Genomic DNA, 70453 nt, shown 5'->3' with positions numbered 1-70453 from the left:
CACGGGCCCAGCCGCTCCGCGGCATGTGGGATCTTCCCGGACCGGGGCGCGAACCCGTGTCCCCTGCATCGGCAGGCGGACTCTCAATCACTGCGCCACCAGGGAAGTACCTTGTGGCCATCTTTAACCCACCAGTCTTTCCCTTTTACCTGGAGTAAGATGAGATGCCATGGAGGGTTTTGAGCAGAGGAATGAGAGAATCTGACTCACAGTTTAAAGGATCATCGTGGCTGCCATGTAGAGAAGAGACCACTAGGGGCAGGGCAAAAGCACTGGGGGGATGGGGATGGATGTGGGGGTCTGAGATGGCAGTAGTCATGCCCAAAGTAGGGCCCTGGCAACAAGATTTGTACCACTGACACTTGGTTGACCAATATGGTGACCCCCTAGTCACATGTGGCTATTTCAAATTAAATTTAGAGTAATTAAAATTATATAAAATTTAGAATTCGGTTCCTTAGTTGCAATAGCCACATTTCTTTCTTTTTCTTTTCTTTTTTTTTTTTTTTGGCCACGCTGTGTGGCATGAGGGATCCTAGTTCCCCGACCAGGGATTGAACCCGTGCCCCCTACATTGGGAGCCCAGAGTCTTAACCACTGGACCCCCAGGGAAGTCCCTCTAGCCACATTTCAAATGCTTAATAGCCAAATGTGGCGAGTGGCGCCAGTATAGGCAACACAGATATAGAACACTTCCATCTTTGCAGAAACTTCTATTGGATGGTACTGGCTTAGACCTTCTCATCTCTTACGAGTTTGCACATCTAAAATCTTTAACTACAGGATCCCACATTCTGACCTCAGACTACCTTCCTTCCCATCCACTTATTTTTAGACTGCATTGAGCTCTTCAGTCTGGATTCCCTGAGTCTTCTCCAGATCCATCTGCTCCCCTCCTGGGCTGCCTTGGCATCCTTCCCCAACAAGCCAGGATCCATCGTGAGGTCCATCATGGGAACTGCTCTCTCCCTTGCTCTCTGCATCACCCATCACCCTCTCCTCTGCCTCACCAGGAGCTGGGGTACCAGAAGCCTTCTTCTTCTCTCCCAGGTCTCCTGACACTGCCAAAAAAAGTCACAGCTATGCAGACCCCTGTCTCCACAGATCATGGCCTCAGAGCCATCAGAGCAAATTCAGCTTCTGTCACATTGTGGCAGGCCTTGGGCAAGTGACTTACCTTCCCAAACCCAGGGTTTGTCATCTGTAAAATGGGGATTATCAGAGCTCCTATCTCATAAGATTATTGAGAAGTCAAGTTATCCTGGCACATAATAAATTCTCAGTAAGTGATATCCATCACCATCCTCATCATCATTATTACTGAGTGTTCCAAATCTTTACCACTCTTTAAAAAATTATGGTAAAATATACGTAACATGAAATTGATCATTAGCAACATTTGGTACATTCATAATGTTGTGCAACCATCACCCCCATCTAGTGCTGGAACACCTTCATCACCCCAAAAGGAAGCCCGTTAAGCCGTCACTCCCCATTCCTCCCTTAACGCAGCCCCGGGAACTGCTAGTCTGCCTTCTGTCTTTATGGATTTTCTGAGTCTGGGTATTTCATATATATGGAATCATAGAATATGTGGCCTTTGTGTCTGCTTCACCACCCTTTGAAAGGGTGTTGAACTAAAACCTTTCTATTTTGGTGGTCAAATGCTCTACCCTGGAGCTATACCCCCCCTAAACCTTCCTCTTTCTTAATTGATAATGCTTCTTGTTTTCCTCAAGAACATTCAATTTAATACGTTTTCTGTCACTCAACTTCCTACCCTCCTCACCCATAAACAATAAAAATAGTAGTAACAATAATAGTAGTAACGATGACAATAGTGAATTGAGTTCTTATTCTGTTCCGGGTGCTTTGCTAAGTGTTTTATATACACACCTCATTTCACTCTTATAACCCCTTTGAGACACAATTGCTGATATTATCTCCATTTTACAGTTAGGGAAACTGAGGCTCAGAGCATTGACGTCATGTAAGCACAGAGTGGCAGAACCAGGGATTCCAATCTGGATCTGTCTAACTCCAGAGTTCAGCTCACAAACACCAACCTGCATCTCTTCTCAGTGGCCCTCCTCCTCTCCTTCCCCGGGGCTCAGAGGGTACTGGATCCTTCCTATGCTGCTGGCTCAATGCCAGACCATCTACCTATACATTTGACCTCATCCCTTCCCATCACCTCCCCAACCTCAGCCATCCCCTCTCTCATATCATCGGAGCTGAAGCTGATTCTCACAGATGTGGAGTAGAATCATCTGGTTGCTTCTCTGTTCACTTGTCTGATGCTGGAACTGGGATGACTCAAAGGCCAAGCTCAGTTGGGATGGTGGTGACTTCTGTGGGTTCTCCATGTTATTTTGGCTTTCTTTTAGCATGGCAGCCTCAAGGCAGGCAGACTTCTTGCATTAGCACCTCAGGTCTCCAAGAGCTAGAGTTCCAGGAGGAGTGCCTGTCCTTTCATGTCCTGGCCTCGGAAGTCAGAGCATCACTTCCACCATACTCTATTGGTTGAAGCAGTCTTCAGCTCACCCGAGATACGAAAAGAGGGTACCTAGATCCCACCTTGCTGCAGGAGAAGTGCTAAGGAATTTGCAGCCATGTTTTAAAACTGCTGCAGGTTGTTTCCAATCTTTTGCTATTCCTGCACTTCATTTTAGCCCCCTCCCCCGCAACAACTCTTGAATCCATTCATTTCTGTGCAAGCCCACTAGGCCAAGACATCGTCATCTCTGATATGGAGTCTCCTTACGGATTTCTTTCCTACCTCGCTTGGGCTTTTTATCCTGTTCTTCCCAGGGATCGACAGCCAGAGGGATCTTTTCAGAGTGCAGATCAGATCACACCCCTCCCCTCTTTACAACGCTTCCATGGCTCCCTACTACTCTTGGGTTGAAGTCCAGACTCCTTACCTTGGCTTGTGAGGCCCTGAAGGGTCTCACGTCTGCCTGCCTCTTCAGGTTCATCTCCTGTCACATGGGAGGGCTTCAGTCTTGAGCTCTAGGAATTCCTCTCTCCCTCTCTCTCTCTCTCTCTCTCACACACACACACACACACACAGTTAAATGGGTGTAGTACATATATAGCACTTAGAGAAGTACTTTGCTCACACTCAGCATCATATATTCGCTGTTTTTATTAGTCTGTGTTCAGTAGATGTTTATTGAGCTGCCTGCTCAATGCCAAGGGCCCTGTGAGGCTCGGGGATACAACAGTGAAGGAACAGGATGTGTCTCCACCTTGCAGAGTTTATGCGTCCCTGTGTCCCCGGCCCACAGCCCAAGGAGAGACGGAACGGACACTCAGGGCACGAAAGCACGTGTGCACAATGGTGCCTGAAGAAGCTTGGAGAGGTGTGGTGACTTTGCCAAGCCCATAGAGTGAATGTGGGACAAAGCCAAGGCTGTGGGTGGGCACACGACAAGGAATGAAGTAGACTCAGCTGCCTGGCAAGGGCTGGCTCTCCAGGGAGATGGGCCAGAGGACACACTGTCCAGGACGGAGCTAGGGGTAGGTTGGGAGAGAGAACAAGGGAGGATCCTTCCAGAAGGGAAAGGACTTGTCTCTCCCAGCAGCTTCTCTCCAACCCCAGCTCCCTTCTCAAGATAAGGGGCGCTGATCCTCAGCAAGGGGTAGGGGCTTGAAGAGGGAGAGAATGGAGAGAGGATGGGGGACTCAGTGAGAGTGTGAGGACTGCAGTCAGATAAGGGGCTCCTGATGGAGGCAGGAGGGGACTTCCTGGTAGGGACCCGGCGGGAGAGAGGTGGGGCTCAACGAGAGAGCCAGGAGTCTGTGAAGAGGATGGGGGCGCAGCCAGTAGATGAGCGTTTGTACATTGGGGTGAGGGCTTCATGAGGGGGATGGAGGCCCAGAGAGGAACAGAGGATACAGTGCGGAAATGAAGGCTCAATGAAGTCAAGGGTCTTCAGTCAGAGGGTTGGGAGATTGAGGGAGTGATGGGACAGTCAGACGAGGAGTTTGAGGGACTGCATGAGGGGGTGGGGTCGAGGGATATGATGGGGTCCCCGCGAGGGGCCTGGGGTCTCAGAGAGAGAAGAGAACTCTTGGAAGGGGACCAGGGCTCGCAATCCTGCAGGGGTCCGAAATCTGCAGAGCCAGCCCTCAGGGCGCGCCGGCGCCCCCCCACCCGTGTCACCCCCGCCCCCCAACTGCGGCGCAGGCGCCAACACAACCTGCTTCTGCTCTGCTCGCGTTCCCGCTCCCGCTCGGCGGAGACTGCGGACGGAGAGGTGAGCTCAGCCCTGCCCCACGCTCGGCCCGACCCCCACCCCGCCTCCTCCCAGGATCTGGAGAACCCCCACCCCTGCCGCATCCCCAGCCCGGCCGTGTCCCGCCTCGGGCGGGACGGCGGCGCCCCAGCCCTGGTGTGCCTCGGGCTTTGCGAGGTAGGGTCTCGGGGAAGTAGCAGGGGCAGAGGTTTCGCCAGCCCAAAGCCCGGAGACACTTCAGGGTTGGTAGGCTGGGAGGAGGCCTCAGAGGACAAGACCCCACCCACCTCTGCAGAAAACCCATTCCTGCCCCTCTTTGCCTCAGTTTCCCTCTAGGGGAAAGGATGCACTTAATCTCAACTGGGGAACTGGTGGTCGGCTCAGAAACAGTGTGCGGTGGGGGCGGGGGAAGTTGGCCTGATTTCTCTGGCCTCACCCCCCAAGACAGCGTCCCTTCCGCCTGAGCTACGCTGGACGCTGGAGTGCGCGGGTCCGGGGGTCTGGGAAGGAGAACTGAGCGAGGCCCCATAAATACGAGAGATTCCACCCATCTTCGGGCCCTCGTGGCTGTCACCGCTCGCCTCCTCGCCGCAGCCTCCACCCCTCGGACCCAGTAGCTCCGTCCTCTTCCCTCTCCCTTCTCACGGAGCTCCTCCCCCATCCCGCCTAAGGACAGCTCCCCAGCAGTTCCTTGGCAACCCTGGTCCTGGGCTCTCAGCATCCTCTCCCACCCTCCCCCAGACGGCCAGTCCGCCTCCCGGCAACCCTAAAAGGAGGGGGAGGGACCCGGTCGAGGGGGAGGCAGCGTCAAGGTCACCTTCCCGCTCCGATGCCAGCAGGATCGGGTGATGTATATTTGGAGGAGAGGGACAGTGAGCTGCACGAGAGGAGGAGCTAACCCTGGCCTATAATCCCTGAGCTCCCTCCCCGCCCCGTCCCCTAGGATCTTCGGTTAATGGTCTTTGCACTGATGCCCACCGCCCCGCCGGCCGGGATGAGGAAGCTGAAATCTCCTGGGGCGGTGCCCGCTCTGGCCACACCTTCTGCAGAGCCCCACCCCTCCCCCTCCCCTATTCCCTCGAGCGCCGGCTCTTCACCTCACCACTCGCCCTCTTTCTGTCTTTGGCTTTTGATCTCTGCCTTTCCCCATTGTATGTCAGTGGGGGTGGGGGGTGTTGTCTCTTACCCCTTTTCCCTTCTTTCCCCTGAGTTTTGGGTGAGGGCTGTGGAGAGCTGTGATTTATAGACAGGCTTTAATGCAGCACTTCTGTGTGCTGGTGTGGGTCCATAGAACCACCTCCAACACACACTGTGGCTGTGTGTGTGTGTGTGTGTGTGTGTGTGTGGTGTGTCTGAGTGTCTGTGTCTTTGTGCTGTGTGTCTAGCTCTGTGTGTCTCTGTGTGGTATATGTGTGCCTGTCTGTATAGGTCTGTGGTGTTGTGTGTGTGTATGTGCATCTATCCGTGTATGTCTCTGGTGTGTGTGTGTGTTTCTCTGTGCTGTGTGTTTGTGTGCTGGTGAGTCTTTCTCCACAGGGATTTGAGGATCACATCTGGAAATGAGAGGGGACTAGAAATTTGTCTTATCCTTCAGTGTAAGCACATTGCTTCATTTTGTTTGAAACTGCTCAGAGGGACTGAGGGCCATCATGGCATGGGGGGGAGCCCAGTCCTTCCCCAGCAACCCCCACCCCCTTTGCTTTTAGTCCTAAGGATGTTTGGATACACAAGGACCTTCCATTCCCTAGGCCTCAGTGTCTCCATTTGTGAAAAGAAAAGTCCTTAGATAGGTTTCTTTAGAAATCTAATGTTGAGCCTAAGAACACCTAAGCCTGAGGACCCCTGACTTTCACCTTCTGTGGAGTCAAGATTCCTTGGGACTTGGAGATTGTTGCCTTCTGAGGGGCAGCCCTGGGGAGGGATCTTTTAGGACCTTGCAGCTTGGGGAGCTCCACCCGATTGGACGAGTGTCAACCGTGACACTTTCAGCCCAGAATACCTTGAAAGGCGGGAAATTAAGGGGAAGAGATTTGGAGAGGAGATGGGGATAAGAAGCTCTCACTCTAGACATGGGGCTCTAGAAGTTCAGGATAAAATAATAATGAAGAAATTACAGTAATAATAGTCACAGAAGCTATCATTTCTTGGCACCGGACACAAAACTGTATAAAGCAGGTATGATTATCAGCTGTGTTTTACAGATGAGGAAACTGAGGCTTAGAGAGGTGAAAGCACTTGTCTGACATCACACAGCCGGGAAGTGGTGATCCTGGATTCCAATCCAGACAGTCCCGGCTCCAGAACCCACAGTTCCAGCCACTGGGTGGCCTCCACAGGAAACATGCAAATTTATTGCCACCTACGAAGGCTGTGGGCTAAGCACTCAGTGCCTTGGCCCATTCACACTCTACTCAAACCAGGATTCCAGAAGGACAGGCTCTGCTGTGAGTGTGAGCTCTCTAAAATGGGTGGAGAGGTGAACGTAGCACAAAGATTCCGGGGGCCTTGGAGAGTCACCATGGGCAACCCTCACTGCCCCCTCCCTCTGTCCACTGCACCTGGCCTACCCCACAGGGACCCAGGATGCCAAGCTGCGAGCGTCCCTGTGGCTGCAGCCGAGGCCCCAACGTGGAAGATGGCAAGTGGTATGGGGTCCGCTCCTATCTGCACCTCTTCTACGAGGACTGTGCAGGTACCCCCCTCAGCGATGACCCTGAGGGGCCTCCTGTACTGTGCCGTCACCGACGTTGGCCCTCACTGTGCTGGAAGGTAAGGTGGAAGGAGGAGCAATTCCTGTGATTTCCTGTGGTTTCAGGGAGGAGGTGGGATCAGTGGATAGAAAGAAAAGGGGCTGCGTAGCAATTAGGGGTCTTGCATGTTCAAACAAGAGGAAACCCAACTCAAATGAGTTTCAACAATAAAGGGAAAATATTGCTCATTTTATGGAAGAGACCAGAGGTTGGGGGCCTTCAGGCAAAGTTCGCTCCAGCAGTTCAAAGCATCACACTGAGGACTCAAGATTTCCTTCAGGCTCCCCATGGTACCCCCATCCTTGCAGCCCATTAGTTTGAGGCTCTCCCCATGTGTTCTCCAAACGACTGCTCCCAAGCTGACCCTCAGTCTCTCACTCCACACCTTCCAAGGGAAATCAGAATTTCAACCAGTATTTCTTTCAGAAAAGAAACAATGCTTTTCACTTCCAGAAGTCCTGGCAAGTATTGCATTGGCTCTGACTGGGTCACTTGCCCAGCCCTGAGCTAATTACTGTGGCCAGAGGGATGGTATATGCTGACTGGCAGGAAGAAGGGTTCACCTCACTTAAATCTTCCTGTGGCTTCCCAAAGATCTACTGGGGGACTGTTGCCAGGACAGTAGAAAATGTGAGAGAAACGAACAGTCAATGTCCATACCAGCCATGGAGAGTGGTCAGTTAGGGAGCACCATGTGAGTAAAGGCATGGAAGCGGCAGTGAGCTGGGTCCCTACAATGCTCTTTGATAAATACTATAGGAAGCCTGAGACAGAGGGTCCCTCCTCTCTGCTTTCAAAAGTCTTCGCTCTAGTGGGAAGGCGAGATGCCAACCTGCACAGAGAATGCACAACCTCAGGCCAGGTGTGCAGAGGATGGCAGGAGAGGAAATGCCCTCGGTGCCTGGGGTGATCAGGGAAGACTTCCAGGAGAAAGTACGTATTTTAAGTTTTTTAGCATCTTCTTATTGCCAAGCAGTGTGCTAGGATCTTGGGGACACAGAATTTAAGACGATGTGGTCCCTGTCTTTGAGGAGCTCCTAGCTGTGGTTCATTTAGTCATTCTGCAAACATTCGCTCAGCTACTGCTGGATACCAGCACCGTGCTAGGCATGGAAGACACCTTGGGAGCCAAAACAGGCAGGCTCTAATCTCATGGCTTGCCCAGCTCTCAGTCCAGTGTAGCAGGCAGACAGACATCACTTACATAGTAACCAAGGTACACGTCCAGGTGTGCACCAAGGTGAGTGCACTGAAGAGCAAATGGGCACAGCGTTTGCATGAGTGCAGAGCTGGGGACTTGACCCAGTCCAGGGGCATCCTGGAAGGCTTCCCTGAGGAGGTGAGGTTTGAGATGCATGTGATCTGAGGGATGTGTAGAAGTTAACCCGACAGAGGGATAGAGGTAGAGGGTAGATGGGACAGGGGGATAAGATGGGACCCAAATGATGATTCAGGGGGACTCAAGGCTGGCAGAAGAAGTCCACTGCCAGGTGGGAGCTGAAAGGGAAATTAATTCAGAGGCCTCAAGATTTCAAATAGAACGTGATAGTTTGTGCCCTTGTCAATTAGATCCTAACAGGTGTGTCTATGATCCCGTCTTTTAAGGTTGGACCAAGGGGTTACCTTTAAGTCCAGTTGGGATCCAAGGTGATCCCTTGGCCTGGGGCCCCAGCTGACCCTGACTGCCTCCCAATCTGTCTGCTTCTCTCCAGATCAGCTTATCCTCAGGTACCCTGCTTCTGCTACTGGGTTTGGCAGCCCTGACCACTGGCTATGCAGTGCCCCCCAAGTTGGAGGGCATCGGAGAGGGCGAGTTCCTGGTGTTGGATCAGCGGGCAGCCGACTACAACAAGGCCCTGGGCACCTGCCGCCTGGCAGGCACAGTGCTCTGCGGGGCAGCCGGGATCTTGCTGGCCATCTGCATGTTCTGGGCCACGACTGGTTGGCTGAGCCAGGACCCCAAGGCAGAACCCTTGGACACTGAAACCGATGGCCACATGGAGGTCTTCGGGGATGAGCTGGAGCAGCAGTTGTCCCCCATTTTCCATGACGCCAGTGGCCGGTCTTGGTTCTCACCACCCGCCAGCCACTTTGGGCAATCCTCTGTGCAGACCATCCAGCCCAAGAGGGACTTTTGAGCCGGCCTCACGGCCAGAGGAGGAGCCAGGCCTGGGGTCTGGACCCTTCCTCCGCCCTACCGCATCCCACCTTCCCATTGTCTCCCTAACTTCTCCCTTTCAATGGGGCCCCTTCCATCTAAGCCCCCAGAAAGCCCAACTCCAGGTCAGAAAGTCTGGAGCTCCCATCTCTGTGTCCCCTTCCCAGGGGTAGGGCCCTAAGTCCTCCAAGATGCCAGCCTTCCCCGAGTCACCCCAAAACTTCCCACCCATTCCTCCTTTCCAAAGCCATTCAGGGGCAGAAAACTCCCTCAACCTATCCCCGCTCTTTCCTCTGTATGACCTTGGGCAAACCCCTTACCCTTTCAGACCATCAGTTCCTGTCTCTGTACTAATGAAGGGTTTGGACCAGATTCTAGAGTTCCATGACTTTCTTTTTCTCCCCAGGATATAAGTATTACCTTCCATAGGCAAAGATAAGGGGAGGGGTAGTGGGGTCATTCTTATCCACTGACCCCTCCCTCTGTCAGCTGCACCAGGAGGCCTCAGGATGGGTCCAAGATGCTCACTTGGACCAGGATGGTGCAAAAACATTTCCTCCTTACAGTATGTTTTCTATACATCTTGGCTTCAGAGCCTCCAGTCCACCCCATCCTGAACGATTACTAACCCCAGTTTACAGATGAGGTGGCGGAGGGAGGCTGACAGTCTGCAGGAACTCGGACCCACGTCTGTAGACTCCTGGAACAGATCTTGTTCCACAGTGGGAGCAGGACTCCACACCTTCCTGGCTTCCAGGGGACCCGCAGGGGTGGCACAGTTTCGGCCCAGAGAGACTAGCTGATGCCTAATGGTCCCAGGTGGCTCAGAAGATACTTTGGACATGCATTTAAATGGTCTCTAAGAGCCAGGGGACAGGAGAACTGGGATGTATTTGCCCCTCCGAGTCCACCCGCCTAGAAACCATCACCCACAGGTCCTGACCTCACCCTGTACAAATGTGCCCTCCTGGAGGCACCAACCCCTCCATCCTTCAGGCTCCCCAGCCAGATGCATCATCTCTGTTCTCTACCACTAGGGGGAGCTCCAAGACAGCTGGAGAGAGATGCCCAAGGCGCATGCCTCTACCCTCCCCCTTTAGTCTCAAGGGGGTGGGGGTGGGGGTGGGGGCAGCCCTCCTGGGAGGGTCCTCAGTCCTCCTCCACAAAGCAGGCCCTACTGCCCCTCCCCATTCTGCACCCTTCCACCGCCCTGCCCCCACCCCTTGCCTTTCAATAAACAGCTCGGATGGATACTGACTTTGCTTCTCTTCTCCCTGACCACCAGGGCCTGGGGAGGGAAGAAAGAAACTGCTATAAGCACCTACTGTGTGCTGGGCACTTAAATCCATTATTTCTCGTTTGCGCCTCACGATAATCCTTTGAGAAAGTGGATGATTCTCTTCATTTTACAGATGAGATGAGAAATTTCTCAGCCATCTTGACAAATTTCTGTCTCCATCCCTGAGAGGGATGTGAGGAGGGGGTTCTGAGGGCCGGAGTTGGAGCCAAAGGTGGGATCTTTTCCAGGAAGATAAGAACAGTTAACCTCCACTAGCACTCACTGGGGGCCAGGCCTTTTTCTCAGGGCCTCACAGACATGAGCTCGGTGAACCTTCACAACCACCTAGGTGGGGACTGTTATTCCCAAATCTCACTCCCAGGCTCCAGGCTTGGATTTCCACCTGAATTCACCTACGTGTTGAATCTCAACTCAACTTTGCTGAACTGTTCTCCTTTCCACCCCTCCCCTTCCAGACCTGCCCCTCCTATGCTGCCCACTCCTGAGAGAGTGGCAGCTCCGCCCAAAGCCTTGAAGTCATCCTTGACTCCTCTCTTTCCTCACAGCCTGAATCCAAGCCACCAGCCAGTCCTGTCAATTCACCCTTGGAAATGCACCCGGTACCTCAGTGCTTCTCGCCATCCTCAAGGCCAGCTCCCTGGCTCTCATCTGGATTATCGCACAAGCTTCTCCCCGGTCTCCCGGCACCTTGCTTCTGTGCGCACACATGCACGTGCGCACACACACACACACACACACACACACACACACACAGACTCCAATCTTTACAGAGCTGTCACACAGATCCTGGATGACATAGGTTAGACAGTGTCCCCTCTCTGCTTGGAACCCTCCCGTGGCTCCCACCTTACCCAGAGTAAAAGCCAAAATCCTCCCTGTGGCCTACAAGGCCTGACGTGATCTGCTGACACACTTCTCCCACTTTCTTCCCCTGTGGCCTCGGCTCCCACCACTCTCCCCGCTCCTGTCTCCTCTCCAGCCAGACCGGCCTCCTGGCTGTTCCTTCAGCATCAAGCACAGCTCCTGCCTGAAGCCTTTGCCTAGCCGTTCCCTGCTGGTGTGTTCTTCCTGAGTTCAGCACCTGGTCAATCCCCCCACTTCCTTCAAGTCTTTGTGCAAATGTCACCTTCTCAGTGGGGCCTTCCCTGAGCAGCCTATTTTTTTGGGGGGCTGTGGGATCTTATTTCCCTGACCAGGGATCGAACTTGGGCTCTCCGCAGTGAGAGCAAGGAGTCCTAACCAGTGGACCACCAGGGAATTCCTGCTGAGCAGCCTATCTTAGAAGGTGACTGTGCCCCCATTCCCTGTTCCCTGTGTACTTTGGGTTGGGTTTTTTTTAACTTTTTATTTTATATTGGAGTACAGTTGATTAACAATGTTGTGTTAGTTTCAGATTCAGTTATACATATACATGTATTCAGTTATACATATACATGTATCAGTTATACATACATGTATCTATTCTTTTTCAAATTCTTTTCCCAATTAGGTTGTTACAGAATATTGAGCAGAGTTCCGTGTGCTATACAGTAGGTCCTTGTTGGTTATCCACTTTAAATCTAGTAGTGTGTACATGTCAATCCCAAACTCCCTAACTCTCCCTCCCCCCCACCCTTCCCTCGGTAAATATAAGTTCCTTCTCTAAGTCTGTGAGTCTGTTTCTGCTTTGTAAATAAGTTCATTTGTATCCATTTTTTTTAGATTCCGCATATAAGCAATATCGTATTTCTCTTGCTCTGTCTGACTTACTTCACTCAGTATGACAATCTCTAGGTCCATCTGTGTTGCTGCAAATGGCATTATTTCATCCTTTTTAATAATATTCTACTTTGGCTTTTTGCTTTCCTATAGCATTTACCACTTTTCAAATACCAGATCATTTACTTATGTGTTATAGCATCATTTGTTACCTGTCTACCCTTGCCATAGTACGTGCTCCACAAGGGCAAGGATCTTTGCTTGCTTTGTTTACTGACATATCCCAAGTGCCTACAACAGTGCCTGCCACATAGTAGATGCTCGATAGAAATGTGTTGAATAAATCAACCCTAATTTTATAGACGAGGACAGTGAGACTTAGAGACATTAAGCCATTTGCCCAAGGTCAACAAGTAAATGCATAGCTGGGATTCAAATGCAGCTTGGGCCCCCTGCACTATGTTGCCTCTTGGTTTGAAGGCCCAGAGCTGGGGTCACAATATTAAGTGCCCACAAATGTATCCAGATGTTCGTCGCTCTGTGGAAATACGAGCATAGTGTTAATAGATTTTTTTTCCAGAGAAGTTAGGAATCCAAAATTTTATATGAGTTGTATCCAATTTTTTTTTTTTTTTTTTTTTTTTTTGCGGTACGCGGGCCTCTCACTGTTGTGGCGTCTCCCGTTGCGGAGCACAGGCTCCGGACGTGCAGGCTCAGCGGCCATGGCTTACGGGCCCAGCCGCTCCGCGGCATGTGGGATCTTCCCGGACTGGGGCATGAAACCCGTGTCGCCTGCATCGGCAGGGGGACTCTCAACCACTGCGCCACCAGGGAAGCCCGAGTTGTATCCCTTTTTAAACATTAGTATCTGTTTCAAAATATGACTGAGCACTGCTCACAGCAAATATTCCCGCGGACAGCTTCAACCCATGAGCTGCTGTGTGTGGCCTCTGACCTAGACGTTCTGGGTTAGCTCCCACGGCTAATCAGGACCAGGGAGAGAATTTCACACTGACAAAATGGCCCAGAAATCGGAGGTAGCTCCACTCCAGAATATCTATGTCACATAAGCTTTCCTTTCCAGCTGCCACATGGGAAGCCAACCCTTGTCTGTAACCCCAATAAATCTCAGACCTCCCCACAGCCTTGTCCCCATAGAGCATCCCGTTTTGGAGAAGCAGAATCCAATCACCAAAATTAATTCCCAATAATGCCAAATGTCACTGCAATCCTTGAAGAGTGTTGAAGGAGGTTCACTCTCATACTCTGCTAGTGGGGATGTGTACTGAGTTGAATAGTGTTTTCCAAAAGTTCATATCCGCCTGGAATCTGTGAATATGACCTTATTTGGAAATAAAGTCTTTGGAGCTATAATAAAGTTAAAATGAGGCCATATTGGATTAGGATGGGCCCTAATCCAATAAACAGTGTCCTAATAAGAAGAGGGAAACTTGGATATGACACAGACAGAGGGAAGACAGCCACATGAAGATGGAAGCAGAGGCTGGAGTTGCATCTACAAGCCAGGGAACATCTAGGGCTGCTGGTTAACAGCCGGAAGCTAGAAGAGGTGAGGAAGGATGCTTTCCTCGAGGCCTCAGAGGGAGCATGGCTTGCTGACCCCTTGATTTCAGGCTTCTAGCCTCCAGAACTGTGAAACGATACATTTTTGTTGTTTGTTTATGGTACTTTGTACAGCAGCCCTAGGAAACTAATACAGGATGTAAACTGGTGCGACGTACAAGAGAGGCAGCTCGGCAGCATCAAAATGGGAAGTACACATGCCCTTTGACCCCTCCCTCTTGTGCAGATAGAGCTGTAGGTTCAATTCCACATGTTGGAACACTGCAGCATTGTAACAGAAAACATTTGGAAACAACCCACCTGTTTACTGATAGGGGACTAGTCAATCAATTCTCAAGCCCAGATTCAAGGGAGCTCCTCCACCTGACACCCTACTGGATCAAAGAAGGGGTGACCTGGGGACACAGCCTGCCTCTGGCAGTGCTGTGCCAGGGCAGGGAGCTGAGATGCCCCAGGGTGAGAGAGGGAAACAAAGGGATATTCATATCAATGGGGAGGTGCTAGCAGAGTGGGATGAGAGAGAGCCCGCCGTGGGGCGTCCAGAACACCGTGCTGCGGGCGCTCAGCAGCAGTCATGCCCCAAACTCTTCATCCCAAGTCGAGAGCGGGCTGCGAGTGAGGCAGCCTGCTGGGGTTCAGGTCTCTGTGTGCGCCTGCGCCTTTCTTAACCTCTGGGGTTCTTTGTCTCTAAAATAGGGACAAGGATACCAATCCCTTGAGATTGTTTGAAGACTCAAGGAGCTTACAGTCGTGCCTGGCACCTAGAAGTGCCCAATAAGTGCTAGCTGTCGTCAGGGAAGAGGACAAATCTGAGATTTAGAGCTAGCTGGCAATGCGCAGGTTCTCATTAGGGATGACTCAGACATGGTCCTGTCCTCCAGGGACTCATAATCTAGAGGACAGGACAGTCTTTGTAGGCAGACAATGGCAGTATAATAGAACTAGTGCTGTAACTGAAGGACGAGGAATGTATCACAGGACAGACGCAGGGAGATTCAAAGAACAGCACACACTGCACTTGTCTGTGCCAGGCTCTGTGCTCACCACTTCACATTAACTGACTCTTTTGGTCCTCAGACCTCTCTAAGGTGCTTGCCATGACCTCCAATTCCCAGAAAAGGAAACCAGGCGCAGAGAGTTGAAGCATCCCGCCCAAGGTCGCACAGGTGAGATTTGAACCCCAACAGCCCAGCTCCACAATGCCCCATAACACTGACATCCATAGTTGCAGAAGTGACCCAATCCCCACAGACTCTACCAGCTAACCAACCTGGTAAGGGGTGGGCTTGTACTCATAACCCCTTACAGGTCCACACAGACGCAGGCAAGCATGTGCGTGTCTACCCAGATAAACACCAATTCCTGCCGTGACGGGTACTCAGAAAATCCTCTGAAAACCTCCCAGAAATGGTGTGCATTATTGGAAAAAATAATCAGCCCAAATGGCCTCACAGACACATGTGTCCATGTGTACATTGGTGGGCCCATACACAAGCCCTTGAATAAACATGTTGCATGAGTGGGTACACACCAATCTACACTCATGTGCACTCCCAACAGGCTGTCAGTTATTACGATGACATCCTGTAGATACACTGACACACTCAGTGTGTATATGCACGTATTCTACTATTGAGTTTTTTTAGCTGTCATGTCTATTGAGCATCTACTATGTGTAAGTAAGTAAAGATAAGGCTCAGAGAAGTGAGGTGTCTTGCCCAAGGTCACACAGCTACTAAATAGCTGGGATTCAAACCCTGGTCCTGTGACACTAGGAAGTTTCTTGCCACTGCTGTGCAGATGTGTTCATGAGTGAACAGATGTGCCGTGGTGGTAGTCCTACATGGACACTCCCTGTGACCTTGGACGCGTCACGTTCTGTTCCAGGGCACACCGTCACACGTCTGTTCACAGGTGTGCTCCCTGGGTGTGTGTGGTGATGGGCCCAGTGACTCTGGTCCTGCTCCAGGTCTCAGCCTGGGTTGATGTCAACGGAGGGCTGTGAGCTTCCAGTCTGAGCTTCGCCAAGCCCCAGAGCACATGATTCAAAGCCAAACCCTGGGCATCAGGCCTTCAGGAGCCTGATGATGGAAGAACTTATAGGGTTTCATAAACATCTGGCCTGGGACGTGCGGTCAGGGCAGGAAGAAGGAGGGAGGAAAACAGAATGTCCACTGGGGGTGCACCCAGGTAGTGTCCAGGACTGGGTTTGGCAGGAGAAGAGCTGCCAGGACTTGGCATCTAACGGGCACTTCGTGGATGCAGGCCATGAGAGGGAGGGGTGAGGGAGGGAGCAGTACTGCCCCATCCTGGAGGCCCTGAGTGAGTGAGTGAGCGAGTGAGTGAGTGAAGGAAAGGGTAAAAAGTTAATGATGGAAGGAGGAAGGGAATGAATCTATCATCTCCACAATTCTTGAGTGCCTCCCCTGGGCTGGGCTTGGGCTGGACACTGGGATGGTCGGTGAACAGCGCGGACGCAGTCCTGCCTTGCCAAGCTGAGAGCTCCCGTGAGGCCAGTCAGGCCAGGGGACTGGGAGGACCCTTGATCCTCAGCGTGGCTCAGCCAGTGTGAGCAGTGCTCAGCGTGCTGGGGGAGCAAGAGCGTGCAAGAGAGCTCATGTGTGTGTGTGCGCGCGCGCACGCGCATATGCACCAGCGCCCAGAAGCCTGGTGTCTGCCAGTGCGTGTGTCCCATGAGCACAAGTGCAGCTTCCTCCTTCTTCCCCTCCCAGGCCTCCACCTGCCCCTGTCCTGCCTGCACCCTGGGCCCCAGGGCTAAAGACCTCCCGGCAGAGAGACCCCCAGTGGCCCTCAGCGCCAACCTCTCTACCAGGAGCCCCAGAGTTGTGAGGAACACGTGCAGCCCAAAACCACCTCTCTAGTGCCATGTGCAAGGGGTGTGCCCAGGCATGTGGCCCGCATCCCAAGCACCGGAAGCGCTCCAGGGAGGCCCAAGCAGGTGTGCGAATGACACCTTGGCCACTGAGCCCCCATTCTTGGCACAGGCACTGTGCTAGGTGCTTTGGAGACACACTGACCAGCCAGGTGACCTTAGGCGTGTCGGACTCTGCTTCTAATCTAAAAACTGGGTTGATAATAACCACTTCCAGTCTTGTCTCAATACATGATGATTATTTTTCCTCGGTCCTTGTCTTCCCGGCTATATTGTCTATTCCTCAACAGCATCCCTGTTTCTCTCATGATGCAGCATCACACGGGACTCAAGTAAATAGTCACTGTAAGGATTGCTGAATGAAGTTGTTTATTCCTCATAAATAACCATGTTAGCCCCTAGCGTTTATATGATGATAATAACCAGCAATATTGAGTTTTATTATGTCAGGCATTGTACTTGAGCACTTTGCATTCGTTCATTCAATAGTTATTAATTGAACACCTAGTAGGTGCCAGGTTGTGTGCTAGACACGGGGGTGCGGCATCCCTGACCTCGGGGTTCTTCCTTTCTGGTGGGGGCAGGAGGGACAGACAATTTAATACACAGAGATCATTTCAAACCTTGACAAATGCTATGAATAAAATAAGACGGAGTTATGGCTTAGAGACAGACCACGGGAACTGGGGTGGGGCGCGATACTTTGTGAGTGGCCAGGGAGGGCCTCTCGAGGAGGTGACATTTGACCTGAGACCTGAAGGAGGAGAAGTAGGAGCCTGGGAAAGTTCCAGGCAAATGGAGCAGGCAAGGCAAAGGCCCCAAGGCAGGAAAAATTTGGTTTGTTCAAGGACTAGAATAAAAGGAAAGTGGCTGGAGGGAAGGAGTGAGGTGGGAGGAGGAGGTGACTCAGCAAGGCGGGTAGGGGGTCTGCTCCTGAGAACAGGAGCAGGGGGGTGATTAGAGGCTGAGCAGGGGTTCCAGCCCAGGTCTGTCTGCACCGCCACAGAGACATATCCAGGCGATTCACACCAACGTATGCACATCCGCACACACTCACTCTGCACTCTGACCCACAATGAGGGGTGTGAGCTTGACCATCACTGAGTGCCCGACTAGTGGAGATAGCCTGAGATTCTAATGTTTTCCCTGGTGTCTTGAGGGACCAGGTAGGAGGGCTGTTTGTCACCTTCCCCCAGCCTTCCAGAAGCTCTAGGCCAAGGAAAGGCTAAATGGCGGGAAGAGGGAAAGGGCTTCCTAAGGAAGGGGGCGGGGACTCTGGGGTGGCCTGTTGGGGTGCAGAGATGGGGGAAGTGATGGAGACAGCGCACACCTGGGAGGAGGTGGGGAGCCAGAAGCAGAGGAAGCAGAGGGAGCTGAAACTGTTCGCGGCAGCACAGCCCCTGCCAGGCGGATGGCCGGGCCCCCTTGCACCTCCCCTGGGTCACCTCCCCAGAGATGGGGCACTCACTGCCCACCACCTAGACAGCCTGGGCAGTGCCAACCCTGAGAAGTGCCTCTTCCACATCTGCTGCCTAAGTGGCTGTAAAAGGGGAAAAGATTCATCCCTCAGCCCAAGAGAAACATACAAAAGCTGCCTGAAGACACTTCCAGTGTCCGCCCCACACCACCATCAGATCAGTAAAGATCAAAACTGTGCTGTCGAACTCGTGGGGAAACAGTCCTCACAAGCTGTGCCGCAGGAGGTAGATTGGCACAATCTTGATGGAGGATCATCCAGAAATTTCCATCAAAAGTGCAAATGCACACACATTCGATTTAGCCATTCTGCTTCTAGGAAATTAGCTCAGAGTTTCTCGCTACTCCCCCGTGTATGAACGTCACAGCATTTTTTGTTACAGCAAAAGACTGGAAATAATGACATGTTCATTCACAAGGGACAGTTGCAGTAAACTAGTACATCCCCACAACAGAATATTACAAAGCTGAAAAAAACAAAACAAAACAAAACAAGAACGACTTTCTGAACTGATGAGGAATAATCCCCAAGACAAATTTTTAAATAGGAAGAAAAAAGGAATCTGAAGGACTGAATGTATGCTCTCATCTGTGTAAAAAGGGGAAAATAGTCATAACTTATGTCTTAAAGGAAACAAGAAAATTGGTTGCCTCCAAAAAGAGGAGACAGGAATGGGAGGGAGACTTTTCAAGTACGACACCTTGTACCTTTTGAATTTTGAGCCAAAATGTCAATAAATAAAAATATTTTCAAATCCGTCCTCTTGAAAATGCCATGTTTTCACACATTTCCTTCTCCCAGTTAAATTCCATCCCCCAGACAGATCCTGGAAGAGAAAAAACCTGTCTCAACCTGTCTGCCAAGACAGGAAGCCCAGATGTGAATCCTGGTTCCCTTGCTGGCCCATCGGGTGACCTCAGGCAAGACACCTCCTCTCTCTGGTTTATATTAGATGACACCCAGATATTGCCCCAGCTCTGGCATTCTGTGTCCTCCTGCTAGACCAAGCACCTGGAGAGCAGGCACCCTGTCTTCTTGCTCTTTAACCCATTCAATGAACTTAAACTGAGTAGCTGCCATCGCCAGATTCTGGGTTCTGCATTTCTTTCCCTCCACCCCACATTCCAGTGTCTGGCATGGGAGCTGGTACCCTGTAGGGGTTCAGGACAAACTTCTTAGCTTATGAATAAGGAATGGATGTTTGGGCAGATGCACGGTGAATGGTGGATGGACAAGTAGATGGTAGATGGTGGTTGAATGGACTTACGAATAAATGGTAGATCAATTGGTCTTTAGGACAACAGCCTTCCCTTGATCCTTCAGTCTTCCCCACAGCTACTGTTCATTTTTTACTCTACTTTGTAGCAAAGGTCTTTTTGAAAAAATTGTCTGTACTCACTGTCTCTGATTCCTCTTCTCTCTTAAATCTATTTGGATCATACTTCTACCTGCCCACCCCAGCCCCATTGAAACTGCTCTTGGCATGGTCACCTCGTTGCCAAATTCAATGCTCAATTCTCAGCCTTCGTCTTCTTGACTGGTCAATAGCTTCTGACACAGTTGCACACTCCCTGCTCCTTGCTACACCTTCCCTCTTCACTTAGCATGCAGGCCTCTACAGCCTCCTGGCTGTCAGAAGGACACTCCTCACGGGTCACTCCTTGGCTTCTCCCCAACCCTGCCTGCTGGAGTGGTCCAGCACTCAGTCGCTGCTGCTCTCATCCAGCCTCATGTCCATGACTCCACATCTATATCTTCAGCTCATATCTCTCCCCTGAACTCCAGTGCGTACATCCAACTGCCTATCCGACGGCTCCTCTACAATGTCTAAAAGACATCTCAAACTCAGCACAACCAAAGCTGAATCTCTGGTTTTCCCCCAAACACCTTGCTCATCTCACCTGATGGCAGCTCCATACCTGCAGTTGCTGAGGCCAACAAAGCTTGGGGGCATCCTTGACAAACCATTTCCCCTCACATTCCACATCTGAAACAACAGCAAGCCTGTTGCTTTAAAATATACCCAGAATCAAATCACATCTCACCACCTGCATAGCTACTGCCTTGCTCTGAGCCACCAGAGTTCTTCAGCTGGTTTATTGCAACACTGCTCCTCTCTCTCCAGTCTTTTCAAAGGCCTCCAAAGCCCCAGATGGTCTGAACCCCCATTTACCTCTCTGACCTCATCTACCACCACCTCCCTTCACTTGCTCCACTCCAGCCATACCAAACAGGCTTCCCCTTGGAGACTTTGCATAAGCCACTCCCCCTGCCTGAACAATGTGTCCTCCAGACAGTCTCATGGCATCCACTGGACTATCCTACCTCCTACCTACCTCCACCCACCCTCTTGATTCTCTCCCCGCTCTTTTTTTTTTTTTTTTTTTACTTTTTCCCTCTAGCACCTATCACCCTCTAACATACCCTAATACTTTAAGTATTTCTTATGTTAATTATTTCTTGCATATTTTCTATCTACTGGGATGTAAGCACTTTTTTATTACATCATCTGTTACATCAGATATATACATGTTATTTTCTCTGCAGTATTTCCAGCCTCTAGAACAGTGTTTGACAGGTAATAGGTACTCAATAAATATTTGTTGAATGAATATATAAATGGTTTGATTGATGCTGGAGAGACATATAGGTGGTGGGAGTTTGGATGGGTGATGGTTGAATGGAGCGTAGATGGAAGAATGGAGAGATGGTAGGAGAAAGTTGAATGGATAAACAGTGGGGAATGGGTTACACGTGAATGGTAAATGGATGGATGAGGGATGAATAGTTACCATGTGTCAGGCACTATACCAAGTACTGGAGATATGCTGGTGAGCCAAACCAGCAGGTGCCTACCCTAAGGGGGCTTACAGCTGAGTGGGGGAGACAGATATACACATAATCAATATATAATAATTATGTATAATAAAATATATCTATAATTCCAAATTCTAATATGTGCTCTGAAGGGAAAGAACAGGATGCTCTGAGAAGGAAAAATATGGATGAGCGGTAGAAAAATGGTCAATAAATGGGAAGATGGAGGTAGATAGGACTTGGGCTGAGGTGCTTTATATTAATGGTCCCAGCCTGCCACGCACACCATCTGTTTCCAGACCCAGGGCCTCCCCACAACCCACCTGTATCTCTAACCTCAGAGACACTGTCCTCTCTCTCCCCGCACTGACTCAGCACCTGCCCAGCACCTCCCCAGTAGCCCTGCCTGACTCCACATCCAGCCCCCACCCCGCTGAGTCACAGCCTTGGGCTAGTCAGAGGACAACTCCATGGGGCCCTCAGTTCAACCCAGCCCCTTGGCCATCCTCATCCTCGGAGGGGGTAAGATGCCCACAGGGAGGCCGGCAGGTGCCGAGCTCTTGATGCCCGGGCCTGAGCGCAGCTCCTGATTCTCAGGAGAGAATCTCTGACCAAGCCTGAGGTGAGAGTTGGGCTTATCTGGGGACTGGGGTCAAGGGTGGTGGATTAGAGCTGAGTCTGTCTGCAAGACTATCCCTCAGTCAGGAGCTGGCCTTGGAATTTAGGTCAGGGGTCAAGATGGGAGAAGGGAGGTGCCCCGTCAACGACCAAGTCAGCACTCAGCCTGGGACCAGGGTCAGGATCTAGCCGTGGCTGTGGGCAGTGATCAGGGCTCGGGCTACATCTGAAGGCTCAGGTCAGGGTTTAGTCAGAGTCCCCAGTCAGGGAATAGGGCTCAGTCTATGACCAGTAAGGATCGGGGCTCAGTCAGTGTCCAGGGCACTGGCCTAATCTCCTCTTTCTCCAGGGAGGGGCTGAGCGGGTGGGTTGACCTGGACTGGTTGAGGAGCAGTTTCCAGCCTAATTTCCCTCACCCAGAGAGATGAGCAGCACCTGCCCCAAACCCTCCCCTTCATCCTCTGGCCCTGGCTAGGTCAGGCCCCAGGGGCCAAGTCGGGCTCAGTGTCTCCAACAAGGCCTAACCATCCTCACTCTGGTACCCCGGGGGCCCCGGGCTAGGGGTGGGGTGGGGGTAGGGCTGTGGGTCAGGGCTCTATGCCTGACCCAGGAGGGCGCCTTGCGCAAGGCTTTCTGAGGCAACCGGCTGCTGGCCGAACACCTCGGCACCCCCCACTCCACACCCTGCAAGCTTTTCGCAGAAAGGGAAGGGGCAGGCAGTGGCCTGGATTGAACACACATAATCCCTTTCCTTCCCTGGCCCCGGTGGCCTCAGAACAGGACGGAGGCAGATCAAAAAGAAGGCAGTGCAGGGATCAGATGATTGGCAACCCAACTCAGCAGGACTCCAGTATCAGGAGCGGGTGGGTCTGGGGCTCTCTCCTCCCTGCAGCGGGAAGGTAAAGGAGGGAGTCAGGATCCCTGGAAGTTCCGAGAGTGCCACCCCCAACACACACAAAACAGTAATAATTATGTGGCTGAGCCCAGAGCAGAACTGGTGGCTGCCCGAGGTCACCCAACTGTCAGAGGCAAGGTCAGAACCAGAAACCAGCTTTTGTCCTGGGTTTCCAGCTCCTCCCACCACAATTGGGGGTTAGGACCCCTCACACTTGAGGAGGGCATGGGACTTCCCCAGGAACTTGCAATCATTCTCGTTGAGACTCCTGAATTAGTGGACCAACGTGGGCTTTGGAGCCATACAGACCTGGATTCAACACCCCTGTCTTACTGTGTGATCCTGGGCAGGCTACTTCCTCTCTCTGACACCTGGTTTCCTCACTTGTAAAATGGGCATAAATTCACTCTTAGCTCACAGGGTTGTGGCCAGGATTACATGAGAAAGCAGATGGAGGGCACAGCCTAGGCGTGCCACGTGGGGGGTGCTCAGCTCTCAAGGGGTGTGTGCTTGGGGGTGGAGGTAGAAGCCCGGGCCCCATGGAAATAATGTTAATCACTTATCATCAAGTGCTTACCGTGTGCCAGGAACTCTTCTAAGCTCTTTACTTGTAATTAACTCATATAACTCTCCATTTAGTCCAATAATAGTTCCCCATAACACTAAGCAGTTCAGTAACCTTATCAGGAGGAATCTATCCTCAATTCCATTGGTAGATGAGGGCTCTGGGTCTCAGAGTAGCTAAGTGACTTGCTCAGTGTCATGCAGCTAGGACAGGCCAAGGAGGCGGTGTACCCGAAGACCACCCAGGGTTTCAGCCAGACCTGGCGCGAAATCCCACTGCCTACCCGCCTCCTTAGGCAGTGATTTCACCTCTCTGAGCCCCAGTTTCCTCATCTGCCTCCAGGGATGAAAACAGCAACTTGGTAGGGAAGTTTGTGGAGGCATCAGATGATGTAAGGGAGGCACCCACACAGGGCCATGCTGGATCCGTGGGCACAAGAATCACATTCTTCATGAAGAAAACCCAGGCCCACGGGCCAGAGCTGGATCACCCAACACAGCCGTGCCTGCAACAGGACCACCACCGGGCTGGTGCTGTGCCCAAACACTGGCCTTCCTGCCTTTTCTGCGGCCCAGCCTGAACCAGATTCGGATGTTGAGGGACCTCTGCCAAGCCCCTGGAAAACCCCAGAGATGGGGGAGGTGCCCGGTCTCCTAATAAATACTCCCCAAGAGGAGTACAGGTCCAGAGCTGCAACTCTTGAATCACCCACCGTTTTTCCCAAATTGATTGGCCCAAATCCATTTACCCACCTGTATTATGAGTTCCGTAGTGTTTTTCTTTCAATCAGCTCATTTTTTAAAACTTAGGTAAATTCATCTAAAAGTGAAAAAAATTTAAATCACTGACCACTATCATTTACCATAAAGAGGAAGTAACTGTAAAATTAAATACGAGGAAAACAAAATTCTTTTTTTTTTTACATCTTTATTGGAGTATAATTGCTTTACAATGGTGTGTTAGTTTCTGCTTTATAACAAAGTGAATCAGTTATACATATACATATGTTCCCATATCTCTTCCCTCTGCGTCTCCCTCCCACCCTCCCTATCCCACCCCTCTAGGTGGTCACAAACCACCCAGCTGATCTCCTTGTGCTATTCGGCTGCTTCCCACTAGCTATCTATTTTACGTTTGGTAGTGTATATATGTCCATGCCACTCTCTCACTTAAAACAAAATTCTTAAATCCTGTTTGTAGCTGAGCTCTGCTCTCCCTTCCTTAACACTGAGGTGTTAAGAACACAGACACTGTTAAATGAGACTTTCTCCCCCAGTAATTGCAGGAACTGGAAGAAAATCAAAAGGAAATACGTGTATCACAATATGATTCAATGTTATTTAATAGAGTCCTGAGACCCTAAAACCACCTGGCATCCTACTACTGCTGTATGCAACATATTTGGGAAAACCCTGACCTAATCCAACTCTCTTCCTAGTTTACACATACGAAAATTAAGGCTCCCAAAGAGGAGAAGACTTGCCCACAATCTCACAGGGTGAGTGGCTTCAGCCAGATCTGGAATGCAACCAGAACTCTTTTTAAGCCATCGTTTCACTTTTGTGGGGGAAAACCTAAAGATGAAAGTTTTGAGGACACCAGTGGTGGAATTTCCGGCATACAGCAGGCACCAGCAACACCTGGGTGGAGAGGAAGTTAAGCTCAGCAGTCCCCAGACCTCACCTCCTCTCCTCCTTCTGAGTTCCTCCCGGCATTGCTGAGGGTCCTCAGAACTACAGCAAATAGAAATGCAGCCTGCTTGGCTCAGGGACCTGGGCAGAGGGATGTTCTGAGCCTGGAGAGAAGGAAATTCATGAAAGCTGAACTCTCTCTTCAGGGAAGTGCACATTTTTGCATTTAATTTGAGGGGGGAGTGTTGGTCTCCTTTTATTTTCTCACTTTTAAACAAATGCTTATATAGCATTTATTTTATTTGTTTTTTTAAAAGAATAAATGTATTCATTTTTGGCTGCGTTGGGTCTTCGTTGCAGTGCATGTGCTTCTCATTGCGGTGGCTTCTCTTGTTGCGGAGCACGGGCTCTAGGTGCGCGGGCTTCAGTAGTTGTGGCTCGCGGGCTCTAGAGCACAGGTTCAGTAGTTGTGGCGCACGGACTTAGCTGCTCTGCGGCATGTGGGATCTTCCTGGACCAGGGCTTGAACCCGTGTCCCCTGCATTGGCAGGCGTATTCTTAACCACTGCACCATCACGGAAGTCCCATTATATAGCATTTATATTCCAGGCACTTCACAAACATTGTCATTTAATCCTCATGACAAACCAATGAAGTAGATACTATTAAAATCTCCATTTTACAGATGAGGAAACTGAGGCACAGAGAGCTTAAGTAAATTACCCAAAATCTCCCTACTCGGCAGTGGTAAGATTTGAACCCAGGAAATGTGGTTTGACTATGACATAAGGATGTTTCAGTACATTTAATCATTTAATCCTGAAGACTACAATGCAAGGAAGGTATAATTAATCCCATTTTATAGATGCAGAAGCTGAGGCTCAAGGCTATTTGGCAGCTTTGTTGTAGACCCAACAGGCTCTTCACTTCTTTGCTATACTTGCTGGACCCTGTGCCAGAGATTCTTGGTCTAGGGTGGTGCTACTCCGTATGGTAGCCATTTGCCGCAGGTAGCTATTGACCATTTAAAAGTGTGTCTAGGGTGACTGAGGAACTGAATTTTTCATTTTTTTTAATTTTAATTTTAAAACAGGTAAAACATTTTCTCCATTAAACAAACCTTAATTGTTTTGATACTTTAACATTCTTTACCCACTGACAATTTTACTTTAACCACTGACAATTTCGCTTCCATGCTGATTTGTGTCCAAACTAAGCATAAAATATATGCCAGATTTTGAAGATATTAGTATGAAAAAAATTTAGGTTATCTCATTAACAATTTTTTACTATCTGTTGAAATTATAATATGCTATATATATTGGATTAAATAAACTATATTATTAAAATTAATTTCACCTGTTTCCTTTTATGCTTCTTTAATGCATAACTAGAAAATCTGAAACTACATATTTGGTTTTGTTATGTTCTATTGAAAAGTGCTGGTCTAGAGAATTGGGATTTGATACCCCTAACAGTGATAAGGTCCCCAAACCTGGGGTCCATGCCCAAGGTACAGTTCCAGTGACCATACCCACAAGTCTTGGAGGAGGCTTCTGGGTTGCAAAGATTGTGAAATGTCCCTGGACATTGTGGGCACTGGAGTCAGCTGCCCCAGTTTCAAATCTCAAATCTGCTTCATATACTAAGCTGGGTGGTCGTGGGTAAGCCCCTCACCTTGACTCATCTATAGAATAGAAGTGACATTGCCCTTTTCACAGTTCCTTAAGTGTCCCAGGGCCTTTGCACTTACTCTTTCCTCCGTCTTCTCTCACATCTTTGCACTCCTCACCCCTTCTCTTCCTTAAGATCTTAGTTTAAACATCAACTTCCTGATGAGCCTTACTGAAAATAGCCAGCCCTCAGTCATATCTGATAGAGAATAAATTTATGCTATTCAAGAAAATACATGACACATGACCTATTTTAAATGATCTTGGTTTATTGATTTTATTTTCCTGAGAATGGTCTGTCTCCCCACTGATTTATAAGATCCGTGAGGGCAGGGATTAGTCAGTCTTGTTACTGCTGAGTTCCCAGCACTTAGAACAGGGTCTGACACAGCATGAAACAAAGTTAGGAATGTATAAGCAAACGCAGCCACAGTCTGGCTTCAGAGAGGTGCTGGGAAAACAACATCCCAGCCTTTCCTTGTCCCCTACAGCTGTGGGAGGGTCCAGCTGAGTCTAGGTCCTGGTGTAGAAAATGAGTTCATTCATCCCTCCCAGGCATGGGAGTCTCCAGGGTTAAATGAGATCCCAGAACCCCTTGCTGTGCCCTGAAGGCTCTGAGACACAGGTGAGCTGGTCCCTGGAGTTCTGCAACCAAGGAAACAAAGGTGACTCCACCTGCCTCCCATCAACCTCTGCCTGGAGGAGTTATTTTTCGACACTGGTGAATTCAGACATCAAGGCCTTAAAGGGATTGGACCCCCGGGGCTGCAGAGGGATGCTTCACCAAACAGTGAGTGGCACCTGGGCTTCCCACACCTGGGGTGCAAGTCCTGTTACGGGTGCCGTCCCTCTCTGAGCCTCCACTGTCTCCACTCTGTTTACTGAGCATCTACCATGTGCCACGCATTCTAAGCATTTAACATTTGTTAACTTATTTAATCCATTTCCTGAGGTAGCACAGTGGGTCTGGGCACAGTGGGTCTGGGCACACTTAGGCAGACCGGTTCCAGGGGACTTGCTCTTAACTACCAGGCTGCACTGCCTCTATTAAATGAGTGCTGTGAAGCCCACCAGAGCCCAGGCCTCCCCAGGGCACCACAGTGGTTCTGTTGAGCCCAGAGTCAGCTCCTAAGTCCGCGGTCTTTGCAAAGCTCCTGGGTTGCTTTCCCATAGCTGGGCCTCAGGCTGCCCCTTAGCAGAATGCGGGAGAATGGAGTTTCCTGCCTGCCCAGGGTTCTCCTAAACGCTTAATAAAGCAATGGTGGGCAAGTGCTTTATTACCGCGGGGGGGGGGGCACCCAGAAAACTGTCACGGTTTGCTCTTTTTCTCCTCCGCCCCGTCCTGAGAAAGAAGGATGTTCTTCTATTTCACAGATGGGAAAACTGAGACTCAGAAAAGCAAAATGCTTTTTCCAAGGTGATAGGGAGAGCCAGCCACCGGCATCGCTTTGAATCTTCGAATACGGGGCGGGAGGGGTAGGCAGGGGGCGGGGGTGGAAACAAGACACCCCTAGAGGGCCGGGAGGGGTTCCGGGACCGCAAGCGGACCGCACGGAAGGGGTGGGGCGGGGCGCCCGCGGAGGTGACCCCGGGGGGCGGGGCTCAGGGGATGGTGCAATCCCGGGCCTGAGGGCATCAGGCAGTGGCTGATTAGCTCAGGTTTACATCACCCGGGTCGGAGCTGTAGCCCGGCGCTCGGCGTCCCCGAGGTATTTGCAGCAGAAGCGGCGGCGGCTCCGCACGCGTCCGGCTGCTGGGGACCGAAGCCAGAGCCCGACCCGGAGCCGAGCTCAGCCACGACGGAGCAGCGCGGGCCACCCGCGGGTGCCTGGGGACTCTGAGCTTGGCCGGCACCAGGACTTCGTCGCGCGCGAGGGCAGGGTACCCAGCGGGGGCGTGAGGCTGCGGCCGGAGGGGCTGAGGGGCGGCCGGGAGCCTCGGGGCGGCTGGGGTTGTCGCGTGTCACACGTACACACACACACATACACACAACTTTTAAGGAAACCCACGGTCCGGGGAGCGACCTGGGCTGAGTGTTCCCGCCGGGCCCAGGTGACGCGGCCCCACAGGGCGTGGGGTCGCCGAGCGTGGCCGATCAGGCTGGCGGGAGGATGCGTACCCACCGGGCGTGGCAGCGTGTCCCGGGGGCGGAGGGTGTGTAGTGTCCGCATTTGTGTGAGTGTGCGGCGGGCAGGGGAGTTGTGTGGCTGGGTGCGGGGAGGTCTGTGGGGGTCACTGGGGGAGCCTGTCTACCTGTGGAATGTGTCCTTGCGGATCTGCTGGGGTCCGCGTAGGCCAGTGGGGTCCGGGTGGGGCTGTGTCTCCGGGGACCTTGCGAGCTATGCGGAGGGCTGAGTACCGGGCGGCAGGTGCGGGCCGTGCGGGGACGGCGGTGCCCGTGGTGGGCGGGGGGGGGGGGGCGGCGCAGGGTCAAAGGCAGCCAGGACGTGGCGTGAGGGCATGGACCACGGGTGTGACGGGCCTGACGGCTACCGGTTTGCGAGCTGTAGGATGCGCGCGTATTCTGTTGTTGCCGACTGTGTGTGTTGTACCTGTTGATTCTGGGGTGTGGGGGCGAGGCCTCTTATCTCAGCCCAGGGGCCCAGCCTCCTTGCCTTTGCCCGCCCCTCCCAGGCCCCTCGCCGGCCCTCGGTTTCCGCTGAACCTTCTGCTCCGGGACCCCCGCCCCTCCGCCGCTTCCTCTCCCACGGCTTCCGATCCCGGCTGCCGAGGACGGGGCGAGGCCGCCCACTGCCTTCGCTGTGGGGGCGGGGTGGGCGGGGGGTCAGACTGAGCGTGTGGCCTTGTTGGTATCCGTCCTGCAGTCGTGAGTATGATAGTTGGGAGAGCTCTGTGCGTGTGCGTGCAAGCTTGCCGGTGGAGGGCGAGGTGTGTGTCTCTTAATAATGTGGGTGCCCCTCTCTGCCTTGTATGTGTGCCTTGGCTGGCTGGCTTGGACAGAGTGTGTTTTGAGGGGGCGTGTGTACACCCGTCTGCCCTGGGTTGTGTGAGTGTGTGTGTTTGGTATGACCCGCCCTTATTCCCCTGGGAGTGTCAGGGAACAGCAAGAGGTAGAAATTAGGGGCTGCCTCCATCCTACTGCAGAGATTTTAGTCTTGCCCTGTGGCATGCAAATTCCCTTGTTCACCTATAGACTCAGTTACCCCATCTGTCCAATGGAGCTCATCCCAGGCCCTACCAGGCTCTGAGCCCTGGATAGGGCAAAAGCAGCCTGGGGTGCCGATGTGGCCACGGGAGAGCCACTCCAGGGAGTCTCAGGCTTTGCAGGGCACGAAGCATCTACACAGACAGCGATCATCTTGCTCTGCTCTCTGAATAGCCAGTGCAGTAAGGAGTGTCATCCTAACCTCATCCCTGCAGAAGTTTCTGAGACTCCCAAGGGTGGCACTTCAGCATCGTCAGCTGTGAGTAATAATGATAATAATAATAACAAACCAACAGTAGTGACCATTTCCTGACACCTACCCTGCAACAGGGCCATGTTAATTTATTTGTATTTTCATTTCATCATTACAAAAATCTTATGGGGTTTGCATCCACTTTACAGATGAGGGAATGGAGGCTCAGGAATTTTGAAGAACTTGCCTAGGGCTCGCCAGCCAGGAAGGGTCTGAGCCAGGATGACATCCAGGGAATATCTGATTACGGTCACCCCCTAATGCATTCTTACCAAGATGGGATTATGGTCTTTCATTCGAGATGGGGGCTCCCTCCCTCCCAAGGCAGCCCATGCATTTGGGAGCCCATGCATTTGGCATGATTGGAGAGATGGGCTTCAGTCAGAGAACTGACTGAGTGATGTTTCCCCCTAATCCTGCCTAGGACTGTTGGGAAGGTCTTCACATGGCTGAAGTCTATCTCCCTCTCACACCTCATACCTGGGCCTCCTTGTTCCTCATCTGGAGCCTGGATGGGTGGGCAGACGGGTCCTGGAGAGAACCTTTCCTCCCTGACATGCCTTTGCACTCTCCTCCACCCACCACACACACGGTGACACAGCTGTACCCGGGGTGGGGGTGCGGGGTGCTTCCTCTGAAGTTGAATGAGTGAATCTTGGGGCTTTGAGAGACCTCCCCTCCCTGCCTCATTCTCACCTGATGGTAAAACTGAGTTGGCTGGTGGACTAACTCTGCATGTAAACAAAGTTCACATTTTAAAAAAGAAATACACCTCATCTGTTTTGAAATACTCAAGCACTAAGTGAATGTGGAATCTTTATTTTAAATTATTGAAATTGAAAATTCCCTTGCGTCCCTACCAAATCCCTTCCTCTTCTGGAGTCTCTCAGGAGGCCAGAAGCTACTGAATTTAGTCTGGGTCCTTCCAGACCTTTTCCTGTGCATTTACACACCTATATATACAAATATGCAGATACATCATATTACATGCTGGTGGGTTTTTTTACATAAATGAGATCATCTTGGGTACACTGTTCAGCAGCTAGCTTTGTTCACTTGACAATAAGTATATTCATTCCAGAACATCCATTCATATGTAAATTCAGTATACACTTCATTGATTCATCATCCTTCATCATCCCTACTCCCCCTCCCCCTCCTTGCATCCCTCCCTACCTTTCAGAGGTAATAGCTGCCTATACTACAGCACTCAACAGATACAGTGCAAAGTCTCTCTTCCTCCCTCTCACCAACCATCAAATCTACCTCTCCACTGTGCTTTTTTTTCACTTAACATTTCACTCTGGAGATCTTTCCAATTAGCACATAAAGAATTTCCTCAGTCTTTTATATGGCTACAACTGTTCCACATATAGAGAAATATAATGTATTTAACCAGTCTCCTAATGATGGGCATTTAATTGTTTCTATCACATGGGCTGTAGGGATAACCTTGTACTTGCATCATTGCATCAGTATGTAGAGAGTTCCTGGTCTTTTTCAGAGCTGTATAGTATTCCACTGTGTGGCTCTACCGTGATGTTTTAACCAGTCTTCTACTGCTGGACATCTGGGGGAATTTCCTGCTTTTTGCTGGTAGACGCAAGGCTCTGATTAGCAGCCTTTCACATGTTTAATTTTTTGGTAGGCATTTAAATTGGAGGATAAATTCCCAGAAGTGGGACACCCAGCCAAGGGTATATGCATTTGTCCATTTAATGCATACCGCCAAGTCACCCTTCATAAAGCCTGTGCCAGTGTATCCTCCACCAGCAGACGAAAAGAGGGGACACCGAGCAGCCTCATTTTAGTGCTTTTCTCCCCTTCTTTCTAGATGCAAGCCACCTCTCTGGCTGTTCCTGAGGGTGCCCCCTCCAGGAAGAAGCGGTTGGAGTTGGATGATGACCTAGACACTGAGTGTCCCACCCAGAAACATGCTCGATGTGGGCCCCAGCCCGGGCTGCCCTCCTGCCAACTGCCCCTGAGCCCACCCCCTGCTCCAGTTCACACCCCTGCTGTGACCACTGCCTCCAGGCTTGGACCCTATGTTCTCCTGGAGCCTGAGGAGGGCAGCCGGACCTACCGCACCCTGCACTGCCCCACAGGCACGGAGTACATCTGCAAGGTACATGCCCCAGGGACCACTGTCCCCAAGCATCACAGGGGGCTGGGAAAGGATTGCCAGGGCTGAGGGACCCTTATATTAATTTAGTTCTGTTTTTGTTGGGGAAGCAACCAGTGAATCCCCAGCTCTCTGTCAAGCTCCAGGCTGGGCTGAAACCGAGAGGTAAACCAGATGGTCCCAGCCCTGGGGGAGTTCACAGCTTAGGCCCCATAGTATGATAAATGTTGCTGGGGTGGAGCTTAGGGGCCATGAGAGCACAGAGAAGCCTCTAGTGTATTCAAAGGCAGAGTCAGAAAAGGCTGAGTAGGAGTCAGCCAGGGAAAAGTGGGAGAAGGGAGTTCCAGGCAGGGGAAACAGAGGCCTACAGGATTGAGGGCAAGGCACTTCAGAGAATTAAAAGGACTTCATTGTGGCCGGAGTGGAGAGGGGGTGCAGACAGGGCCAGCAGATGAGAGCTTGAAGCCACTGGTTGTGAAAGCATTAGGAAGAAGCCCCCACTAGGCTGTGGGGAGCCATTTAAAGTATTTGCACAGGGTAAGATGAGATATGGTAGACATCAGAACTCCTGGGAACCTGGAGGTCATTGGGCCTACCAGTGGCCATTTTACAGATGGAAAGACTGAGGTCAAGAGGAGAAGGGCCATGCATGAAGCCACATGGCATCAAGCCTGGATCCTAGGGCACAGTCCAGGGTTCCTGACAGTAATCAGAGTTCTTGGCAGAATTCAGGCAACAGGCAGGGCCAAGTGACCCATACAGGACACTGCCAGGTCTCAGCTCACAAGGACAGAGATGAGAAAGCATAATCGTAGGTGTTTACTGTGCACCAGGTACTATGTTGATTGTCTAGTCTGCATCACTCCTCTAATCTTCACATAGTCTATGAGGTAGCTACTATTATTGGGCCCATTCTAGAGATAGAGGACAGGCTCTGAGGTTCAGAAAGCTGTGGTTACTTGCCACCTCACAAAGCCAAGAGGTGTCAGAGCTGAGATTGGGCCCAAGCAGGTTAAGCCCAGAGCCGTGGGCCTCATGCTAGGACAGGTGGTTCAGATACAGGCAGGGCAGGTTTGCTCTGGTGGGCAGGGGTAAGGAGGATAGGGAGACCCAGGTACACAGGGAGGGGTAGAAGGGGGCTGGGTCCCCTTGGGAAGGCACAGAGAGGCAGAGGGACTGAAGCCTCCATCCAACTGGGAGGAGCAGCAACGGTGGCTCCAGCTCCTGTTGATGGGGGTGCAGCGGGCAGGGCCAGATCTGGACATCACACTGGGCTCTGGGCTGCCTGATGCTGGTCCCCAGGGCTACCGCAGGTGCTCTAAGGAACCCCTGAACTCTGGGTCCCCTTCCTGCAGCACCACAGGTTTTTTTCTGTTCCCCTGGGGAGGGAGGTCCATGCTGAGAGGAACGACATGGCAAGCTGGAGCCAGAAGCACCGTGCTTTCACATGGCCCTGGACATTTAGGAACATGTAAAGAAATCTTCTGGGATGTGCCTGTTCCTATGTCCAGCGTGAGCTGTGGGGGCCGACCTGCCGTTTCCACATTGCCTAGGCTTTTCTGGTCGGTGTGTAGAAAGATCTACATCCTGTCTTCCTAGATTATTGCCTTATTCATTAATTCAGCAAACTCTCAGTGAGCACTTGTACGTTCCGTGCACCATGCACCATGTACCATGCTGTGGCTCAAAAGTAGACCAAGCTCTGCCCCCACAGTTCGCGCTGGGGGTGAATGAGTAAAATATACATCAGGTGATCTTAACTGCTATGGAGAAAAACTAGGAGATGGGAGAGAAGGGAGTGGGGAGGGGAGGGGGTGAAGGTGATCTTAGCTGGGAAGTCCAGAAAGACCTCTTTGAGGAGGTGACTTTGAGCAGTGACTAGTGCACTGGGGGAGCCAGCCCTGTGGGTATCTAGAGGAGAACATTCAGGTGGCAGGAAAAGCAAGTGCAAATGCTCAGAGGCAGGGATGCGCTTGCCCTGACTTTTAAAAACGTCTCCGTTTTTGGATTATTGCCTCCAAGCCACCCCAACTGTTTTGTTTTAACACATCTACTTACATTTTTTCATGGATTAAATATATATATGCTTTAGTTATTTATTTTTACTTTCTGTGTGTCACAGACAAAATAACAAGCAAAGGGTTTAAAGGCAGATAAACCAAAGTGAGTAGACTGCTCTACCACTGATTAGCTGTGTGGCTTCCAAGTCACCTTCCTCTGAACATCCTTTCAGGAATATGGCAAGGTTTCCATCTAATGTCCATAAAGCCCCTAGCATCTTTCCCCACAACCTCCCCACTCTCACCACGGGCCCCACCCTCCTCCCCCACCCCATTCTAGCCATACTGATCTTTGGCTGGGTTTCTAGAGCAGCTCAGGTTCTTTCCTGCCTCAGGGCCTTTGCACTTCCTGTGCCTCCCACCTAGAAAGCTTATCCCTTGGGCACCTCAGTCATTCAGGTCACTTCCTCAGAGTCCCTTCCAGACTACACTTTCTAAAATAGGTGCCTCCTGCCAGAATGCTCTTTATTCCAGCATTCCTTTGCAATTCTTATCAGAATTTGTAAGCATTTAGTTTTTTTGGCCTGTTTACTGTCTCATGTATTGGACTATGGGCACCAGGAGGGCGGGGACCATGGCTGTCAGTCAAGTTAGCGCCCCAGTGGCTGGTACAGGTAGGCATTCAATGCCTGCTTGTGGAATAAAGGAAAGGGTGGGTGGGCAGTGAATCCTAGAGAATGGTAGCCGTATTGATGATGAGGGGAAGGATGAGTTACTTCTGCATGATCTCCTCTTTTGGATGCCCTCTGTTTGCGGGGGTTATTTTTGTTCAGGTTACCTGTTATTTTAAATTATCTGAGGTTTAAGGCCATATGAGCTCGCAGCTAAGAGCCCGGATGATGGAGAACAGGGATTCAGTCTCAGCTCTGTCCCTTGCTGGCCGTGTGGCCCTCCGCTTGGTCAGGATTGAGTGACCTGCTGCTGAAGTGCTGGGGCACAAGGCCCAGCACACAGTAGTTGGCTGTGACTGGCTGCAAGGCCGACCTGGGCCCCACGGGGTCCCCACCCGTGTTCACACCATGCTCCCACAGGTGTACCCGGCCTGTGAGGCCCTGGCGGTGCTGGAGCCATACTTGCGCCTGCCCCACCACTGCCATGTGGCCCGGCCGGTGGAGGTCCTGACAGGCACGCGGCACCTCTACGCCTTCTTCCCACGGCCGCATGGGGACATGCACAGCCTGGTGCGTCGCCGGCGGCGCCTCCTGGAGCCCGAGGCCGCAGCTCTCTTCCGCCAGATGGCCACCATCCTGGCACACTGCCACCAGCACGGGCTGGTCCTGCGCGACCTCAAGCTGCAGCGCTTCATCTTTACTGACCCGGAGAGGTGAGCGTGGCCACGGATAAGGCCTTGACTGATGTTCTGGTCACAGTTAGATTGAGGTTATGCATTTTTGGCAAGAATACCACAGAAGCCATAGGGTCTTCTCAGCCCATCCTATCAGGAGATATGGGCTGCTGATACGGATTGCTGTGATGTTAACCTCAATCTTTGGTTAAGGTGGCTTCTACCAAGTTTCTCCACTGGAAGTTTCCTAATTTACCATTTATAATTAATAAATACCTTGGGGGCTTCCCTGGTGGCGCAGTGGTTGAGAGTCCGCCTGCCAATGCAGGGGACACTGGTTCGTGCCCCAGTCCGGGAAGATCCCACATGCCGTGGAGCGGCTGGGCCCGTGAGCCATGGCCACTGAGCCTGCACGTCCGGAGACTGTGCTCCACAACGGGAGAGGTCACAACAGTGAGAGGCCCGCGTACCGCCAAAAAAAAATTAAAATTAAAAAAAAAATAATAAATACCTTGGGCAATACCTTGTAATTAATCTGTACTATGAGGTTCTTTAGGGCTCTGCATGTAAATATCCTGTTTCTCCTTAAACTTTCACCCACTAATTTCAGCCACCATCCATTCTGCCTGTAGCAGTTATTCCTAGGATGTTTGCCTAAGGGTGGTTTTCTAATTCCTTTTACATTCTATACTAAAATGAACATGCTTTTAGTAAGAAGTAGAATGTAAATTTTATAATGATTTTTAAGCTAATACACAGCTTCAAATAATTTTGAGCTTAGGGTAAGTACAACACCCCCAGACCACCCAGAAGTGAGAAAAGTACTTTCTTCCCTTTTCAAGGCAATAGTTTGAGAAGCACCATCAGAAGAGAGATGGTGGAATCAAAGAAACCTGGGTTCAAATTCTGGTTCTACTTTTTAACTTGCAATTTGTCCTTGAGCAATGGCTTCACCTGACTGAAGCTTGACTTCTTTTTTTTTTTTTTTTTTTTTGCGGTACGCGGGCCTCTCACTATTGTGGTCTCTCCTGTTGCGGAGCACAGGCTCCGGACGCGCAGGCTCAGCGGCCAGGCTCATGGGCCCAGTTGCTCCGCGGCATGTGGGATCTTCCTGGACCGGGGCACGAACCCGTGTCCCCTGCATCGGCAGGCGGACTCTCAATCACTGCGCCACCAGGGAAGCCCCGAACCTTGACTTCTTTATCTGAAAAATGGGCCAATAGTGCTAACACCTCAGCCCACCCCCTGTGCAGTGATTCACAGGACTAGTCAGCATTTTCAGACAGGCACCCAGGAAGTGGTGTCATGGGAACAAGATTAAAGCAGTGGTAATAGTATGCTTCCTATTAAAGTAGTCTAGAGTGCTCGGTGGGAGTTATTTATTTATTTATAATTAATTAATTTATTTATTTATGGCTGCGTTGGGTCTTCATTGCTGCACACGGGCTTTCTCTAGTTGTGGCTAGCGGGGGCTACTATTTGTTGCGGTGCGCGGGCTCCTCATTGTGGTGGCTTCTCTTGTTGCCAAGCACAGGCTCTAGGCACGTGGGCTTCAGTAGTTGTGGCACGCAGTCTCAGTAGTTATGGCACACGGGCTTAGTTGCTCTTCAGCATGTGGGATCGTCCCAGACCAGGGCTCGAACCCATGTCCCCTGCAGTGGCAGGCAGATTCTTAACCACGGTGCCACCAGGGAAGCGCCGTGGGAGTTATTTAAAGCAGAAGTTGCAAATGGGGGTCTACACACCCTTTTTTTTTGCCCCACATTCCTGTTCGTTTGTGTTTTTAATTAAAATTGGTTGCGGGAATCCGCGGGTGGTCCAGTGGTTGGGACTCTAGGCTTCCACTGCGGGGGCCCCAAGTTTGATCCCTGGTCAGGGAACTGGAATCCCACAGGCCACGCGGCATGGCCAAAAAATTTTAAAAAAAAAGGGACTTTCCTGGTGGTCCAATGGTTATCCACGCTCCCAATGCAGGGGCCCCCCGTTCGATCCCTGGTCAGGGAACTAAGATCCTACATACCTCAACTAAGCCCGCGTGCCGCAACTACTGAGCCTGCACCACAACTAGAGAGCCCGTGCACCACAATAAAGACCCAGTGCAGCCAAAATTAATTAATTAAAAAATAAATAAAATTGGTTGCTAACTTTTTAAAAGCTGGGATTTTTTTCATTAAACTATGATCTCTGACTTCTCTTGTGGAAAAGGGGACCATGGAGCCACCTGGGAACTACATAAGCAGCTCATAGCGCTGGCTCTGGGCCGGAGAGAGCTTCAGTCCCAGCCCTGCTTCCCGTGGCTGCAAAATGGCCTCTTCCTCATCGGTTGTATGAGGGTGAAATGACATACACCAGGTAGAAGCTCAGCCCAGGGTCAGGTTCGCAGTGGACACTCCAAATACTGACTGTAATGTTGTTAGTGGTGCCCTTTTTAGGCAGGGTTTGTGCTGAGATAGTTGGCACAGTCCCCACTTCCTACTTCTAATTTTGTTACCTGCCTAGACCCTAAGTTTGCATCTAGCTTAATAGAGGCTTAATGCCCTCAGCCACCTCACGCACCTCCCCACACCGGGCCCCCGCCCCACAGACTGTTGGGAAATGTGTTCCTCTCAGAGTCCTAGTTCAAATTTAATTGCTCTGTGACCTTAAGACATGACTTAATCTCTCTGAGCCTAGACTTCCTCATGTGTAATACGGCATTAATCAATCATCCAGCCTCACAGGACTGGCTCATGTCTGGCAAATGCCAGCAGGCACTTGGGAAATGGATGCCATTAAGTGTGACAGTGTGGGGTGGTGGCGTGGGGGTCCCACTATCTGACCCCCTGTCTCTCCCCCTGCACAGGACAAAGCTGGTGCTGGAGAACCTGGAGGACGCCTGTGTGCTGACCGGGCCTGACGACTCCTTGTGGGACAAGCACGCGTGCCCAGCCTATGTGGGCCCCGAGATCCTCAGTTCCCAGCCATCCTACTCCGGCAAGGCGGCAGACGTCTGGAGCCTGGGCGTGGCCCTCTTCACCATGCTGGCTGGCCACTACCCCTTCCAGGACTCAGAGCCTGCTCTGCTCTTCGGCAAGATCCGCCGTGGGGCCTTCGCCCTGCCCGAGGGCCTCTCGGCCCCGGCCCGCTGCCTGGTCCGCTGCCTCCTCCGAAGGGAGCCAGCTGAGCGGCTCACGGCCTCAGGCATCCTGCTGCACCCTTGGCTGCGGGAGAATGTGGTCCCTACACCCCCCTCGCGATCCAGCGTCTGCGAGGCTGACCAGGTGGTCCCAGAAGGGCTGGGGCTGGAGGAGGCGGAGGAGGAGGGAGAGAGAGATGTGTGTCTCTACGGCTAACGTGACCGTACTGGACTCTCAGCCCCAGACTGCCAGTTGAGGCTGGGGTATCTCTAAGCTCTCTCCTGCCTCTTTGAACTGAGCCGAACCTTAAGTGCCTTCTGGGAGGGAGAGAGGAGGAGGTGTGTGTGGAGCGTGCTGGACGCACACACCTGTGCACATGAGCTCGTGCCTCACCGAGTCCTCGGGAGCTCACTGTGCCAAGTGCCACTCCCAGTGCTGGGAACACAGCAGTGAACGACAGAGACAAAACTCCTGCTCACAGAGTTGACAACACTTTCCAGGCCCACTGGGCAGTGTCTACACTGAGCACCCACAGTGCAGGTATCGGCATCCACTCATGCTGATGCCCAGGTACCTCTGACATGGGACAGTCCCTTACACAAACAACCGAGCTGCCTTTGTATCTTGCACCTTTTCAGAGAAAGGGAAGCATCCCTGTGCCAAAGGCTCCAGGCTCCTCCCCTGTAACTCAGGACTCTAGAGCCCAGACCATGCTGGGAATTGTGCCCCCAGCAGCTCTGTCCTCTTGGTCAAGGGCTTCTCCATCCAGGCCTGAGCCAAGGATTTGGGCTGGAAGATCAAGAGTGCAAATGGTGAGGCTGGTCTTCATCTAACTCAAAGAGTAGTTTGGAGTGAAGGGCCAGGCCTGTCCACCTCAGTGGCCCCTGACCTGAGCACCAGAGTTGGGGGCCGAGATCAGGCAGGTTCTGTCCCCTGACCTCCTGAAAAGTCCCAAGCTCTGTTCTGGGGACACTTGGGGTCCAGGACCCTATGTCAACACTGTGGGATTTGGATGCCATGAGTATATGTTTTTATCTTGTGCCTAATAAAGGAATTATGAAGTACTGTCATTTCTCCTGGTTATTTCATCCATCTTCTCCTCCCCATCTCTTATGAGTTTTGTCTGCCTCCAAACCAGCCCCAGGGTGAAAGGCCAGAGGCCTTGTGTGTCAATCTCAGCTTGAGTGGTTCATGAGAACAGAAGACCCAGTAGGTCTTCCCTCATTCCCTCTGTTCCTTCTGGATGTCTTGGTGTCTCAGGATACTTTTTGGCTGCATGTAACTGAAACCGTGAGTTAAAGTGGCTTTGAAAAGAAGAAAACGTATTTCACACAAAGCAAGAGGTCGACAGGCGGGGAATGGGCTTCACGCTGGTTGATTCGGCTCTCAGAGCTGTTAGCAAGGACCTGGCTCCCTAGGCTCATTCTGTCTCTTTGCTCTGTTGTCCCAGGTAACTGCTCGTACAATGGCTATGGCAGCCCCAGGTGTCACATAAGAGAGACCCATGACCAGAGGAAGAAGGAAGGTGGCGTGGTAGTACTTGAGAACTCAGTACTCTGGAGTCAGGTTACCTGGAATTAAATCCTGGCTCCAACACTCACTAGCTGTTTGACCCTCAGCAAGTTTCTGAATCACTCTATACCTCAGATTCTTAATCTGTAAAATGAGGGATAATAATACCTAACTCAGGAGAATCAAATGGGTTATTTTAGCTAAAGCACTTCGAATAAACAGTGGCTGGCATAACAAGTCCTCAGTCAGAGTTAGTTGTTCTCTCTCTAGCTTTTCCATGGGATGGGGAAGTCTTTCCCAGGAGCACTCCTAACAGACGTTTTGGCCAGAACTGGGCCACTGTGACCTCCTGGCCAATCACCAGCAAGGGAAATGCAGTTATGTTAATTAATCATGCCAGTTCTCCAGCTGTAGGTGGGAGCAGCCTCCCTGAGGCTCATGCTACGTGTGGGGGGTTGGGAGGGTGGGGTAGTGATAAATGAACAAAATCAAATTCTGAGAAGGAGGAGGTAGCGGGAGAAAGCACGAGTAAGAGAACTGTGGTAGCTCAGCCAATAGCCTGCTAACCGCAGACAGGTGAAGGAAGCTATCCTAGATCCTCCAGCCACCAGTTGACCCCCCAGCTGACTACAAATGCAGAGTTCAGTCAGGCTGACCCAGACCAGAAGAATTCCCCAACTGACCCACAGGATCATGGGCTAAATAAAATGATCATCGTTTTAAGCCATTAAGTTTTAGGATGTTTTGTTACACAGCAAATGCTAACTAATATAGACAGGGACAAGTCAGCCTCCTCTCTGTGCACCCAGCATCACCCAGAACAGGGCCTAGCTCTGTCTAGGGTCTCATGGAGCAGTCCCCAACTTTCACCCTTCCCCCAAGCCCTCCCATAGATCCTGCCCCAGCTCCCTCACAAGCTGTGTTCTCCCTGGTGCCTGTGGAACAAGGGCAAGGGGGGACAGCTTATAGAAAACGGGGGCTGCCAAGTGGCAGGTCTTTATCTACATTACACGGAGAGACTCATCCAAGCCTCACGACAACTCTATGAGGCAGATGCTCTTGTCATTTCACAGATAAGAAAAATGAGGTTTACTATTTATTTATTTTGGCCACACCACGTGGCTTGCGGGGTCTTAGTTCCCCGACCAGGGATTGAACCCAGGCCCATGGCAGTGAAAGCATGGAGTCCTGACCACTGGACAGCCACTGAATTCCTGAAAAATGAGGTTTAGAGAGAGCAAAAGGTTCATCCAAAACCACACAACAGAGAGAACAACTCACCTGGTTTTGCCTTGAAGCAGGAACTCTTGCCAAGGCCACGCTGAGGCAGCCACGAGAAAACTGTCACATAAAAATGCAAATCAAAATAAAAAATACACATCCACTCTCACCAAGCAATACAATGCGCATAACCACACCCCCGACTGCAATTAGTGGGGACTTTCATGTTCTCTTTGTATTCATTGAATGATCACTGTATAAGAGTTTTACAATATCAAAGGTAATACATATATATTACTTTATATATTACAGGGAGAGAGGGACTGTTAGAAATTTAACTGGGGATTTTACATGCAATTGGGAGCTCAACACAAAATATCACACTGTGGCCTGCCCGATTATTCATTCACCTAGCAATTCAACAACTATTCCTAATGCCAACCAACGGTAGAGCAGGTCCCGTGCAAGACGGATGCAACGTGGTCCCTGCCCTCATGGACTTCAGTCTAACAGAGGAGACAGATGTTAAACAGATAACCACACAAATGAAGAAATTAATTATACCTGGTATGTTCTTTGTGGCAAAGACAAGCGTCACCAATAAGTCCCATGCTCCCCTACGTGCCCTAGCCTCCCTTACAGTCACAGGACTAGTTCTGACCAATGGTATGTGTGTAGAAGTGACATGGGGTGGTCACTTCTGGGCTAAAGCAACTGAAAGCTGATGGGCCTCAATTCCCTGTCTTTCCCTTCCACAACTACTTGAGGCCATGCGTTCCCTTAGCTACAAGATAGAGGAGGACCACCAGATCCACGCTAGATTTTACTGAGCAAGAAATGAAGCTTCCTATGTTAAGTCTTTGCAATTTGCAGTTTGTCTGTTGGGCAGTTAGTGTTAATTACCATGACTAAGAAAAACTTGCCACAAGAGAAGGAAGGAAAATTCTCTTCCCCAGTAACTAGGCTGTATCAGTCTTTGCTGCATTACAAACCCCCAAACATAGTGGTTCGTGACTGTCTGTGTCAGCAGTTTGGGCTGGGCTCAGCTGGTCACTCATGCGGCTGCAGGCAAAGGGTGGCTCACCAGGACAGCTCAGCTTCACTCACTTGTCTGCCGATTGGCAGGCTCCAGGGAGCCTCGGCTAGGATGGGTCATCGCGGCTCTACGTGGTCTCAGCCTCCAACAGACTCAGCGCTGGCTCCTTCCTGTGGTGGTCTTGGGGTTTCAAAAAGCAACAAGAACAAATCCCAGTGCCCCAGCTGTGCTTCTGTCACATCGGCATGTCCCACAGACAGATCCAGGAGGTGGGGAAATTAATTCTCCCTCTCAGAGGGAGGACCTGAATATAATATGTGGCCTTTTTTTCTTTCTTCAATATACTACACGAGGTATACTTGATCAAGTGAGTTGACTACAGTGCACCTAAAACTGAACCTTGCAGGTACTAGATCCCTGGGCCAACTGCTTGGTGTCTCTGGGCCTCAGACTGTTCCCTTCCTTTTGTGTAGTTAAGCCCTGCCCTTCCCTTGAGGCTGGACCTAGAGACTCTTCAGAGTGGGCATGCCCTCCCCTACATGCTGAAGCCCGAAGAACAGGGTTCTCGGAGGTGGTCAGTCAGTCCCCTAGGGTGCTTGTTTAAAATGCAGATCCCTGGACACTGCGCAGACCTAGTGAGTTAGAACACTCGGGGTTCTGCATCTTAACCACCACCCTGGGTTGGAGAACCTCTGTGTTTGGAGAAATCCTGCCTCCTTGGGGACTCAGAGAGCTCATGTTAGCGCCTCCCTGGTTTGTTTGCAAATGGGTGTAAAGAGGGCATAAATTCTACCTGCCTGTAATGCTAGGATGGGCTCACAGATGTTGGGGGGGCTTTATCAGGGCAAAATCTCAGCCACCACCTAAGTTGTACCAGCATCCTGGGGAGAGACATGTAGCCCTCTTTCCCTCCTTGTTCTCTCTCCCCTCACCTGGCCTTGTGGCTCTGCACAGCACTTAGCACCACCTGGCAGGACATTCTCTATCATTTGTTTGCGGGAGTTTCATAAGTCCAAGGATATGCTCTGTTTACAACTGTCTCCCTGGCTCCAAGAACAGTGCCTGGCACACAGAGCTGCTCAATAAGTGTTTGTAAAGTAAAGTGGTTGCTGTGTAGACCCTACATGCCTAGAGCAGAGCCAGGACACTTATTAGGGATGGTTAATGTTTACGGGCACATACTACATGCCAGGCATGCTTCTAAGTGCTTTATATCCACTATCTCATTTGATACATGATAGCCAGATGGCCCTCGATGATCTGCAACACCTGGTATCCATGCCCTTGTATACAGTTCCCTCCTACCCTGAGCTGGGCTGACAGTGTAACTAATAGGAAACTGTGAAAATAAACGAGTATGACTTTAAGTACAGGCCATAAAATATATTTTGGCTTCTGCCTTATTCTTCTGGATCATCTGTTCTGGGAAAAGCCAGCTGCCATGTTGCTAGGACACTCAAGTACCCTAGGGAGACATACATGTGGTAAGGAACTTACACATTCTGCAAATAACCAGCACCAACCAGGCCTATGAGTGGGCTTTCTTGAACATCAATCGTCCAGCCTCAGTCAGGCCTTCAGATAACTGAAGCTCCAGCCAACATCTTAACTACAACCTCTGAGAGACCTTGAGCCAAAAACTACCTAAGAAACTGTTCCTGAATTCCTAACCCATAGAAACTCTGTGAGATCTACATGTTTATATCGTTTTAAGATGCTAAGTTTTGGGGTAATTTGCTATGTATCAATAACCAACAACTGATACAGATCCTAAAAACAGCCCTATGAGGGAGGGACAATGATGATCACCATTGTACAGAGGGAGAAACTGAGGCCCAGAGAGGGGAAATCTTTTGTCCAGGGCCACACAGATAGTGTAACTATGGGACTGAAGCCAGGTTTGAATGACTACAGAGTCTACCCACTGGAATGAAAAATGTCCAAAGTGAATGCCAGCTCTGCGCTTGAAGGACGAAGGCTAAGACCAGAACACTGAAAGAACATATCTGCCTCCAGTACAAATTTGTGCTGGTGAATTCAGGGCTCAGGTGAACGTGACCATTATAAAACTGCAGGCTCAGAAGAAGAAAACAAGGCAATAGGAGTGAAAACCAGCAGAAACAGACACTCAGAGTTCAGACAGCAATACTATCAGATAGACATTATAAAACAGAAACGTTTAATGTGCTTAAATAAATATATAACAAGTTTGAAACTATGGCCAAAGTATAGGAAACTATATCAAGTAACAAAGTGGATTTGAAAACGTAAAAGAACTTCTAAAATGAAAAATACAATAAACAAAATAAAAAATTCAACAGATGGGTTAAACCACAGATTAGATGTGGCTAAAGAGGGAACTAGTGAGATAGAAAGCTGACATTAATCACAGAGGCAAGAGACTCCATAAATTTTTACACTCAGACACATCATAGTGAAAATGTGAAAAGACAAAGAAAAAAATCTTAAAAGCATTCAGAGGGAAAAAAACCAGAGAGATTACTTTCAAGAGAACAGCAGTACAACATGGATGAATCTCAAAAGCATTATGCTAAATGGAAGAAATCAATCACAAAGAACCACATATTGTAAGACTAAATTTATATAAAGTGTCCAGAATAGGAAAATCTATAGAGACCAAAAGTAGACTAGTGCAGAGGGGGTTAGAGAGTAGGAGATAGTGTCTGCTATGGGTACAGGGTTTCTTTGGGGGGTGGTAAAAATGTTCTAAAATTAGGGACTTCCCTGGTGGTCCCGTGGTTAAGAATCTGCTTTCCAATGCAGGGGAAGTGGGTTCAACCCCTGTTCGGGGAATTAAGATCCCACATGCCGCAGGGCAACTAAGCTCACACGCTCTAGAGCCCGTGCGCCACAACTAGAAAGCCCATGTGCCGAAACTACTAAGCCTGCATGCCAAAACTAGAGAGCCCACGTGCCGCAACAAAGAGCCCGTGCGCCGCAACGAAAGATCCCGCATGCTGCAACAAAGATCCCGCATGCCGCAACTAAGACTCGACGCAGCCAAATAAATATTTTTTAAAAATGTTCTAAAATTAGATCATGGTGATAGTTGCACAACTCTGTACTAAAAACTATTAAATTGTACACTTTAAATGGGTGGATCTTATAATATATAAATTATTTCTCAATAAAGCTATTTAAAGAAAGAACAGCAGTTAGATTGACAGGTGAAGATGTTTTAACAGCAACAATGGAAGCCAGAAGACAATGGAATGCTGTCTTTAAGGTGCTGAAATGCCAGCTAGAATTCTATACCCAGCAAGAACGTCTCTCAAGAGTGAGGTCTAAATAAAGATTTTTCAAACAAAAACCAAGAAAGTTTGTCACGAGAAGACTCACCCTTACAGGGACTTCTAATACAACAGTTCTCAAACTTGGCTTCTCATTACACTCACCAAAGAGTTTAAAAACTCCTGATACCTGTACCCACCCCAGATATTCCGAATCAATTGATCTGAGATGTGACCTGGGCATAGGATTTTTAAAAGTTCCCCAGGTGATTCAAACATACAGCTCAGGCTGAGAACCTCTGCCTTATGGGATATATTTCAGGCAAAAAGAAATTGATCCCAGATGAAAGTCTGAGATTCCTTCATTCATTTAACGTAATCCATGGGCAACTATTATGTGTTCGAAACTGTTCTAGACACCAGGAACACAGCAATGAGCAAAACACACAAAAGTCCCCATCCTCTGGAAGAGGGAAACAGCCAAAAGATAACCAAGATAAAGAAGTAAAATATGCTGTTAGATAGTAATACATGCTTTGGGAAAAAATGAAGCCAGGAAGGAGAATATAAAATGCTAGATTTAGGTGCATGTGTGTGAAATTTCAGATAGAGTGGACAGGGAAGACTTTTGGCTAAAGCCCAAAATAAAGGGCAAGAGCAATCCATGAAGATATTTGGGCTATGGCAAGTGCAAAGGCCCTGAGGTGGGAGTGTGTCTGCCTTGTTCCAGGATCTGGAGGCCAATGGGTCTTGAGTGGAGTGAGCCAAGAGGATAGTACTCAGAGAAGGAGCGGCGGCAGTTGCAGGCCTTGGGGGGACCTCAGCTTTTACTTTGAGTGAGATGGGAGCTATTGGGAGTGTTTTGAGGAGTGGCATGGCTTGATTCTAACAGGGCCCTCTGGCAGCTGGGTGGAAAATGGATTGTAGTGACCAAAAGGGGAAGCCAGGAGCCCAATGAGGAGGCTGGTGCAGTACGCCGGAGGAGAAAGGATGGAGGTGGATTGGGATGGGGTGTGGAGGAGGTGAGAGGTGACAGATTCTGGAACTGTCGTGCAGGCCGAGCCCATAGGATCTGTTGATCTATGGGATGAGGGGTGGGAGAAAAGTTCAGGGGTGGGAAGACTGGAGGATGCAAAGAGCTTCCAGCCTGTGCCCGGAGAAAATAAACTTCATTAGTGGCCCAATCAAAAGGTGGAGAGTGACCGCCGAGAGGCAGCGTCCGGCTGGCTACGGGTGGGTTCCTGAGGCCGTCCGGCCTGGATTTAAATCCGGCTGCGTGGCCTCGGACAGATCAGAAACAAACAGAGCCTCTATTTCTTCTGCAAAAGGAGCAAGGACCGGCCTGCCCGCCGCAGACCTGGCAGCTGGACTGAGCAGGGGCGGTCTCCACGTCGCTCCCCGCCCCTCCCGGCCCCGCCCACTCCCCCACCCCTCCCGCGGCGCTGCTGGCTAAGCTGCTCCGGTGAGTGAGGGTCTAGGAGTCCGGGTCCGGCCGGGGGAGGGGTGGGAACGCCTCGGACTGCGGGACAGAGCGCCCCGGACCGCGGAGATACGGAGTACGGACCGCCGCCGGGTCGCCGGAACGGCGGGGAGACCCGGATCCCGCGAGACTCTTCCGCCCCACTTCCGGGGCCGCCACTTTCACTTTCTTTTCCGTGGAGGCTGCTCCCCTCCGTCTCCTGACTGACAGGGGCCGCTGCGCCTTGGAGGGAGTTGGGCTGAAATCCCGCGCCCCGGAGGGCGCTTTTCCCCAGCAGGGAAAAGGGGAGGCCCTCCTCGGGGACTCCCAGCGCCGCGGCTGTGCGTCGTCCCTCCCCGCAGCCAGGCCTGTCCCGTTTCCTCTGTTGCCCTTTGCGGGCTTGCCTTGGTGCCCCCTTTCACCTCCCACGCGGGGTCCCGGCCCGTTCCCTACCCCAGGCCCCATCCCCGGTCCTCGGGTAGTGTGATGCTACCCGACTGCCACCGGGGACACCGGGGACACCGAGGCACAAAGAAGGCTTGGGCCGCACCAGAGGTCACCGGCCTGGACTGAGTTGCTCGTGGTCGCCCGTCCTCTAGCGAGTGACCGGGAGGTGGCATTTCCCCGGAGCTGCAGCCCCTGCCTGGGGGGATGGGCACAACCACGCCAGATGGACGAGAAGATCAAGAAAGGTGGGCACAGCCTGGACTGTGAAACTTCGGGAGGGGGGAGGGGCATTAACCCTGTCGTCCCTCTACCCACCTGCCCCTCAGTTTCCTCCCTTGGGGCCTGGTTCGTTCCAGGGGCCTCTTGTCATTCATTTATTTGATGCCCCTGAGGCCTCAGTGGGCCAGCTCTGCTGGGAAGGGTGTAGGGAGCTCCCAGAGGATACAGGAGACCACCCAGGCTGGTGAGGGAGCAGACCTCAAGGGTCATTGCCTTCCCCCTGGCCCCTTCCACCTAGCGTGGGAGAACTTAAGTTAGGTCATGTCACCAACCTGCTCACATACCCTCCTGTGCTCCTTGTTCTTAGAACAAAGCCCAGAGCAGTTGGGTAGCCCACAGGCCTGCTGGCTTCGCTGACTTCTGCCTTCCCCCATTGGGCCCCTTGGTCATTCTGCTTGGAGCCCCACAGGTTTCTGTTCTAATCCAGCCATTTCTTGCCCAAGGCCTTTCCCCTTCCCTTTCTCTGTACCTGGAACACTTTTGCCCAACCAGGTCTTGACATACCCAACTTTTCCTCCTTCACTTCTCAGCTTCAATGTCACCTCCTCCTAGAGGCTTTCCTGATTTCCTTACCCTGTTCATTTCCTTGGCAGCGTGGATCACAATCTGAATCTTTTCCTTTTGTTAAATTTGTTAATTGTCTTCTTACTGGGCTGGGAGGTCCATGAGAAGAGGGACCCTGTTTATCTTATTCACTGTTGAAGACCAGTTTCTGAGACAGTGATTGGCACACAGTAAGAATTCAGTAAATGTTTGTTGTATAAATGAGCGGAAGTATGGGGGGACCTGGGAGTATGAAGGGAAAACAGAACCAAATGAGCAGGGAGGGGGAGTGGGGAGTGGGAATGGGGAGTGACAAAGAAGGCCTCCCAGAGAAAAGGGACTTTTAAGCTGGGTGCTGAAAGATATGTAGGAGTTCACCAGGAAGACAGAGAGGAAGCAGCATGTACAAAGGATCACCTCCTTCCTCACCCCCTTAACCCCAGCTCCTGAAAAATAAACCCTGTGCTAACCTGCTTCCACTGTGGATTTCAGCTGAGGAGGTGGCCCAGAGACTCACCCGAGCAGTGGCTGGCGGGGATGAACAGGTGGCTATGCAGTGTGCCATATGGCTGGCAGAGCAACGGGTGCCCCTGAACGTGCAACTGAAGCCTGAGGTCTCCCTGACACAGGATATCAGGTGAGGAGTACGTAGCTGACCAGGGACTTAGGGCTTCCTGAACCCCAGTGGGCTGTGATATAGCCCGTTAAGTTATTCTTAATGGCAGGTTCTGGTGTCAGGAGACCTAGCTTCAAACCCCAGCTCTGTTACAAATCAACTCTGAGATCTAGGGCAGGTCACTTCACCTCTCAGAGTTTGTTTTTTTCATTTAAAAAATGGGGCAGGGCTTCCCTGGTGGCGCAGTGGTTGAGAGTCCGCCTGCCGATGCAGGGGACACGGGTTCGTGCCCCGGTCCTGGAAGATCCCACATGCCGCGGAGCGGCTGGGCCCGTGAGCCATGACCACTGAGCCTGTGCATCTGGAGCCTGTGCTCCACAACGGGAGAGGCCACAAAACAACAGTGAGAGGCCCGCATACCGCAAAAAAATAAATAAATAAATAAAAATAAAAAATGGGGCAATATCAGTAGCTGTTCTTAGAATTGTTAGGAGGTGTATTAGGGTGTTAGGTCTCATATAACAGAAAGAGACATATTAACAGTGGTATCAACAAGTTTGATGGTACACAGTCCAGATGTGGAGGCTCTGCTTCCTGCAGTCCTCAGAGACTCGTGCTTTTGTCTTGTTATGCCATTCATGGCCTCCATTCTGAGGTTCACCTTATGGTCCAAAATGGCTGTTCCAGTTCCAGCCATTGCATCAGCATTCTTGTCAGCAGGAAGGAAGAAGGGAAGAAGGGCACCCCCTCCCACTCTCCTCTTAAGAACAGAGCTCAGAAAGTTGTGCACACTTCTTCCACTTAACTCCCAAGGCCAGAACTTATTCTCACAGCCACACTCAGCTTGAAGGGAGGCTGTGAAATACAGCCAGGTGTTGCACTAGAATTCAAGGCAAGGGTTAATGGATACTGTTAGTCTGCCCCAGGAGGCTTAAACTTGATACTGAAATGCTTAGCGCAGTGCCTGGCACATGTTAATCACTCATTAAACATTGTTTTTTTCCTGCTTTATTCCTGCTGTGTAGTAAGACAATAGTTTCACAGTTTCTAATTTTCAATGGTGGATCCCATTTGATTTTGTTTTATTGAGATATAATTGACAGACCATATTCAACAATTTAGACAGTTCACCAATTTAAAGTTTATAGTTCAAGGCTTTTAGTATATTCACGGTTGTGCAACCATCACTGTAACCAATTCTAGAACATTTTTTAAGAAACCCTGTAACCGTACTTTTTTTTCTTTTTTTTAATTTTTTTGGCTGCTCTGTGCCCTTTGAACCCATGCCCCTTGCAGTGGAAGCTTGGAGTCTCAACCACTGGCCACCAGGGAAGTCCCAAAACCCCATACCTGCTAATAGTCACTCCTTATCTCCCTATCTTTTTTTCCCCAATCCCCCCAACCTTAGGCAAACACTAATTTACTTTCTATCTCTAGCAATTTGCCTATTCTGGAAATTTCATATAAGTGGAGTCATACACTATATAACCTTTTGTGTCTGGCTTCTTTCACTTAGCATCATGTTTTCTAGATTCATCCATGTTGTAGCACGTATCAAAACTTCATTCCTCTTTATGACTGAATAATAATCCATTGTACGGATATACCATATTTTCTTTATTAATCAGTTGATGGACATCTGGGTTGTTTCTACTTTTTCGGCTAACATGTACAACGCTGCTATGAACATTTGTGTCCAAGTTTTTATATGGACATATTTTTTCCCCAGTTTTTTATGGCTGTGTTGGGTCTTCGTTGCTGTACCTGGGCTTCTCATTGCGGTGGCTTCTTGTGTGGCGGAGCATGGGCTCTAGGCGCGCGGACTTCAGTAGTTGTGGCTCGAAGGCTGTAGAGCTCAGGCTCAGTAGTTGTGGCGCACGGGCTTAGTTGCTCTGCGGCATGTGGGATCTTTCCGGACCAGGGCTCGAACCCGTGTCCCTTGCGTTGGCAGGCGGCTTCTTAACCACTGCGTCACCAGGGAAGCCCTCCCCAGTTTTACTGAGATATAATTGACATATATAGTTAGTTTAAGGTATTGTGACTTTTATAATAAGAAATATATATTTGTCTTCTTCCTGTTCTTGGTACAGAACTCCTAAAACACTTGGAATTTCTTAAGTGATGAGAATGATAAAGGTGCCTTTTGTTATGTTAGTGAGGTGACTCTTGGACTGCCCCTAGATCACCTAAGGATGGGGGCTGGTCATCAGAGGAACCAATCCTGTGATTAGAGGATTGGAACCTTCAGTCCCATCACCCTGATCTCGGGGGAGAGGAAAAGGGCTGGAGGTTGAATCGATCATCAGTGGCCAATGGATTAATCAATCATGCCCATGTAGTGAAGCCTCCATAAACACTCAAAAAGGGTTTGAAGAGCTTCCAGGTTGGAGATTTGGAGAGAATTGCACCCCTTCTCACATACCTTGCCTATGCATCTCTTCTATCTGGCTGTTATAGGCTTTTATAATAAACCAGCAATATAGAAAGTAAATATTTCTCTGAGTTCTGTGAGCTGCTCTAGCAAAATAATCAAACCCAAGGAGGAGGTCGTTGGAATCCCTAACCTATAACCAGTCAGTCATAGAACAGGTGACAACTTGGGCTTTCAATTGGTGTGTGAAGTGGTGGGGCAGTCTTGTAGGACTGAGCCCTCAACCTGTGGAAGCTGACGCTGTCTCTGGGTAGAGAGTGCCAGAATTGAGGCCTGCTGCTGTCTGAAAATTGCTTAGTGGTGTGTGGGAAGCCTTCCCCCTCCTCCCCTTTCCACAGGTTGGAAATTGAGCCTCAGAACCATTTTAGGTGTATGACATAATGATTTAATATATGTATGTATTGTGGAATGATTACCACAGTAAGTTTAGTTAACATCCATTGCCTCACATAGTGATAAATTATTTTTTCTTGTGATGACAACTTTTAAGATTTACTCTCTTAGCAATTTTCAAATGTATGATACAATATTGGTAACTATGGTCACCATGCTGTACATCACTTCCCCAGAACTTATTTATCTTAAAACAGGAAGTTGTACCTTTTGACCACCTTCACCCCCCTCCCTGCCAACCAGTCTATTCTTTTTCTCTGACATCGGTTTTTTTTAAATCCACATATAAGTGAGATCATACAGTATTTGTCTTTCTCTGTCTGACTTATTTCACTTAGCATAATGACCTCAAGGCCCATGTTGTTGCAAAGGGAAGGATTTCCTTCTTTTTATGGCTGAATAATATTCCATTGTGTATATATACTGTACATGGAAACAACCTAAGTAACCATGAATGAATAAAGAAAATGTGGTGTATATGTATACAATGGACACATATTTTCATTTCCCATTCTGTGGGTTGTCTTTTCACTGTATCGATAGTGTCCTTTGAAGCACAAGTTTTTAATTTTGACGAAGGACTGTTTATCTGTTTTCTTTTGTTGTTTGCGCTTTTGACGTCATCTAAGAAACCACTGCCTCATACATGGTCATAAAGGTGTATCCCTATTTATTTTTTTAAGATGTTTATAGTTATAGCTCTTACATTTAAGTCTTTGATCCCTTTTGAGTTAATTTTAGTATGTGGTGTGAGGTCCAACCAACTTCATTTTTTTGCTTGTGAATATCTAGTTATCACAGCATTATTTTTTTTTAATTAATTAATTAATTTATTTATTTTTGGTTGCATTGGGTCTTCGTTGCTGCACACAGCCTTTCTCTAGTTGCGGTGAGCGGGGGCTGCTCTTCGTTGCAGTGCATGGGCTTAATTGCGGTGCGCGGGCTTCTCTTTGTGGTACGCAGGCTTCTCATTGCGGTGGCTTCTCTTGTTGCGGAGCACGGGCTCTAGGCTCTAGGCACTTGGGCTTCAGTAGTTGCGGCTCAGTAGTTGTGGCTTGTGGGCTCTAGAGCACAGGCTTAGTAGCTGTGGCACACGAGCGTGTGCTCCGCAACGGGAGAGGCCACAACAGTGAAAGACGCCCGCGTACCACACACACAAAACAACAATAACAAAAAAAACCCATACCACTACACACAGCTTGTTTACATCAGTTATACTTGTTACTGCCACAGCATAATTTAATTAGCTGTTACATCAATCAATAAAACATGAGTGCTAAAAGAGAATTGTGTCTATGAAAACTAAGTTGATTGCTTTAGAAAGACAAGATAGAGATGAGGCACCAAAAAAAACTGTTATCATTTTAGGGTGGGACAGTTGTAAAAAAATATGGTAAAAATCCAGAAGAGCTCTGTACTCAGATGCTTTGAGAGTGTAAGTTTTTGCTCCACTTTAAAGAAGCTGATACTGGAAGTCATAGACCATGTATAAGGCGTGTGGTTCATACAAAAAGAAACAATCATGGGGAACTCCAGTAGCAGATTTGTACTCAAGAAAAGCCATTGACCTTTTACCTAGAGATTGGCCATTGAATGTGCATTTGTATCCTGTAAGGTAAAATTGTTAAAGTCTGCAGCTGTTTTTGCAGTTCTCTGCTTTAACGATTTTTCTGACTAACTGATCACCACTGATCCTGATGACATTAGATATAAGGGTTCCAACTGTATTTTTCTGTTATTGGTGTTAAGGTTATAGCTTTTAGATTTTGTTTCCTAAGTAAAATTCAGGCTTCTATGCTTTGCCACTAGGTTGATTCTAAAAATGTAAATCCACTAAAATAGCATTTATAGTATTTTGATTATGGAAATATTACTCTGTAGAATAAGTAGTGCAGTTGAAACTTTATGCACTTTCATGTTTCAAAACCCCTGTTGCTTGAAGAAGAATGTCTTGAAGTTTAACATCTCGTCCTTCTTTAAATTTCCTTTTACTTTTCTTCCATTCTCCTGCATCAGCCTCAGCTATTCTTTTTTTTTTTTTCTTGTATTTCAAAAACTTTTCACGTGGAGAGGTGGATGGTAAACTTTTGGTGTCTATACATGTCTAAAAATTTCTTATTTCCCTGTTAGTTGGCTGGGTGTTGAAAATCATTATCCTGAGGAATTTTGAGGTATTTTCTGGAGTATTTTTAAAGCAAGTCTCAGATTTTAGTTCATTCATAAGTAATTTGATATGTCTTTAAAAAATGACTTAAAAAAAACCCCTCAATACCATTATTACACCTAAAAAATTAACAATAATTACTTAAAATTCCCTAATACTGTATTTATATTCAACTTCCCTTGATTATCTTGTTAGTGTTTTTTTGGGGGTTTTTTTTGGCCATACCACATGGCTTGCAGGATCTAGTTCCCCAACCAGGGATTAAACCTGGGTCCCCAGAGTCCTGACCACTTGTAACTCCCTCGTTAGTGTTTGTTATAGTTGGTTTGTTCCAGTCAGGAGCCAAACGATATCAAATAGCATTTCTTAATGTTGTCTGAGTCTCTTTTATTCACTTTCTCTATTTTTAGTGCCATTAATTTTTTTGAAGAAACCTGGTCTTTGACCTCCAGAATTCTCCCACATTCTGAGTTTATGAATTGCCTCCTCATGATGTAATTTAATATCTCTCATTTTCCTTGGGAACTTGTAGTTTGACCTGAAGGTTAGGATAGTAAGGAGTCACTGTTACATTCACAGGAATTCTTCCTCATTTTCTGATTGTTTCTTGCTGTTCTTGCTTTAAGGATGCGGCGTTTTCCCAAATCACTCTGGAGGTTCTAAGTGGGCTTTCCTGTTATTGTTCTGCACCCTAATTTTTCTGTGTCTTGGGATCAGTTCTGTTTTTTTTTGTCTTAGCCCTCCCTTTTCATGCTTTTGGTCTTCCAAAAAAGTTTGAGCATCTTTGAGAAGGTTGGTGTTTAAAACCGCTTTCTGTGGAATAATACTGTTTGGGTTGAAATCCTGCCTCTAACAGTTATTAATTGTTTACTTGGCAGAGCCACTGTAACCTATCTGTGCCTCCTGTTTTCATCTCTAAAATAGGGATGACAACAGTACCTGCCTCATGTGTTCACTGAGAGGATTACATGAGTTAATACATGTTAAGTGTTTTGAAGAGTCTTGGCATACAGTTAATAACTGTTGTGGTTTGGCTAAGGAGCCAATAATAGCCAATAATAGAAGAGGTTGGAGAGCTTGGGAGGGGCCAGAGCATGGAGGCCCTTGCCATGCCACAGTGAGTTTGGATTTTATTCTGAGAGCCATGTGGAGCCATTGCAGGGGCCTAAGCAGCGAGTTCTGACACAGGAATCACAGGGGAGTGGGAATCCAGGAGCTGGCTGGCGGCTGAGGTTGGACCTGCGGCCCCTTGCCCTCCCCGCAGGCTGTGGGTGAGCGTGGAGGATGCGCAGTTGCACACGGTCACTATCTGGCTCACGGTGCGGCCTGACATGACGGTGGCCTCCCTCAAGGACATGGTGAGTGAGGGGGCACAAGGAAGACGCGCCAGGGCGGAGGTCCCCCTTTTGTCCTGCCTCTCTCTACTCTGCGCCTCCCTCCCCACACTCCCTCTGCATCCTCCCTGCCAGGTGTTCCTGGACTATGGCTTTCCGCCAACCCTGCAGCAGTGGGTGATTGGGCAGCGCTTGGCCCGGGACCAGGAGACCCTGCACTCCCACGGGGTGCGGCGGAACGGGGCCAGTGCCTACCTCTATCTGCTGTCAGCCTGCAACACCTCACTCAACCCTCAGGAGCTGCAGCGGGAGCGGCAGCTGCGGATGCTGGAGGGTGAGGCTCTGCTCCAGAGCGGCATGCACTCTCCTGAGGTTGTAGGGGAGAGGGAGCAGGGAGCAGAGCCCAGGGGCTTTCGTCAGGAACGTGCCTGGAAGACCTTATCCGTAGTGGGGAAGAGAGGACAAAGGACACCCCAGGAAGGAGCCATTTGGGGAACCATTTAGAGAACAGCTGGTCTAGGGGAAAGGGGCTGAGTTCAGTCCCTGCCCTGGCATTTATCAGCTGTGTGACCTCAGGCAAGTCTCTTCTCATCTCTGCTCTTCAGTTTTCTAAATCTGTAAATTGGATATGATAATAGCTAGTTTTTATTCTAAATTTTTTACTTCTTATTCTGAAATATTTCAGACCTACAGAAAAGTTGCAAAATTGTATAAAGAATTGTATAACGAATTCCCATGTGCTTTTCATGTGGATTCCCCAGATATTAACATTTGACTATATTTGTTTTGCTTTATCATTCTCTCAGTATTTATTTATGCATAAGTAATTTTTTGGAACTGTTATGAGAGTAAGTTGCAGACACGTTGTCCCTTTCCCCCAAATACTTGTGTGTATTTCCTTTAAAAAAAAAAAAAGGCTCATTTTCTCACTACATACACCTATCAAACTTAGGAAATTAACATTGATACGGTCCATTGATCTAATGGACAGATCTTGCTCAAATTTTACCAGTTGTCTCACTAATGTCGTTTATAGTGAAAGACCTGGCCCTTGGCCTCCGTGTCTCACAGTCTTTTTCAATCTTTGGTCTCCTGTCTTCCCTTGGCTCTCCTGTTGTTTGAAGAGTCCAGGCCAGTTTTGTTTTTTGTTTTTCTGTCCCATGTGCCCTCATGAATGGATTCAGATTCAGTATTTTGGCAGGACTACCTCAGAAGTGGTGTTCGACCCTCTAGGTGCTACACTTAGGAGCACAGGAGATCAGTTTTCAAACAGGGTTTTTAAGCTGGGAGGCCCCAGGAGCAGTCGTGGGTGGAGGAGGGGCTCTGACCCCTGGGAGCCAGGACACTTGGCCAGGTCTGGACCCACCCGGCAGGACCACCGAGCTGGAGACTCCTCCGGAAGGAGGGAGATAGAAGGGGGTGGGGTAGGGGGGTGGTCAGTGCAGAGCCCGGGGTTCCTGGCTGGCCCAGGGTGTGGATGAAATGGGCTGCAGGGATCCGCCACCCCTGAACCCTCCTCCCCAGATCTGGGCTTCAAGGACCTCACGCTGCAGCCACGGGGCCCCCTGGAACCAGTCCCCCTGAAGCCCGGGGGCCCCCAGGAGCCGGGGCGGGGGCAGAATGACGCCGCGCCAGAGCCCCCGCCGGTAAGCTGCCCAGTGCGCGCCCCTGCGCCCCTGACCTGCCCGTCTCGTCTCCCTGCGCTCACCGCCCCTCTGCCCCCAGGTGGGCTGGCAGTGCCCTGGCTGCACTTTCATCAACAAGCCCACGCGGCCCGGCTGCGAGATGTGCTGCCGGGCGCGGCCCGAGGCCTACCAGGTCCCTGCCTCGTACCAGCCGGACGAGGAGGAGCGAGCGCGTCTGGCCGGTGAGGAGGAGGCGCTGCGCCAGTACCAGCAGGTGGGCGCGGACCCCGGACAGACACCTGCAGACTGGACGGGGGAGGCGTAGGCCAGGAAGGGAGGCACCTCCACATTGCCGCTCCTCCCCCTGTTGCTGCCCCCTTCTGATCACACCACTGGTGGTGTCCCTGCACTTGACTGTGACCGGCCTCTCCCTGAGCTCATCCTGTCGCTAGGACCCTGCTCCCCGGCTGTGATGCACATCCAAGCTTATCTGACACCCCCCCCCCCCACAGTGGGCTGTGGCGCTGCCCCTGGCTTTGACTTACACTCTCACTGTGCACACGAGAGTACCGGGCTCTGACCCCAACATCCTAGCTGAGACCCTGACCACTCCCCCATCCGCCGCCCCTTTGTCCGCCTGTGACCTCGCTCTTGCTCCACTCAGCCCTGACCTCATTCTGAATCCTACTATTCCTGACCTCCCCTTCCTCCCTGGCTGTGGCCCACCCAGACTTCCTAGGATCTTGGACCTAGCCCTTCACCGCTCCCTGGGAGGTTGACCCAGCCCTCCGTCCTGCTCCTCCCACAGTCCCACCCCCATCATGTTACGCACGCATTGATTACACAGATACCTAACCCTGAGCATTCGCCCATTCTGATCGGATGCTCCCATCCCCCACTTGGACCCAGTCTGCCCTTGTCCCATCCCGGCCATGACCTCACTGCTGGTCCCATCTACAGCTTTGGCCCGGACCCTGTTCTCTCTCCCACCTTGCTCAGCTCCCTCGCTTTATCACCACCTCCCATACCCCTGACCTATTCTGTGGCCTCGACCCGGCTCTGCCTTCACCCCCCTGGCCCTAGCCCTGCCCTGCTTCTTGGCAGAGATGGGAGCCCTGCTACTCCTGACTCCCTGCTCAGACCCTGGCCCCTTCCTTTCCAAACGCCATCGCTCCCTGGCTTGACACTTGGTTGCAGCCTTAACCTGCCAGTGCCTGGCCCGCCTCCTGCCCCACCCCCACCCCACCCCCCTGTTTCCTCGCCTCCCGCCCCACCCTGCTCCCGGCCCCTCCCTTCCCAGCATCGCCTGCGCCTAACCTCAGCCTGCCCAGTCCCACCCCCACCGCAGGATTCTGCTTCGCCCCCCCCCCCCACCCTCCCCGCCAGCCGGCAGGTTTGACCCATCCCCTGGTCCTGCGCCCTTCTGGCCCGCCCCTGAGACCCTGACCGGCCCCGCGGCCCCACCCCCGTGTGCCCAGCGGAAGCAGCAGCAGCAGGAGGGGAACTACCTGCAGCACGTGCAACTGGATCAGCGGAGCCTGGTGCTGAACACCGAGCCTACCGAGTGTCCCGTATGCTACTCGGTGCTGGCGCCCGGCGAGGCCGTGGTGCTGCGTGAGTGTCTGCACACCTTCTGCAGGTGCGGCCCTGACCCCAGCCCCAGCGATGTAGTTGCTCACGGCTGCGCAGTACCCATGGCTGAAAGGGGGTGGGGCGCAGTGCTCTTACAGCTCCTTGGACGCCCACAGAAACCTGCGAGGTAGGCACTCTCTCCCCTTTTTGCAGAGGAGGAATGTGAGGTACAGAGAGGCCAGCAACTTGCTCAAGGCCACACAGCTCAGACATTCTGTCGCCAGAGCATGCGACCTTCCACACAACCGCCAGGCCCATGTAAGGCCTGGGTTCTGGCCTGGCAGCCCGTGCCAACCCCGCCCTGACCCTCGCTGGTGGACAGTCTGCCCTCTGAGGCTCCACACCTGGCCCTGGGCTGTGGAGAACATGTCCTTCTTCACAGCACACATTTGATGAGCTTTCCTGGGTGCCAGGGACTGGGCTAGGCCTGGGGATCCAGGAGTGAACAAAAAAGCTCATTTTCCGCCTCCTGAAGCTTACATTCCTGTGGGCAGGCCGATGTTAATCAAATAATCACTGATATAATTGTAAATTGTGCCAAATGCTAAGTACCAGTGGATTATGGTAAAAGTAACAGAGGCCCTGCCCTACAAGAGGTCTGGGAAGCCCCTAGGGAGGCTGCACTTGAGCAGACCAGGGGGTCCAAAGTGGGTATGTGCCTGGCCTGCCTGTGGCAGCAAGGGGTCAGTGTAGCTGGAGCAGAGGGATGGAGGGGGTTAGGGGATGGGGACAGAGAGGTATTAGGGAGGATGAGTCACCGGGGCTCTCAGGTTCGCTCTGGGTGGGATGGGATGGGAGGCTGCGGGGAGGGACATGGTAGACCCAGGGAGCCCAGTGAGGAGGCTCCTGCAGTCCTGCAGGTGAGGTGATGGGACCTGGGCCGGAGTGATAAGGGTGGCAGTGGCGGGGACAGAAGTGATGGGTTGGTGGAAGGGATCGGAAGGAAGGGAGGTATTGAGAAGAAGCCCGCCTGGGGTCAGGCCTCACCATGTGAGGGCTGGAGTTCTGGGGGCTGGAGTCCTGGGGGATGGGGTTCAGATGACCCCTAACCTCCCCACCCTTTCATACCTCTCCCAGGGAGTGTCTACAGGGCACCATCCGCAACAGCCAGGAGGCTGAGGTTGCCTGCCCCTTCATTGACAACACCTACTCATGCTCGGGCAAGCTGCTGGAGAGGGAGATCCGGGCGGTAAGACCTGGGGGAGGAAGGGGCACACCCCCTGTCCCAGGGAACTGGGCCCTGAGCTGGCAGGTGGGAACTGGTTTGAGAGTCCCAGTCTCAGGCACCAGTCATTTATCAAGAGCTTTTTCCATGTGGGATGCTGGAAGCCCAAGGGATGGGCAGGACAGGAACTAGGGGAAATACCTAGTAAAGAAAACACCCTTATGAAGAAAAGACAGCAGAGCAGTTAGCAGGGGGGAATTCTGGGGCCAGATGGCCTGGTGACCTCAGGTCAGATACGCAGCCTCTCTGTGCCTCGGTTTTCTCATCTTGGTTGGGGTCAGAGACTTAGTTTCTATTTCAAGGGTTGTGAAGATTATAGTGGAAGACACGTGTAAAAAATTTGGAGTAGTGCTTGATACGTGGTATCAGCCCTTGTATCAGTTAGCTTCTGCTGTGTAACAGATGACTCCAGACTCAAAACAACCGCCATTTATTTAGCTTATGAATCTGCAGGTTAGCAATTTGGGTTGGGCTTAGCTGGACTGGTGTGATGGTCTTATCTGTGATGGCTGGGATGACAGGGCCTCTTTCCACTTTGGTCTCATCCACCCCAGGCTGGCCAGGGCCTGCTCATGTGCTGGTGTCTCAAGGATCCAAGAGCAGCCAGTGCAGGGGCGCTTTCCAAGGCTGCTCACTTGCTCCTGTCCCTTTGGCCAAAGCAGGTCACATGCTTAAGCCCAGAGTTTGTGTGGGAGGGAACCACCCAAGGGTGTGGAGTTGGGGAAACATGAACAAATAGGGGCCACTCCTCCAGCAACCTTTCACAGGGCTGTATGTGTCTGCATGTGTGTGTTTTCTGTTATTATTAATGTTATTATTATCGAGTTATGCCCCTGACTGCTGGTCATCTTGAACAAGTGCTCTCCCTTCTCTGCGCCTCCATTTACCCATCTGTAAAGTGGACTGTTGGACTTGATCATTGGTTTTTAAACTGCTGGGGAATGGCCTTCCCAGAATTGGGCGTCTTGGAATTCCCAGGCCAACATGGAGGCAGGGCCAAAGGTGGCTGAGGTCCAAATGAGAGACCCCCATCACCGCATATACAAGACCCCGTTTCTCCACATCACTTCTGCCTATTTCCCACGATGCTGCTTCTCCGAACCCCCTAAACTTTACCGAGTATTTCCTGGCACCTAAGGGGTTCTGCCTCAGGGGAAAGAGGGCAGACAGAAGGGGTGGACCTTTGGGAACTCCCAGCCTTTACACTAAGAGAAGCCCCATTTTTAACTGTTGTTTGTGGGGCAGCTGAGAAGGGTAGCTCTGGCTTCCTTACTCTTGCCTGGAGAGGCCCCAAGACATAGATCATTCCATATGTCCTGGCACCCACAGTCGCTGCCCAGAGGCTTTCCCTATAAAACCCACCTCTTCCAAGGGGCATTGTGATGGGGCCAGAGTTCATGCCAAGGAGCTGCAGGGCTCATGCTTCCCTGGAGCCCCTGGACGTTGACCGAAGCCTCGGAGAATAGTCAAGTGTGGCAGAGAAAGAGGAAGGGGCAGGGATCAGCAGAGTAATGCAGTGGAGGTTGTTTTACAAAAAACATGCCTAAACCACAAGAACCAGAACAGAAATCAAAGAGGAAAATCACGCACCGACTCTGCCATCCCAGAGAATCTCTGATGGCATTTTCTCCTGTTTCCTTTGGTGTCTCTGGATAGACATGTTTTTTTTTCTTTTTAAATTAACTATTAAGGTATACCTTGCACACAATAAAATTTGTCCGTTGTAAGGATGCAGTTAGATGAGTTTTGACAAATGTAACTCTTAAGACTATCACTCAGTGAAGATATAGAACATAGGCATGATTTTTACCTCATTGTAACCAGTGTAGGGACAACAGCTTTTGCTATTTTGCTACAAAACCTTCCTAAAGATTATTATAAATCTCTATGGCATACATCCTGTTTAGTTCTCCTCTCTTAATAATTCCAGTTTCTGGAATTATTAATAATTAATATCAATAATTATTAATATTAATTATTATTAATAGTTCCTTCCAGTTTGTAAGGAATGCTTCAGGGAACATTTTGCATGGTGTCTCTTCCTTCTTATGTATTATTTTCTTAGGATAAACTTGTAGAAGTAGAATAAGCCTCAAAGGGTCAGAAAAGTTTGGGATGGTTGAAACATTATTGCCACGTGGCTTTCTCAGAGTGCTGTGTACCAGGATGCTAGTTTAACCACATCTTCCTGGAATTGCTTGTTATTGTCCACTTTTTTCCCTTTTTAAAAGATTGTGGTAAAATATGTATAACATTTACCATTTAACCATTTTTTAAGTGTACAGTTCTGTGGCATTGGGTGTAGCCACATTGCTGTGCAATCATCCATCTCCAGGACTTTTAACCTACTTTTTTTTTTCCTTTTTTTTTTTTTGGCTGAGCCATTCGGCTTGCGGAATCGAACCCATGCCCCATGCAGTGGAAGCACAGAGTCCTAACCACTGGACTGCCAGGGAATTCCCTTAACCCACTTTTTGAATGGAGTTTTTAACACTGCTATGTTGGACTTTGTGGGTTGGGGGCTTCCTGAGGGATATTTGGTGGCCAGGAGGGCACATTGTCAGGTGTTCTGAACCCAGAGCACCAAGGTTGTGGTCTGCTGGCAGCTCCTGAGCCCTGAAGATTACCAGCGATTTCTGGACCTGGGCGTCTCCATTGCAGAAAACCGCAGTGCCTTCAGCTACCACTGCAAGACCCCGGACTGCAAAGGATGGTGCTTCTTTGAGGATGACGTCAACGAGTTCACCTGCCCTGTGTGTTTCCACATCAACTGCCTGCTTTGCAAGGTGGGGACAGGGACCCACACTGCCCAGTCACTCTGGTCCTGCCAGGAGCTCACTGCCATTCCGAGTTTGTTCTCCTGGGAAGGGAGCTGGGATACTGACCTGGTTGCAATGACTTAGAGCTGTGTGTCAGTGGCCAGGCTTGGCTTGGGCCCTGATCTGAGCCTAAGCCTTAGACTGAGCCCTGAATCTGGACTGAGCCTCTGAATAATCCTGGCCCCAGACTGAGCCCCGATCCTGGCCTCTGATGAACCCCGATCCCTCACAGACCAACCCCAGCCCTAGCCCCAGACCGAGTGTCAACTCCTGTCCTGAACTGAGCCCTGCCTGACCCTCACCTCAGGCCGTCCCTGCCCTCATCCTCTCAGCAGGTGACCACAGTAGAGACTGGTCTTGGGCGAGTAGGCAGGGCTGAGCCTGCTCGCAGCCCTGCAAGCTCACTCTCAGAGCATTAGGCCTACAGCCAGGGCAGAGCACAGCCGGCGACGAGGGGCTGCGGTTTAGGGATTTCTGTGCCTGTCAGGACTTAAAATAAATAGGTATATATGATTATTATCATATGTGCTGACCCTGGCTTCACCTCCCTGGCCTCAGGGTGTGTGTGGTTTACAAAGGAAGGCTCTGTCACTGACACCACGTAGAAGCATTAAGTGCTTATGTGGATGCCTGCTCCGGCCCTCACCTCTCTAACTCCCTGGGGAACTTTCTCACCTCGAGCCCCTCATCCTGCTGCAGGCCATCCACGAGCAGATGAACTGCAAGGAGTACCAAGACGACCTGGCCCTGCGGGCTCAGAACGATGTGGCTGCCTGGCAGACGACGGAGATGCTGAAGGTGAGGCTGGGTCAAGGCTGAGGGCCGGGGATCTGAGTTTTGGGGAGGGATGGGGGACTTCTCTGAAAGGACTGTGGTTCATCCAGCCCTGGAGGCTTGAGCTCCTGCTGGCATCACTCCCATCCAGAGATGGAACTCAGGACAAGTGGCGAGCAGCAGGGAGTGTCCGGGTGGAGAGAGGAGACTGCAGACGCATGGGAGAGGAGGCTGCATGCAGCCGGGCCTGGGTGGAGCAGCATGGGAGAGTGATTCTGCGACTCAGGGGGGTGGCCGGTTTCTCTCTGCAGTGGGGCGGGCGCCAGGGAGCGGGGCTGGGCCTAAGGTCAGCACCTGCTCTGCTGCAGACCATGCTGCAGCAGGGCGAGGCCATGCACTGCCCACAGTGCCAGATCGTGGTGCAGAAGAAGGATGGCTGTGACTGGATCCGCTGCACTGTCTGCCACACCGAGATCTGCTGGGTCACCAAGGGTCCTCGCTGGGGCCCCAGGGTGAGTCCCCAGGGAGCAGAGGTCTCGGGGTGCTGTGGGAGAGTGCCTGAGAGTAGAGATTGGACAGGTCAGCCCATGGGCCAGTTCTAACCCCACTGCCTGCATTTGTGTAGCTCGTGAACTAAGAACGTTTTTTACATCTTTTAAAGTGGTTGAACATATCAAAAGAAGACTATTTCATGACATGTAAAAATTATATGAAAGCCGAATTTTAGTGTCCATAAGTAAAGTTTTGTGGGAGCGCCGCTCATTCGTTTGCATACTGTCTGTGGCTGCTTTGGCACTACAAAGGCAGAGACCGACTGGCCGGCAAAAACTCAGGGAACTGTCTTGCCCTTTACAGAAATGTTGGCCCAGCCCAGCCCTAGAGGACAGCGACCAAGGGTGCGGGTGGGAGTCGGAGGTAGAGGGGTGGGTCCCTGGCTCTGGCACACACTGACCATGTGGTTAGGCTGTTACTCCCTTCTCTGAGTCACAGCTTCTTCGTCTGTGAAGTGGAGATGATAGCTGGGCCTCAGGTTTATTGTCAGAATCAAATGAAAAAATGCAAGAGCAGTGCTTAGCACGGGGCATCTGTCACATGGTGAGCACGCGCATGGTGGCTCATGGTGGCTGTCGTTGGGAGGAGTGTGCCTGGAATTGGGGCTCGGCGTTATCCGTACAGGCAGATAGTGAGACAGGTGGAGGCTGAAGGAACACACACTCATACCGCCAGTGTGCTGACCCACCCCGAATATGCAAAAATCCAAGTCCTCTCTGTCTCCAGACCACAGAATTGAGGCTGCTACGGGAGCCCAGAAAGGCCGCCCAGAAAGGCCTTAACGGCTGCCTCCATCCGGTAGCTGGGGCTGAGAGGGTCATCTTAGCAGGGGGGTGTGCCCGACCCAAGGCCCAGGGTGGGAGTCTGTGCTTTGGGGGTGTGATGGAGTGCATGGCGGAGGGGGAGGGGCCCGCTGTCTTCACTGTCCTGACCTTTTCTCCTCTCCCCGCTCATCCTCTAGGGCCCGGGAGACACCAGCGGGGGCTGCCGCTGCCGGGTGAATGGGTCTCCTTGCCACCCCAGCTGTCAGAACTGCCACTGAGCTGAGGATGGCCTGGTCCGCATGCTGACCCAGTCCCACATCTGCAAGCTGCTGTGGGACAGGGCTGGTGCTTTGGCTCTGATTTCTGGCCTGGGAGATGCCTTTGCGCTTGGCTGAGACAGGGGCCCTGAAGAGGCCAAGGCCTCAGAGCTGTGTGGATGGACTTGTTTGCTGTGGGCATTGCAGAGGCCCTGCCTGAGCTGGCCATTGTCCGCGGCTGTATCTGCCCCAGTGCCTTTGCCCTTCCTCTGGGGCTTGCCAGCCAGACCTTTCATCTCCTCTCTGTGGCTCCCATCTCTGCCTAACCCAGCTTTAAACACAGCCCTGGCCGGAGGCCTTGCTGGATGGAGCCTCAGAGCCCCGTGTGAGTCCACACTTCCCTCATCCACCTCCCTCGTCTGCAGGACGCTGAGCACTCACAGCCTCCCACCTCCCCTGTTGGCTTTCTGGGGGTGACTTTTCTCTGGCTTTCCTGTTGGAGGCCTGGGGCTTCTTAGAATTGCTGCTAATTCTGCTCAGAGCCAAGAGGGAGACCTGGCAGTTTCTAAAGACAGCCCAGCCGGCCCAGCTTCCGTATCTCCCTCTTTGCCGCCTGTGTAAACTAATTAAAATTGTTTCCCAGGAAGGGATGAGTGTGATGTCGTGCGAGGGAGCAAAAGGGTCATGGGCTGTGACTCTACACGGAGACAGGCAGGATCCAAGCTCTCTGGGAATTGCAGCCAAAAGTTGATGTGTTGGCCCCTGTCGGTGTAGAACGAAGGTGCGGCTGAGCACTGGGATACCTGCACTGGACTGAGCACCCCTGCGCCCACTCGAGGGGCAGGATGCTCTGGGTCAACGTTGGCCTGGACAGGCAGCTTGCAGTGTTGAGAGTCCACAAGGCGGGGTCTGCAGGTCAGCGTGGGCTTCAGGGGGAGGGAGGGAGGGGCCGAGGCAGCAGCTGCAGGCTGGCAGGAAATTCTTGCTGCAAACTTCTGACCTCTCAGTGGGCACCCAGTGTTGGAGAAGAGATATTTCAGGAAGAGGTGAACCTGCAGTTGCGGGTGAGATTGTGATCCTAATTTTTAACATCTCAGACAAGATGGCACAGTATTGGTCCAGTGCTGTTTACTATGCCCACTCCGCTGGTCAGAGATTAATAAAACACGATTCTGGGCATCCATTCTGTTTTTACCTCATCCTCTGACCCCTCCAACACCCCTCCCACCCCCCACTTTGAAGGCCAGCACACTGTCTGAGCCGGGATGTGGACCATCATTACAACAGGCGGAGGGCGTCTCTGCGACTCAAGGTGTGGACTCCAGGTTCCAGGAGTTGGGGCATGTCATTGGGGCGGGGCGGAAAGGGCTTATTCTAGACCCTGGAAAGGCACCCTGTCGTTGGGTGCCAAGGCTCAAGAGTTGACCCCAGGCTCTGTGAGCAGAGAGGTGAGAGAACGTGAGTGCCTGCCTGCTCTGCATTGGCTGATGAGGGGCACCCCCGCCCCGGGAGCAGGAAAGTCAGGCAGAGCCACGACTGGAGGAAACCGCAAGCTGAGCAGAGCTGCCAGAGCTGTGATGCAGGAGAGCGCGGGGCCCAGGTCAGGGCTAACCGCTTGCTCTCACCGGCTCCTCCCTCCTCCCTCTCCTGCCAGGGCCTGTAGGGGAAGAAAGCAGACCATTCTTTTGGTGCACAGGTATAAACCAGCAAGCCACAGTATTGTTTTAGAAATTTGAATTGGTTGTATTTTTAAATTGGAGATGATGCTACATTAAAATCTAGATGCCCAAGTTCTCTTGCAAAAGTCGAAGCTTGGTAATCCTGGCTTCTCATTTCCACATGGCAGGTCCAGGGTCACGTGATGTTCCTGATCTAGTTCACCACAGTCCTCGTCACCCCCAGCTCTCCTCACACGGCCTTTCCTGTGCCCTTGCACCATTCTTTCTCCCATGAGTACTAAGAAGTGTTGAGACATTTCTTTACCCATGGCTGTATCAACTGAGGCTGGCAGAGGGGGGGGACCACATGGGCTGCGTGTGTCTTTCACTTGGCCCACTCCATCTACACCAAGGCGGGCATCGAGTTTATGTCTGCTGCAGCCAAATGGGTCAGGAGGGCAAATGGAGGGGCGCAGGGCTGTCCCGGGGTTCTAACCTTCAGCGCCATACTTCACATGCCAGTGGGTGAAGGATCTAAGATGGGCAGGCTCACAAGTGCTCCCTACTGCAGGGTCAAGTGGAGGTGCCTCCCCCTCCCAAGGGGTCACCCCAAACTGGGCCCCAGCACCAACTCTCCAGGGCGGACTTGAAACCAAACCCCACAGGCTCTGGACTCAGACCATCTACCTGAGGAAGCAGCCGGAGGTCCCAAATGTGCTTGTGTGACACAATCTTTTTCTCCAGGGATGGGGAAGGCAAGGGGAAGCACGTTGCTCAGATAAAGAGCAGCTGCTAATGTGGGCAGGAAGCGGTGGATGGGCCCCACAGCCCATGCCAGAGTAACATGTGTCTTCTAGTGTCCGGGGCTGCCGTGAAAGCCACTCACTTAAAAAGCAGGAAGCTGGAGGCAAGCCCACAGCCTTGCCAGCTCACAAAAGCTGCTCGGCAGGGCTTCCCTGGTGGCGCAGTGCTTGAGAGTCCGCCTGCCGATGCAGGGGACACGGGTTTGTGCCCCGGTCCGGGAGGATCCCACATGCTGCGGAGCAGCTGGGCCCGTGAGCCATGGCCGCTGAGCCTGCGCGTCCGGAGCCTGTGTTCCGCTGCAAGAGAGGCCACAACAGTGAGAGGCCCGCGTACCGCAAAAAAAAAAAAAAAAAAAATAGCTGCTTGGCAAATTCCAACCAAATGTAAATCTGCAGAAAAGACAACTAGCAAGTAAAGGGCCTTTGTGAGGAAAAGGCAGCAGGGAGTCACCAGCAGCAAAAGGAAGAAAGCAAGCAGGCTGAGCCTCAGGCCCCATCATCCTTTAGTTGGATTTGGCAAAAGCCTCTGGCCTATTCTTCCTTTCAGTCACCACTTAATCCGGGGATGAGCTCCCCGGGCCCAAGTGCAGGGCTGGCTTAAGGCATTTATTGATCCATTAATGTTCACTGAAATGGAATCAAAACACTTGCACAACTTCAGTTTGTAAAGCATTTTCACAAACATCAGTTCATTAAAGCGTCCATGTGGGATGGGACCATCCCTATTTTACTGTCATTGACAGTGAGTTCTAGAGATGTAGTGACTTGAAGAAGCTCATATAACCAGGAAGGAACACACTTGCCATCATGTCACCAGGAACTCTCTCCAAACCCAGTTTTGGTCATGGCCCATCCTCATCCCCCAAATTGCCTACAGAGAGTCCCAACTCCCTTCCACAGAGCTCAAAGCTCTCCCTGGCCTGACCCCCAAGTACCCTTCCATTGCCATTGCCCACTCCATCTTTCTACAAAACACCCACACTTGTTATTCAGCTTTTTTTTTTTTTTTTTTTTTTTTTGAGGTACACGGGCCTCTCACTGTTGTGGCCTCTTCCGTTGCGGAGCACAGGCTCTGGACGTGCAGGCTCAGCGGCCATGGCTCATGGGCCCAGCCGCTCTGCAGCACACGGGATCCTCCCAGACCGGGGCACGAACCCGTGTCCCCTGCATCAGCAGGCAGACCCCCAACCACTGCGCCACCAGGGAAGCCCTTCAGCTATTATTTTTACACTAATTTCCCCTCAGCCTTGCGTGTTGTGCAGTATTTTCTGACACCACTTCTCTGATTTCCAACACCAACTGAGTGTCCAACAATTCAATTCAGTTCTGACACTAACTACCTGGAATTAGCATCTGATGCCACAAGTTAAAGGGCTCAGTCCCACAAGACTGTCCCACTTCAGACCCAGCTGCAAATGCGGCGCCCAGACTACTCACACTTCTGCCTGGCCAACTACAAGTTCAGTGGTTTCTACAAAACCCTCTCAGTTTCAGTAATTTGCTATAAGTACTGACAGAACTCAAGAGAACACTTTACTTACATGTACTGATTTATTATAAAGGACACAACTCAGGAACAGCCAAATAAAAGAGATGAATAGGGCAAGGAACGGGGGGGAAGAGGGTGCAGTGTTCCCAAGCCCTCTCGGGCCATGCCACCCTCCCAGCACCTTGATGTGTGTGCCAACCCAGCGGCTCTCCCGATCTCTGAATCAAGAGTTTTTGCAGTGCTCAATGTCCAGCCTCCCCTCCCCTCCCAGGAGGTCAGTGGTGGGGCTCAAAGTTCTCACGCTCTAATCACTTGGTCTTTCCGGTGACCTGTGCCATCCAGGGGTCCCACCTTAAGTCACTTCATTAGCATAAACTCAGGTGGGATCAAAAGGAAATCATTATGAACAAAAGACAATCCTATCACTCAGAAAATTCTAAGGGTTTCAGGGGAAGTGGGGACAAAACCCAAATATTTATTTCACCACACATACCCTTCCTTCAGTTTTCTATTTATCAAAATTCTCTTTACATTCAATCAACTATGAAACTGCCACTGAAAACCAATTGCTCCTTCAATGCAGTTCTCTGGTGAGGTCCCAGAGGCAGGGCGGTGTCCTGGCCAGCCCTGTGTCCTCCACAAGTCAAATCAAAGGACAGCATGGGCAGCTGGCCTACGGTGATGGGACACGGTCGGGGAGCTGAGTGATGCCTGCTCAGCCTTCAGCCCCCTTACGTCTCCCCTCTGGGCCAAGGAAACAGTGGACCCAGGCAACGTGGGTTCTTGCCTCGGGAAAAACAGAAACAGGACTGCAGGTACTGTCCAAGCTCTCTGGGCAAGTCAAGGCCAACCAGGAGTCCACAGATACAGCACATCTCCAGGTCAGGGGTGGAAGGGAGGGAGCATCAAGGCCAGATGTCTAAAGCTAAAGCCACTCCAACAAGGAAAGAATGACAGAAGCGATTAGTAGCCACATATGGCTGTTTATTTCATACAGGGCTCTGTACAAAATATTTACACATATTCCTTACAGAATAGTAAACCACTTGAAGGTAAAAAGATAATGCTTTCTTCTCATTGGCAGGGGATAATCCTGATGTCAGAAAAGCTATAAAACAAATGAACTTCCTCCTTCCTAGGCCACAACAAAAGTCAATGCCACCTGCTTCCTGGGATCCAAAAAGCCATGGCCTTGGGACCCTGATCACATGCACCTCCCTTCCTCTTCCCCATCAATTCCTTCAGTATTTACAGACACGCCCAAGGGCCTGTGGCAGGAGGGGCCGATGCTGCCCATTTGGAAAGATGACAAGAGGACAAATTTGTTGCGGGAGAAGACTGGGAACTTCTGTCACGTCATCTGGATCCTGGAAGAATTTCCTTTGTCTTGATAAATCTACCACTTTCTAGACTCATCCATCCACATCACGCTAATCCCAGGTGGGACTCCTGCTATGGAGAATGACCTGCCACTTTGAGCTTGTTTTGGTTGTAAAGTGCTTAGTGTAACTCGGTGTGGACAGATGCCTCTCCTAACCACTCTGCACACCGTGGGCATATGGGGAGGACGTGGAGGTCTAGGTGTGGTGGGGTGGAGTGCTTCTGGCATGTTTACTTTAAGAAAACACCTGCCAAGAGAGAACAGTGCCTGCAACAGACCAGGAAAATAAAAATACATGGCTGCTTCACACTATACACCCCAGTTCTTCAGAGCAGCAAAAGGCACTTTTTTTCAAGCCACAGTTAATCTAAAACAAACCTGGCTTCGCTTATAGAAAAAGCTGTACCAGAGGAAGTGAATATCCATCTTGTCCTTAAGACCTGGAGAGTCCTTAGGAAGCCTCGGTCTGGCTGTCCCAGGCTCCCG

At 50.9% G+C, this 70453-nt stretch overlaps 3 protein-coding genes across 4 annotated transcripts; all 3 read left to right on the top strand.

Moving 5' to 3' along the window:
- Positions 1 to 3340: 3340 nt before the first annotated feature.
- Positions 3341 to 9129, top strand: NRSN2 (neurensin 2; the record flags this gene model as incomplete). The annotated part of the gene is given in 5 exon segments (XM_082671565.1): positions 3341 to 3388; positions 3390 to 3422; positions 3424 to 3444; positions 6816 to 7010; positions 8704 to 9129. Coding segments are annotated over 5 exon segments (723 nt in total).
- Positions 9130 to 31553: 22424 nt separating this feature from the next.
- Positions 31554 to 39338, top strand: TRIB3 (tribbles pseudokinase 3; the record flags this gene model as incomplete). The annotated part of the gene is made up of 3 exons (XM_082671302.1): positions 31554 to 31844; positions 34933 to 35225; positions 38029 to 39338. 3 exons carry the CDS (start codon positions 31554 to 31556, stop codon positions 38516 to 38518), a joined length of 1074 nt encoding a protein of 357 aa, XP_082527428.1. The 3' UTR covers positions 38519 to 39338.
- A 7415-nt stretch (positions 39339 to 46753) lies between these two features.
- Positions 46754 to 65575, top strand: RBCK1 (RANBP2-type and C3HC4-type zinc finger containing 1). 2 transcript variants are annotated; one of them, XM_082669776.1, is made up of 13 exons: positions 46754 to 46784; positions 47381 to 47473; positions 48543 to 48687; positions 54919 to 55012; positions 55124 to 55322; positions 56513 to 56634; positions 56714 to 56887; positions 58092 to 58252; positions 59323 to 59434; positions 62077 to 62256; positions 62989 to 63087; positions 63432 to 63575; positions 64577 to 65575. In XM_082669776.1, exons 2-13 carry the CDS (start codon positions 47452 to 47454, stop codon positions 64655 to 64657), a joined length of 1533 nt encoding a protein of 510 aa, XP_082525902.1. In that variant the 5' UTR covers positions 46754 to 46784; positions 47381 to 47451; the 3' UTR covers positions 64658 to 65575. The 2 variants fall into 2 exon arrangements, with proteins under 2 accessions (XP_082525902.1, XP_082525903.1); XM_082669777.1 differs by lacking the exon at positions 46754 to 46784 and having other exon boundaries at positions 46795 to 47473; positions 63471 to 63575.
- The last annotated feature ends 4878 nt before the right edge of the window (positions 65576 to 70453 follow it).

The sequence above is a fragment of the Grampus griseus genome, assembly GCF_964374135.1.
Source record: "Grampus griseus genome assembly, chromosome: 14".
Taxonomy (NCBI): Eukaryota; Metazoa; Chordata; class Mammalia; order Artiodactyla; family Delphinidae; genus Grampus; species Grampus griseus.
Note: the sequence above shows the minus strand (reverse complement) of the source record. Positions and strands in the feature narration are given on the sequence as shown.

Excerpts from the sequence above, each read along its gene's own strand:
- RBCK1 (XM_082669776.1), top strand. The coding sequence starts at position 47,452 with ATGGACGAGAAGATCAAGAAAG. Across the intron at positions 58,253-59,322 it reads TGTCTGCACACCTTCTGCAG|GGAGTGTCTACAGGGCACCA; the intron begins GTGCGGCCCTGA and ends TACCTCTCCCAG. Across the intron at positions 63,088-63,431 it reads AGACGACGGAGATGCTGAAG|ACCATGCTGCAGCAGGGCGA; the intron begins GTGAGGCTGGGT and ends GCTCTGCTGCAG.